The following is a 66,592-nucleotide window of genomic DNA, read 5'->3' on the forward strand; positions in this document are numbered from 1 at the left end:
TTGTGCAAAATTAACGTTATTACTTTTCCAACTCTTTATCATAATGAAAGCTGAATATATTGATGTAACCTAAACCTTTTTGAGATAAAAACTGAAAAACTTGTGTTGCACTGGAAGGAAAAATATACAATTTTTTTTAAAAAAAATGTTACTACCTATATGCTGACATTGAAAATATATGAACAAGCGAGTTCATTTTAGCTTGAATAAGGGCTACGTTTTCACAGCTACTGCTGTCATCCACTTGCAATTATAAATATCATTTTTTGGCTATTTATTAGTTAGGAATAATTAGCGGATCCAAATCAACCGGAAGGAGGTGGTATTCAAAGGAACGCTTTTTGGAAGGAAGTGCTCTCGAATTTTTGCGTCAAATATATATATATAATGAAAGCGTCCACAGGACAGCTTACTTTATGGTGGGGAAATATTTTCGCGGTACTGAGATAACCTAACCTCTACAGAATACCCTGTAGACGTTTGTTATTTTCTTACCGTTAAGACATCGAAACAATACAACGAATAACAACTTTTTTAAAGTGTATATGTTTTTGCTTTATTTCTTGATATATATAAAATGCCTTTTCCTGGCAAAGAGTCACAAGTGTGGCACAACCACGATCATTTTTTCCTATACATACAACACTAGTTGATAATTTTTTGAGGAATTAATGTCAAGAATAAGTCCTGGTAGCGTGGAAATTTACGAACTGAAAAAAAAAATCTACCATCAAATCAAATTACAAACAAAAGTGTCGCCTAGAGCCTGTACAAGTCAAACAGTTAAATGCAAACTTTCTTGCGGAGAGAAAATCGTAAAACTTGTGAGTGAATTTTTCTTATCTCGAAATAATACGCTTACAGGAAAATGCATTTTAAAAATTCTGTTTGTCCTTTGGTCGCACGGGAAAGATTAAAATTTGTATATTTAATATGGTTGTCTTTTTGTAAGTAATATGTCCAACTCAGATTGGACGCAAAAATGAACATTCATAATTTGCTTTTATATCGATATTTTGAGCGTAAAAACACCTCCGCAAATTCACTCCAATATTCATTTTTTTTTCAGATTCCTCTCTAAATGTATAAGTATTCAAACTCCATTCTTATAACTGATGAAACGTTTTCTGGTCCTTTGTTTTATAGCTAGATTGAAATAGAGAAATTAAATTGGGCACTGGCGAGGTTCAATAAGTATTTCATTGACAGAACAGTTTCTTGGTTGCGTTACTGCGTAGATAACTGCATTAGCGATGTCTTCAGGTTCCAAGAATAGTTCTTCATTGGTTTGTGCGAACTCATTTTTAGCCTAAAATACAATGAAATTACTACTTTTGGAACGATATTTTGTATTCTTGACGTCATAACTTGAATAGGTTATTAATAATGAAGTAAGACCACGCCCAAAAGGGTTTGTTACGTCAAATATTGAAAGCCTAACAAGTCCTGAGGACGAGGTTACAATGAAGACACTTTTAATTTGATCTCCGTGCCTTTATACAAAGACACCGTGAAAATTTTGTTCTCGAGACTAGATTGAAGTTTAATCTGAAACACTGTTTTTTTTTCAGCAAAAGTGGTGGTATTTTGCTTTGTGCACCGAATCTTTTACTACTTTTAATATTCGATAGAACATTTCAGTAGTTTAGGATATATAAACAACATTCTCAACGTATATAAGAAAGGTCTCATCTATACTGGATTCTCTTTATTCCGTGCTTGTTTCTAATGTTTAAACAATCCCAATGAAAACTTTAAGATACTAACCTCCTCGTCTGTAGTGAGTTGAAACAATGATGTTCGAACGTCACCTGAAATAAATTTACGTCGTTGCAAAAACGAAATAAACTTTTATAAACTTAGAGGGCTGGAAAGTTGAAAAAATATAAATAAGTTTTTTATTTTTCGTCTCCAGCATGCGATTTCAAAGAAGACTACTTTCTTTTAAAATAAGTTAAGAGAAACTTTAGCAACAGAGCTGCGCTCTTTATTTAACTTCGATTTTTTGCTAACAACTATATTTTGTGGAAAGGAGGTTGTAACTGTAATGAACATGTATTACATGTAAGCTAACCTGGTTGGATTGTCGTGACTTTAACACCTGTGTTAGCTGTTTCCAATCGAAGACCTTGCGATAATGCTTCCACAAAGAATTTGGATGCAGAATAAACAGTTAATCCAGGAAAAACCTAAAACAAGGACAATCATTTTACTAGGTTTACAATAAACAAGAAATTTTATTTGTAAATTTTTTAAAACTAGAATTTTTAGTTTCCATTTTTTCGAGCAGCATTCATAATTCAAGTGAATAAGTTTTTAATTTTGATAAAGCATGACGACCGTATTTTTCGAGCGGTGTTCCATCTTGCACAGGTAAAAAAATTCATTTACTTTTCTACCAGCATCAGAACTGATGTTGATAATGTGTCCGCTTTCCTGTCGAAGCATGCCGGGTAAAAATGCACCAATACTGTTCATTACACCCTGTAAAAGATAGACCAATATCAGATAAGTCAGTAATGTGCGAGTTCTACGCGATGAAGTCACAGGTGTCGTAATCGCCGAATCTGATAACCCTTTTCAAAGATAAATTCTTAACCTACTGAATTACAAAATCTCAGGGGTAAATTCTCTATTAATTATATACCTTGGAAAACAAACAGAAAAAACAGTAAATCAAAAGAACTAAAGTAGATATGATGAACAGCGCTGTACTTTGCAATTGACATCAACCTGTCGTTCCCATTCTTCTAAATGAAAATTTTTCATCATGGTGTAGTACATTACACCTGCGGAGTTCACCAAAATATCAATAGTACCAAACATTTCTTCGGTTTGCTCAACCAGCCTCTTTAACTAAAGAAAAGAGAATTTTTGTTTTAACTGATATCGGTAAGCTGGTTTCTTTGGGTTCTGCAAAATAAAAGCGATAAAATTATTCCGCACAATAAAAGCGATAAGAGGAACGACATAGGTAAGGTTAGATTAACGCTGTTTATTTTATACACTCCTATCTCTATTTATTCAATCTCAACATCAGACAGTAGATAGAAAAAAAAGCTTTAAAAACTCACGTCAGTCGATTTTGTGACGTCTACTTTAACGGCAGCAACAATGTTTCCTCGTATAACAAGTTCATTTCGGATTTTTTCCAATCTAAATTTTTAATTTTTATAAGAACAGAAGATTTTTTTTTACACTGTGATTCTTACGTTTATCTTGAAATTGCTCCAATTTTTTATTTTTTTATATTTTAAGCATTTTTTACTTATTGTACAATTACTTGTGATCCAATTAACCTACGCGGGTTTCATACAATATCAACAATTAATTCTGAGAAAATTTCAGCCTTCCATCAGGTTTCTCTTGCTTTTCTAGTTTTTTGTTTGCAGGAAATATAAAAAAGAAAATTATTAAAATTTTAACCTTGACAATGTTTTTCCTTGCTCTTTAAGCTACACTGAACTTATAAAATTGTTCTAATAAAAACGTGTCATGGGAGAAGTTTTTTATATCCATTTGCGAAGACAAGTTAACAAACAATGATTGTTAACAGGTCAAATAGAAAAAGAATAAATACTTGTCAAGGTTTCTTGCAGCCAAAACAACTGTCGCTCCACTTTCAGCAAGTTTTCGCGCAATTGCTTCGCCGATTCCACTTGAAGCTCCTGTTACAACAGCTACTCGATTCGCCAGTGGTCGCAAAACTAAAGACACAAATAGATGTCGGTAAAGTTTTAAAAACAAGAGGAAGACAAAAAAACCATTACAGCAAATAGTGTTATTACGAAAACAAAATAGCATACCTGGATGAGAAATCTTTGGTTTTGGAATGATTCCACGAGCAGTTAATCCTGCAGTGTACGACTTTAGGAGTGAACTGTTGATGTACTGGTATTTTGTTTTTAAAAATATTTGAAGAAACTTTTGTAGATTTATATTCTTGAAAACTCTTTTATCAGCAACAACTGCATTGTCCCTATAGTAAAGAATCATGATTTGAAGGCTTGGTGGAACAAAGTTAAGATGAACATTTACGAAAAAGACATGGGTGGTGTTCAAAAAACGTACTTAAACGTTAAAATTAAAAAGGTAGCGCTTGTCAGATCTGCTTCAAAGGATAATTGTTTCACCTAGGAGCATTTATCAAACAAAAAATGGTTACGAACTTACATTGATTTCATAATTTGTAACGTGTTTTCCATATACGCTGCTGACTGTTCCATGGCTTTCTTTTCGACCCTTAAAAACATCATTTTAACTGCACTTAACCGAACATTTGGAAGTCTGTCATTAAATTTTATCTTAAGCTTTGCATACTTTTGTGTCTTTTCTCCATTCCTCCAATAAATCAGTTCGCCATAAATAATTACCTTAGTAGTGGAAATAGGGGTTGAATACACCTCTTAGAAAATTATATAGAAAAGATTATGCGCGAACTTAAAAATATATTTGTAACGCATGATCCTGTCATCAATTTTATTTCGCCAGAGAAAATTAAACAAATTGTTTATTTATTTATTTTTTTTTGTAAAGAAATAAAAAAGCTTTTAATGTACAGGAAATCTAGTTGTTCAAAAATTCACCTTAACTGACAAAGTATAGTTTGTGCTTTAAAGAAAAAAAATTCGAAGTTAGTACGAAATAAGGTCCTAGATAAGGAAGGTTTTATTTGAACATCAGAAAATTAAATAAGCACAAAAGGTGAAATTAAACCTGCTCTTAATCACGATTAAACTGGCAACACAAGATCAACACTGCTTTAAATGTTAATCTTGTTCTACACCTGACAGAACTGATCATATTCATACTATTATAAGTCTTGTATGGCCAGGTTGCTTAAGACATCAATTAATAATAGCAAAGAAAAATTACTTGCTTTTCCATTCGTTATAAGGAACCAGCGACAACGGGTAACCATTTGTTGATATCCATTCAAATAAATGTCTATCAAAATAAAACAAAAGAATCAACATTTTATTTTAGCGGTGCCTTATACGTATGAGGAAAAAACATATTTGAATGGAGTATACTGACTTAATTAGAAATTAACATGCTAGATAAAAGTATAAATTAGAAATACAAAAAACCCGTCAACATTATTCTTTACTGTTTTCTAATAACTGCTCAACGAACTAATCGCTGAATATGTCCATCGTACGTTTTGCGTTGTACAAAATGTCTCAGGTTGAAAATCAAAACACAATTAATTGTGCTTCTACTTACTTCGAATCAATTGGTTTTGTGTTAATAATATGATAAACCTTTCCCAACGACCATGAGATTTGCTTTAATGAAATTGAAAGTTAAATAATGAGAAAAAGAATTACTTAGAGTAACTTAAACATTTATGTACCACACATCTACGAGCTAAATTATGTACTTTATTTCTAACTCAACAGTAATGCTTCAATATCATACGCGCATTGTTAGGCCAGGAAATGAGTAAATAATTGCTGACAACAGCCTCATAGATTTGCTAGACAGCTCTGGTTACAAAGCTGCACTGGTGCAAAGTTTTTATTCATTTGTTAGTAAATTATATTTTTATACCACTTTATTGTACAATTGAGTTACTTTCTAAACACACTACACAACATCCAATCTGGAAAAGCACTTTCTAAAGCTCATCTACATACGTTCATGCTGATATGTCATACATCAGCTTTTGTGTTTTTTGCAATGTAGGTATCGGGTATTTATTCCTATCATGATGTTGACTTCTTCGTGAAAAGAGTAGAAATATTTGTATTGATTTCTTTTACATTAAAACAAAAAAACAAAACAAAAAACGGTATTGCATTATTACAGAAACTGTTTGTGTCTATAACCAACAAGACAAACGTGTTTTAAGTATACTAGAGAATCAAAATTAAAATCGAAAGCTGAATACTATTGTGTTAATGAAATGTACACTACCTGCGTCAATGACACGACCACGCGACTGACAAAATCAACTGGTGTCATTTCAATTTTGAAGTCCATGTAAGGTGCATATCCACTGTGTATGCATGTCAACAAAAGCATTAGGTTAAAATCTGATTTGTTCCAATACGCACGCACACTCTCGCCAGAAACGTTTCCTAAAATTAGCAGAAGAATTCAGTCTAATTAAATAAAAGTTTGATTTTAACTACTATCCTAACAAAATGTATAAGCAACAGATAAATTAAAAAATTAAGCCCAGTTTGTATACGCAGTATATTTTTTCACAACGTTATAAGGTAAACAAAGGGATATATTACCTAATCTATAGATGGCCGCAGGTAAACCTCGCTTGGCTGCCCTTAATACGAGCTGTTCCGATACCCATTTACTTTGGGCATAGCTAAAACAATATAAATGAAATAGAATATATTTTACAAAATAGTACTATGTTTTTAATATGAGTATTTATGGACTCTACGTGTTACCCATAGTTCAGATGTTTATGAAGACTGCTCATATCGCTATCCTCGTCACAAGCTGAGCAATTCGGTGGAAATACTGCATCGGTGCTAAAAGAGAAACAATATCTCAATATTAACCAGATGGACCCTTACTGTCAACCAATAAATCCCTTTTAAAATTCTAGTCAACAAAATCGTTAACATCACAAAAGCTTACCTTATGTAGTGAACTGGTTTTATTTTGCTACTTCCAGCAAACAGCAAGATATTCTGCGTTCCAACAACGTTTGTTCCGTGTAACGTCTAAAGTTTTAAACTCATGCGCGTTATAAATTACAATTTACATTTGTTGTCATATAAAGCTAGTGTTTAAAACAACGTGTTCCTACCTTATAAGGGTAGACCAAATTCACTACCGCTGCAGCGTGTATAATAAAATCAATCTAGAAATACGACAAAAATATAATCTCGTTTTAGGTAGGTACGAAATAAAAAGTGGCTAAAAAACCAAAAATATCTCCTTTAAAGTAGAAAACGTTGTATACGAGCATAGAAACCTCGTAAGAAAGATATGCATAATCGTCATTTGTGAGACCAAAATGCAGCACACTGACATCACCTAAAATTAAACAATGAGAAGTGATAATTGACAAGGTTGCAACCTAACGTCGCTTCAAAATGCAGGGAAACTGCTTGAATCATTTAGTTCATTACAAAATTGAAATATATATGAAGCATACTTCATGAGTTAAGTAAAGCATCTTTTTCCATAATGTAATGTTAAAGTTTTATATATACCTTTAATTACAGTTACTCTAGTCTCATATTCCTTTAGCGTCCGTACCATTTCATCATCTTTGTCTCCATCAACCTCAGATTGCTCGGGTAAGATGCCATATTTTTCTAGATTACTTCGTAGTCTGTGTTCGACGCTACTTTCTGGCATTTCACGGATTAAGCAGTAGATGTGTACCTTAGAAGAGTAGAAACATTACAAAGTATAAGTATATAATTAAAAAGAACATGCGAGTTTGAAACTACTTTGCTAGTAAACAGATCAAGAATAATAACAAGAAATATTAGAAAATCGACAAACAATGAAGTGCTAGTGACAACTATGTAATTAACCTTTGTCGACATTAGAAGTTCTTTTAGTAGAAAAGCGCCTAAGAATCCAGTGGATCCAGTTAAAAATACCCGTCCCGTGGTCCAGCGATGTTCGTATTGACATGATCTCCAAAATGCACGTAGCATCATATCCATACTGAGTGGAGAAAATAAACATACCATTAGCAACATGAAAACCAGCCGATAAAAATTATGCAACGTTTTCTGTCATATTTGTAGTTTTAGATAAAGTTTTAGGTGGGCGTTCTTCTACAATAACATTCAGTACTATGTAACGAATTATCGTACTTGATAAAACTTTGATCGTAGTATTCTACTTCGTGCATCAGATCAATCTCAACATCAACGCTTGTGCTGTCAAGAAATAAAATAATATTAATGAAAAGCGGACTGTATGATATTTAAACTAGTAACGTAAAAGAAAATCTGTCATTTTACAACCCAAGCACGTATTTACACTGAAGTTTCACGGTGTGTTTTTATGCAGAGATAAACATACATAAAGATGTTGAACTTGTGGTACAATGATATATAAAATTAGCACTCATTCGACGAATTTTACATCTGTTTTTAAGTCGAAACAGAGGCTGGTGCAATTCATATTTCAAAGTATTTTGTAAATCGTAGAAGATATACGATTATCTGTGCTATTAAAGATGGACACTAAAATTAGCTGTCCACTACAGGTCACTCATGAAAAGTTGCTGAAATAAAACGTGTGTATATTTGTTTTTTCTTGAGCAGTGTTTGGTACAAACCTCCGTGTTTTTATCTTTCCAGTTTTCAAGTCAATTAAACTTGCTAGCTCCACAATAGTATTGTTGTTGAACAGTTCAATCATGCTCAACTTGATCTTGTATTCTTCACGAATTGTTGACAACATTCTTGCAGCTAGTAAAGAATGTCTAAAAAGAAATTGATTTAGATGGTTATACTTATTTAGAATCACTAAAAATGTTAATTTCAACACCCTTCTGATGCAACATCTGAGGCTGACGATAATTATAGCTTTCATAAGTTTTGCGATCGCTTTTAGTTGCTCTTTGAAATAATACGTGCTTATAAGAGGATGAGTAAAAAGTGGATTCTGAAAATGTACAAATTTCCAAAGATACTGGATAGCAAAATTGTAGTAGATACGGAGTGGCAAAAAGGCCTCTTGTAATTTTCCTGAATGTATTATAGAGCACATACGAGTTCGAAATTTATGTAATTTATGTGCGATCTTGTAGACCATGAAATCATTTATTTTACGTTTGAACAAAAACTATCCTAAATGGGTCTACATATTATAGAAACAAAATTACTGTAGAAATTGCAATAAATATTTTTTTCTAATTTCTTCAAAATAATGTATGACACCATATTTCAGACTTACCCTCCAATGTCGAAGAAATTTTCTTGAGTATCTACTTGTTTTAAATTTAATATCTTTTTCCAAATTTCATGAAGCCATTTTTCTGTTGGAGTATTCGGCGAGTCACTGAAATCCTCATCTTTTTCTTTATTCTTTTCAAAGTGCGGCAACATCGTTGCATCTAGCTTCCCTGATGCAGCAATAGGTACGCTATGGAAATAATTAGTCACGTCGTAATCTTTTAACTCATATGAAGTGGAAGATCTTAAAAATAAATTCTTAACAAAACTGATTATCAGAGTTACTGAAAAGTTGTGGGAAGAAGGTGTCAAAAATTATCGTTCAATAACTTTAATTATTCATCCTAAGCATGTGAGAAAAACAGAATAAAATATGGCGAAACAAGAAACAAAAGAACGTGTAAACGCGTTTTTACTTGCGTGGTTGGGTGATGACGTCATAACACAGGATATATTTCTTAACATTTATAGCTTTGTTTGTCTATCTAACTTTGTTTTATTTTTAAGTAAGTCAACTTAGAGCTGTGTTTCCCTACACATTCAAAGAAAACGTTTTGTGTTACATGCTGGTACCTCTCCAACGCCTTACATCAATGAACCAACATGCTGTTATCAAGAGGGAGGTTGAACGAAAAAAAAATCCGCAGAAATCAACATTTGTTAGGTCAGCGGTCGTAGTTCTTGTTTGGATATTATTTTTTTAAAAGGTGGCAAAATCACATATCTTCAATGTAGTACAATATTAGAAATTCAACTTTATTTTTTATAATTTAAATAACAAAAGTTTGATGGAAACAATCTTAAATAAGAAAAAAATTTCCAAAATATTTGAAAACAATCCACTTTTACTTTCGGTAGTCGGTGACAGTTACTTTTAGTATTCTTCTTATCGATGTTAATATCTTTCAAAGAGTCTGGTTGGTTCTAATGAATTCGTCTTACCTGGTGAGCAAAACAAAATATGATGGAATCATATATCCTGGTAGTTTTGCTTTTAATGCTGCACGAATCTCACGTTTTGATGTCTGAAAGTAAAATGACGAGAAATAGTATTTATTTTGATTAACTTCTTGTTCGATTCTATGTTTGACTGATAGCCTTGTGGTAAAGCGTTCGCTTTCAGTGCGGGAGGTCTTGGGTTCAAACCCCGGCCGAGTCATGCCAAAGACTATAAAAGTGTGAATCTATCCTTTCTGCTTAGCGCTCAGCATGAGAATAGGATTGATATCTTAGGCGGTTGTCTAGTTGAGCGATTGCTGTGCTTCCACGACTTTCGTAGCTCAAATGGGAGCTTTAAATGTGCTAGGACCCCCTTCGCAGGACCCTCGTTGATAGCAGTACCAATAGGAACTGAAGAGGCTATCCTGGGTAAATAATAGTAATAATAATAATAATAATAATTATATAAATTAAAACTATATAAAATAATATATAGAAATAAAAAAATCATTTATTGTAATTGTCAAGTTCCTTTTCCTTTTTTTACTTTAATGTCAGAATTTTCGCGAATGGAAAATTTCGCGATTAAAAAACTAAAATAAATTTCGCGGCTGACGAACAAAAATAAAATTCAAATTTTCTGGTTATGAAGGTAAGGCTAATAATTTTACTAAAAGTATATATTTTTACGGAAATAAGAATTTCAGTTGCACTTTTGCTGTATGGCAGCTACTTTGCTTTTTTCCCCAAAAACAACAAAAATAGAAAAAGCGCGAAACGGTGAGAATTTTTTCCTAAGAAATTTGATATTAAAGAATACTTGTTGTTTAGTATATTTTTTTATTCTTGCTTTTTTCAATTTAAAAATATCAATTCCATGTTGGAAAATTTTTACCTTTTTTGCGGAGACTATATAAGCTACAAGATATTTGTCTTCTCCTTCTTCTCCATGCACTTGAACTTTGCAAGCCTTCACTATCTGCAATTCCAATAACACTGCTTCGACAGCCTAAAATTCAATTTGGTACAACAACAGATACGCAAAGCTTGATTTGTGTCACTATCAAACAAAAGAAATGCATAACGGTCAATTACCATTACAAAAAGTAAGTGATGAATATAAAAGATAAAATAAATAAACACACCTGAAGCTCGACACTAAATCCGCGAATTTTGACCATTGAATCACATCGCCCGCAAATTTCTAGTTCTCCATTGGATAGCAAATAGCCCCAATCTCCTGTCCGATATAATCTAGAACCAAATAACGATTGCAACGCACAAGGCGTTTCGATAAATTTTTTTTTCGTTAAGTCAGGCCGATTGACGTAACAACGCGCTAGAGTAGGACCTCCCACATAAATCTAAAAATTAAAATAATTTAAACTGTATTTCAAAAAAATAATGGCAAGGGAAGCTAAACACTTTGTGCCTCTGAAACCTTCATTTTTGCAATAATTTCGAAATTCTGATATGATTCATTAAATGGTAGTCGATGGCCCGTGAAAAAATCTACGGGCTCGCCTGTTCTTTTTATACCGCATTGCGTGCGTCCCGCTACATTTTTCGTGACAGACAGACTGACGTATTATAATATAGATAAAAATACCCAAAAAGCAATGCGATGAAATATTCACAAAGGGTTAATATTACCTCTCCTGGCATTCCTATTGGTAACTGCTTCAACGTCTCGTCCAGTATAACGACATGCACACCTTCAATAACTTTACCAACAGGACAGAACTTTCCAACCGCTCCGATGTTTGTGATACGCTAAATAAAATATCTCAGGTAGATAAAATTAATATTCAAATTTCAAATACATTGTATTTCTCTGTATCATTGTAGAGAAGTTGAAATGGGAAAAAAGGGTTCCAGGTATTAAAATGACATTACTAACTAGGGCAGACATTTATCTTTTAGATCTTTAAACAAAAGATTCGACAAAAACTGTCAATCAAAATACTTTACTGATCGCAAACTGATAAAAAACAAATCAATACCTTCTCTAGTTCTTCTTTAGAAAGGTCTGCAGCACTCACGTCATGGCATTCAGATATGCTGTACAAGTTTAACAGCTTTACACCTGGGAGAATCTCGATGAAACGATTGCGGAGAGATATTGTGACGACTTCTCCACATAGCCAAATCAATTTTAGATGTTGAAGATAAAACTGCACGTTTAAGTTGCGTTCGTCAAGAATCGCCTCTAAATTAGACAGAATCAGTTTAAACATTTGACTTTTAACCAGTTTACTTCAGAATTAGTCATTTTGTGTTGACTAAGTGTTCCATCCTGCATTTAAATACGAAATCAACCATTCATGCTCGAAACAGGATCTTTGAAAAGTAATTGAATAGTCATAAAACAGAAATTTTTGAGAGTTTTTACAGATTTTTGGATGATTTGTTCATAACTGCATGTCGAACTGAAAAACAAAAATTCCAAATAGCATTAACAGCAAATTTTGTGTTCTTTAAAAAGCGAAAGGGAAACAAGATCAGGTGAAATAACTCTGTGTAAAATAAAATTTGGAAAAGTGAAAACCGGACGGACAAAAAGAATGGAAAAAAATAAGAGACAGGTCAAATTAAATATAGAAAAAATAGTATGGTCACACTTTCCCAAGTTCTATCCTCTGATTAGATAGTTATTTGTTATGGTCTTTACCTTTTAGCTTCCTTCGCAATAAAAGCGCTGGTCACAATAATAATAATTACGTAGTGACTAGGGTGGTACATACCTAATAAAGAAGGTGTTAGTAAAATCCTTGTGATTGCGTTTTCCTTTAAATATTTTAATAGCACGGGCGGGTCGTATATGACGTCATCTGGAATGATATATAGCGTTGCTCCTTTTAATAATGGTCGCAACATTTCCCACACAAAAAATACGTTACTTGCAACTCGGTCGTCTTCTTCAAATGGATACTTCGTATGTCTCCAAGTATACGAATAAACAGCACCTCTGTGTGGACACATAATACCTAAAGTAAAAACATCCTAGGAACTGAATCATACAACCTTATTTCTAAGGCACTCTCTAAGGCAATTTGTCCCCATCGATATTTCAAAAATAGAAAACACTTCCTAGGAACGAGGTTGATTATAAAAAATAAATAAACACATCACATAAAAATCATCATAATAAACTGGGTATATAATTTATGCAATACGTAACTAATTCATACCTTTGGGTGCCCCTGTGGTTCCTGAACTATAAACAACATAAGCTAAATCATCAAGCGATGATGTTGTTGTGAGCTCAACATCACATGTATTTTTTGACATGTCATTTTCCCATCCTTCATCAAGACAAATAATTGACAGTGAGTTGGGAAGCCATTTTTTGTAACACGACAAGGTAATAACCACGATCGGCTTGGCATCCTCGCAAACCGAGTTTAGCAAAGGTATCGGGTAGCTGTAATCGATTGGTAAATAACAACCGCCAGCTTTCAATGCTGCGATGTAGGCGATACTGAATTCCATGCATCGTTCCATGTATATTCCAACAATAGAGTCCGTTTTGCAACCTTTCTGCTTTAAGCATTTCGCCAGCAATGAAGTTTTTGTGTCCAGTTGTTCATATGTCAATGTCCGTCCATTGAAGTCAACAATGGCTGTTTTGTTGGGTGTTTTTAAAACTTGTTCGTTAAATAACTCGTGCAAGCATTTTTTCGAATTCATTTTGTGAGCTTATATGTTGATTAGAGAATTGTAAAAAATATTTTATAACAAATTTAACGTGCGAATTTCACGCGGTAGCATCAGATTACACTGGCTTTCAAATTGAATGAATGACACACTAAAAAATTATAATTGATATAGTTGTCATCATAATATTATATTATAAACTGAGTAGGAAAGGTACAGATATTTTTTGGTTGAATATCTTAAAATCAATCTATATACATCAAACTTGTGCCCTTTAAAACATCACAGCAAACCCTTTATGCTGAGGGGAGATTACTACACATCGCTCAAGAGGTGTGAGAATGGGGTGCAACTACAAAGGGTTAGTTCCCATCTGGGGAATAATCGTGCAATATGATATTGCCATTTAGGCCAAAGATGTGTCCATTTCGGATTCGACATGTTTCGATTTCGAAGGAGGCCAAATATATATGAATCAAAAAAATAGTTGTGAAGGTTAATTTATTAGCAGTAAGATGTTGAAGAATTGAAAAACGCATGCTTCACTTACCTTTTTCGTTGGGTGAGGATCTTCTTACAGAAGAATTAAAAATAAAGTTAATTTATTTCGTTTTATAATTGGTGTTTTGACATACGTTCTATTTTTCTCATTTTTTCTATAAATATTGATCAATTCATGAATATATGCATATTTTTTAACAATGACATTCCCACGTGATATTGAAATTTGAAAAATCCTTGCTAGCAGATGTTGAGTTAACAAGCCATTTATCTGCTGGGAACTTTATAAATTTCATTGAAAAAAGCAACTGCTTTCTTCAATATATATATTTTTAATAATGAACCTGTTCTTTTTTTAAATTGACGTAAAAAACGAATTTGACAACGCCTTAAAAAAGTTGGGATATTTATTTCCACTTGTAAATTTATTTTATAGTACGAACAAGTGGGTTAAAAATAAGAAATATGCCCAACCCATTTTTTAACATGACAATGAAACAAAAACATCCAATAGAACGATATTCTTTCTGCGCTTTTTTTCAACTATATTTCTGTTTAGGACAATTATGTCTTTTTAGAGAAAATGCGAAGCAACTGCAACTTGAGGTCGCAGTCTATCTTGAGACGGTGTAAATAATCGATCAAGAAAAGAAGTATTTTTTATTTTCCTTTCTTATTTGTGAAAATAATTTAAGAAGCAAAAAATACTTTTTTCAATTCAACTGAAAGACCTGTCACACAGTTCAAGAAGAACTGTGAATGACAATTATATATTCTGCGAAAATCATTTTCTTTTCACCGATTCGCAAAAATCAATTCAGCAAAATTTGACACAAAACTAAGATTTTCGGAAATAATTTTTGTAAAATTTGTAATTTTTGAACTTTTAATTTTCGAAAAAGTTCTAAAAATTTAGTATTTAGTATATCTTCTATAGTACAGTGTATAACTTTTGCTTTGTATCATATTTTATATTTTACTCCATCAATAATTTATTAAACCTGCAACACTTGCAGTAAAGATACTAAAATTTCGTGTTCATCCAAAAGATATAAGTCTGAGTTAACAACTTCAACAAATTTCTATTCTATTAGTTACTAATAATGAAAAACATCCAAAAATTATAAATCTCGAGCCTACAACTAAAACATCTAGCTACACCACTGGACCTCGAGATTATTTATCCAGTTGTTGCTTAAACAAAGAAGAAAACGTTAATGCAAGTGATGTATTACCGAAAAAGCTTGAATCATTCCAATACCTAAAACCACATGAGCATTCAACACCACATTCATAAAATATACATAATTTTAATTTTTTTTTATAACTACGCGAAGATGTCAAGTTGTTTTTGCTGTAATTATTCAAATTTGTGTGTTCCGTAATTACTGCGGATTGTTTTTCAGTAATTAATTTTTTTAGTTATTAATGCGGTAAATTAATTTAAAATTAACAATTTCTAGTGCCCATGCGCGATTTATTTCCCATTAGTTAGAAAATACGTAGCAAGGACTGCGCAGAAGATTTGAAGCCAGAGAGAAACAATTAATGCTGTAGTTTGATTGATTTCATTCCAGTTCTTTTATAAAGAAAAGTGAAAATGCAGTTATCACATGAGAAAAAAAGCTGTTGTGATAAGCAGAAGTATAGAGAAATTTATTTTATTTATTTAAAATTCACCGATCTAAAATCAGCAACTCAGATTTTGTGAGCAGTATCATGAATCAGAACACATTAAAATGGAAACAATAGGTGATAACAGCATACATACATGTGGTAAAAACAAACGTTCTTTTTAAAGACTAAAATGTAGGGTGACAAATTAAGCTCTTGTTTCGTGTGTAGTCTGGACGGCTTCTATATACTCATATCTCCTCAGCGCTGCCGTTACTTTAATTTTCACTTAACGCTGGTTGATTTGTTAAAAAGATTAATCTGTTGCATACCGCAATAATTTAAATCGAATAATTTTTTTTTAATTAAATGCTTTCTCCTTAAACAATAACGATGCCCATAATTGGGCATCTTTATTGTTACAGAAAGATAGATGGTAAAAAAAACACGAGATTTGCACGTTTTTTATAATGTAAACTATATGGGTTTAGAGGTGCAAACCTTTTTGAGCTTGTGACGAATTTTCAAGGCTGTACCAATACCAAGATGCACTGAAATGTTCCTTTAAATTTAAAAAAAATTCAAGCATAGAGGAAAATGAAGAACAATTTGAGAACATTTGAAAGCTTCATACGAAAGTTACTATTCTGTTCTTAAATCTGGTGGTGAAAAAAAAATTTCTTTGATAAAAGATTTGCTTGAATGATTACAAGCAAATGCTAAGCTTCATTTGCCTTTAATCAGAAAATTAATAACGGCGAAAAAATAAGATATGGTAACGTTTTGTTAATGTCTATTTTAATACAATAACAACCGATTACCCCAGGATGTACCACAAAATATCGCCCGAGGTCTAAGTGCCGACCGAGCTTGCGAGGTCAGTGCAATGACTGTTTACTGAAATAACTGTAGAGAAACTTTTAGCTGTGAAAGAAACAAAAATAACGCTTTAATATAATTTTAAATCTTTTATTCGACGTTATAACTTTACAAATATAAATCATGTATATATTATCGCTTCTAAATATACACATTCGTATAAATAAACTAAAATATGTACAAACCTTGTAAAAATAAACAACTTCTGCGTTTTCTTTAAACAAATACGCGAAATTTTCTATGCTACAAAACACGCAAGTTTTACATTTTTTAACATATCGATTGCGATATATATTTTGAATAATTGAGGGCTTTAAAGCAAAACGTTGCGCGGCGTACAGATCAGATAATATATATATATATATACGTAAAATAAAATAAAAACATTTACTGGTAATTCTCTATTAGCGCCCTAGGCCTTTGTTTCATTAATACTTGCTCAATTTTTATTAAAGGGCCCTTCAAACTCTTGTGATAAAATTATACTCGATTAGACTTTATCAAACAGTGCACGCTAAGTGTAAGATGTACGGAAGTTATACAGATGCAACGCAAGTGCATTTGAGCTTCATTTAAGCAAGTGGAAAGAGAGGTTTGTTTGTACGAGAACGTTATTAGGAAATAAATCATTTCAGTTGTTTAACACAGAGGAAATTCAAAGTATACACTTTATGATTTTTTTGCTACAATTTTGATATGCTTGACGTAAGTTTATTAACGCGTGTTTGCAGTATGACAAAAAGAATTATAACAGAGATTGAAATTTTTTTAAAGAGTGAATATTTTATCAGTAGCCTGTTTACTATATTTCGCAAAAAATGAACTTGCGCCATTGCACCCTTAAAACAGCGCAAAGGAGATATTAAAAGCGCTGTCAGAAATTTACGTTGTCACTAACCGAAAGGCTTCCAGAAACTCGTTAAAATCAATTTTGCCATCTTTATTGATATCTAGCGTCTTTGCCAGATCTTGTATACCAGATTCAGGAATTAGTCCATTGGTGTGTTTATTTAACATATGGCATGCTTCTTCCATCTCTTCAGTGGAGATAAAACCTGGAAATAACACGAAACGCTCACACAAGAGTGAATACTTCAAATTACATTTCATAAATATCAGGAGATCATAAGATTAATCTCTTAACGCTGTTGGCTCAACAGCGAGAAAGGTGTCGTCCAAGATGGAATAAAAGATGAAACTCTCTGAACAGACGTTGAACTGCCTTACGTAAAATTAATATTTCAGCGACAATTACTTATCACATGAATAGAAGGAAACTCAACGGAAAGGAGGATGGGGAACGTTTCCGTTAGCACACTTTTGATGCATGGGTAGAACGGTATAATTTAAAGAAATGTTATACATTAGCATAACTTATTATACAAATGGCTGCTCTTGTTTACTAATTAAGTTGAACACTTGTGAGAAAAAAAAATAGAAATGTGCCAACCTGAACAATCTTTATCGATAATTCTGAAGACAGTTTCAAGAGCTTGCTTGTTTCGGTATATCGTTTCAGATAACAAACTCATCTAAGGTACAAAAAATATACAATTTTGACTAAAACTCCAGATGATTTTTGTGAAACTCTCAACCCTCTTTAATCAAAAATAAATCAGAGTTATTTATATTTTCAATTTTTTACACAGTTGGTAATTCACGACAAATTCAATGTAATAAAGAGTGAATACCTTTCTTTTAACGGCAGAGGATTTGCAGAAACAGAAACAATATTGAATTTTTTGTTACGAATTTTTTTTACATCAGCAAGAGGGTGGTGCGCTTAATTGTCGAAGTAATGGGATCTATTGTGATATTATCCAACATGGAAATAGATTAAAACATGTGGAACATATCTTGGAACTGTTAACAATACCTGACTTATAGCAGAGTTCACTTTGTATCCATCCCATGATGACATATAAAGAACATTTCCATCCTTATCAACATCCACAAGTTTAGCACGAAGTATAGTCCATGGTAGTTTTAAATGTAACACTTTTTCCAAACCGTTAGCCCATTGACTAACGCTTAATTTGCCTAAAAAATAAAGCACGTTGAAGATTTTAATAAAAATAAATTTTATTGTTTTTTTGCTAATAAATTTATTCCTAAATTATCACTGGTCATTCAAAAACTTGGTAATGTCAATACAGTACTAATTTTCGAGCGTATTCACTTTTTTTTGTAAGAAAATATACTTCGTGCCTATTAACTTTCGCACAAACGGTTTTGTGCGTGATTTAAAAAACATTAAATTTCGTGCAATGGCAGACTTTTTTGCTCAAAAGCACGAAAATGACGACGCACGAAAAATAGACCGAATAGGTTAAATTTAAATTTGTGTCGTACACTCGTTTTTTTTATTTTTGGCAAGGTATATTGCAAAGTTCTCGTATTAAACTGAATTTCGGTTTCTAAAACAGCAAAAGGCTAAGTCAAAATTATTTTGCTTAGTTACCCGTGTTGTTGATGTCCATTTGTTTGAAGACGTCTGCCAATTGACTTTTATGTGCATGGATCTTTTCTTTTAACTCTTTCATAGCACATTCTTCATGTATTCCAACTCTAAGAAAAAAAGATCACTCGATTGCTACACATTATGGTTGGCGGTATAGTATCGAGGTGCTTACCCAAGGGGGGATTTAATGCAATTAAAAATAATACAGCAGCCTAAGGATGGTGAAAATTTCGAATCCAGGGCGGAAGATTTTGCAGCGAAAGACTCATTCAAACATTCTGAGTGCTTAGTGGAGGATAATAATAATTATTAATTATTGAAACTTTTCAAAATTTTTCATCAAGACTAATACTTTTAGGAACTTAATTCTAACAAATTCTCTTTTGAATATGTGTACGTATCTTTACTCTAACTTTCTGTAGGGTTAAACAGTTTCAATCAGGGAAGACCACTGCATGGAATACGTTAGGATTGAAAGCAGAGGAAAAGAGAAGCATAAACTCACTTGTCTTTGAAACTGTTTATTTTGTTTTCTTTTGTGGCAGAAAATTGTACAATCCTTGGTGTGAGGTTTACATCCAGCTTTATATAAGCACCAAGATTACTACCATCAGCATAATAAGATGACGCTGAAAATACAGTCAGTACCTAAGAACAAGAAACGAATGTCATGAAAGACTACAGAGAAAGTTAGGTCGTGAGTTTTACTTACTTTTTTCAAAATCAACAGTACCGACCTTGTTATTATGTGCATATTCATACCCTTCAAATTTGCATTCATGCGATCTAATTAGTAAATCTAACTTGTGTTTACGTAACACACTATCAGTCACGTCCGGACCAAAGCAGCAACCACCACCTCTATGTTTGTTAAACACTTTGCCACATGTTGGCTGGGGATCGCTCCATAATAAATCTAGCACCTGATGAATAAAACAGTAATAATTTAAACATCACCAACATCAACAACAACAACAACGACAAGAACAACAAAGACAACAACAACGACAACAACAACAACGACAACAACAACGACAACAACAACGACAACAACAACAACGACAACAACAACAACGACAATAACAACGACAACAACCACGACAACAACAACGACAACAACAACGACAACAACAACGACAACAATAACGACAACGACAACAACAACGACAACAACAACGACAACAACAACAACGACCACAACAACGACGACAACAACGACGACAACGACAACAACAACGACAACGACAATAATAGCAAAGGAGAAATAGTGTGATTGATATTATGTGGTTGATGAAAATATAAAATATAACAATAAATTACCTGTTCCCATTCTTGTAAGATTTCGATGGGTGGTGGTTCCGTCTCTTCAAGTGATATGTGAGTTGGTTTTAATATAGATACAAACTATGAAGAACAAAATTTACAAACAATACATTAAATAAAATAATGAAAACAGTAATAAAATAAAAATCCAGAACTACATAAAACACATCAATCAAGCGTGTATGTCTGTATTAACATTTAACACAATGAGAGTATGGAAAAGATAAATTACCTGGTTTCTAGGAATGCTTTTTAACAGTTCTAAATCTGTTCGATCAGATAAACCACCATGAGCAACTAATATTTTATTACCAATAATTGTTGCTAATGGCAACCAGGCGAAAAATTCGCGACAAAACTCTTTCACTTTACCAGCTTGGAGCTAAATGAGAAGATATGGGATTAAATAAAAAGAAGGAGAAGAATCAGGTACACAGTTCATTTTATTCTGTCAAAATTGTTCGGCTAGAATGGTGATTTTTTTTAAATGTAATGGTTTTATGTTTCAACCACGTCCACCACAACAACCAAATTTAAAGAAATGGCGTTGGACGGACATAAATAAGGTTAAATTAAAGACTTTTCTTAAGAGAGCTAAGACAATTTCAACAATCAAGAAAGCCATGTATAGCATGTGCGTAAGGCATTTATTAAAGTTTATATTGATTTCAGATGCTCATATTTTCCATACACTTGCAATTCTGCGTTATAAAATCCCGCAATGCCTTTGGTGGTAGTTGGCAGTACATTATTTAAAAGAAATTTACGTGCGGTTAAATTCAGGTAAAATAATTTCCTGAGTGCATTTACGGACTTTGTTGATTACCCAAACCATCGAAAAAAAACAAAAAAAACCCCAGACAAAAGAAGAACAAAAAAGCACCTTATATTTAGTCGCCACTTCCTTTGTAAAACCATATCTAAAAACAATGGTATCGTTACCGAAATTCCACCTAATTCTTAAAACAAACAAACAAACAAAAATTGACCAGCGAGTTTAATGTTGGGGAATCAAATTTAAAATGTGTGAGACTCAATTGTCATGAACAGTAAGACGAGCTTCTACGTAGCTAATTTAAAAATCAGCCTAACTTTCACAAATAACTTCTCAGTATTTCTCTTCAAATTTTTCCTCAGTAGTCTTTAGTACAAACCCTTACTAAGGGTATAGAAACGTCAGTAACACAAAAAAGTGTTGTACTTTCTATCTCTACAACAGTTACACAACAAATGTTGCATCACAGTTACTGAAGTTAATGGAAACCGACCTTTAAGCGATGCAACAAATTAGCAGTACCATTTATGTCAGCCCTTAATATAAGCATTTAGATGAGAGGGTTTCGATGAGCGATATTTGGTCAAATACGAATCATAACATTAGAGAAAAGTTTACCTTTTCGAACGTATTTTCGTGAAAAATATTTTAGGTTAAAACCATCGCAATTTGGCATGTAACTTGAATTTATGAAGATAGCGATAGCAATAAACAGATTCATTTTAAAAACATACCTTGAATTCATTATATAATCTTCATGATTTCCACGATTTAACACAACTTGTCTGGGGTATAAGAGATAAAAGCAACATAAAATCACAAGGATCTCAATTGAAAATTTTCCTCGATCAACAAAATCGCCATTAAAGATATATGGATTTTCATTGGACGGGAGTCCATTCTAAAAAGGATTTTCAATTTAAGTTTAGTGAAGAGAATTTATTAAATACATAATGTTTTATCAAAAGCATTTTTGATAAAACATTTGATTTTTATTCATAAATGAATTTGTAGAGTTTAAGAAGTGGTTTAACAAGTCTTAAAATTTATCTACTGGCCTAAATTTATGACAAAAGAAAATATTGACAGACAGACAGACAGAAAGAAATTCCAGATGAAATCTACATTAAATTATAGCACAAAAAACTCAAGTTTATCCAAAAAATAAAATAAAAATAAGAGACAACAGGGAGTGTTTATTTTCTAGCAGACTCACTTCCGGAGGTTTTTCAGTACACTTTACTGTTCACCACTATATTATTTTGCAAATTTTTGACATTATTTTTATTTAAAAATTCGTGATTTTACACTACTTCTTTATACTTTCTATAGTGATAGTAAAGGCGGGGGCAAACCAAACATTTCATCCAATATTTTTTCCCATGTTGGATGAAAAAATGCATGTTGGATGAAGCAATTCATTCATTCCTGAAAAAAAATGGCGGACGGAAGGAATTCTGCAGTGCTGCTTATGTTGCCAAACGAATCCATCGACCAACCCGCCGCAAAACAAGAGAGTGGATAAAGAGGAGGGAACAAAAAAGAATTTAAGATCGAAGACAGATTCGGATTTTCGATTTCCTCCTTCATGAATGTTTCACCGTTCGTAATTAGCAGGATTTTTATATGTTGGATGAAAAGTACCACCAACCCAATCCAACATGAAAATTTAAGCAACTCAGATGGAGAATCCCTTTGATCTTGCCGAAACTGCTGGATGAAATGTTTGATGCCGATCCAACTTCATTTAATATCGTCCAACACAGTTTTTTTCTTCTTTTTTAAAAATTTCAACTTTTTTTAAAATTTTGAAGTGACTCAAACCAGTTCAATATTTCATCCAAAATCACAAAAATTGCATGTTGGATGAAATGTTGGACTGGTTTTCCCCCGCTTTAACCCTTAGAAAGTTGAAGAATGAGAATATAGTAAGCATCAATATTATTATACTTTAGTATCAGTAGAAGAATGATTAAAAATGTATACTGTAAGCATGGATAAAACTGCATGATTACTTAAGCCAGGTTTACATCAATACGAATAATGTTATTCTTTAGAAAACCCCTAATTCTAATGCATGCGAATAAGAAATCCCAAAATATGCGGAATGTTTCTAAAATTATGTGTTCACATTAAACAGAACATGAAGTCGTAAGAGTAAAGACTAGGCTTTTAACTAGGGATTTTTTACGATGAGGACATGCTTTGTGTGGTCCAAAAAATTATTTTTCAAAGTGAATTTTTGATTGTTATTGGTAAGCTAGGTTAGTAAAATACAAACCACAGAAATGTCACAAAGAACTTTTATTGCTTTAGCATAAAAAATATCCAAATAATGCCATGTGTTTCATACCTTATGGAATATTGTGAAAAGATCATCCAGTTTTCCATGCAAATCACCTAACACATAGAGCAAATAAAAATAGTTCACAGTGTGATAAACTGAGTACTTTTAGACTGGTAAACAAGGAGGAAGTATCATATTGAAAATTTGTTGATAACACATGTATATACCTACGATAGTTATTTGTTTTGTTATGTTAAGATCAATTGATAAAACATTTGGTAATAATTTTGCCTTCATTTTCGCTTCATGCAAAATTAATTTGACATATTTTGCATGCAACACCTGAAAACAAAGAAGATGCTAAACAACATCAACAAACCAAATTATATTACAAAGGAAAACATTCGATTTCATGCTTTCAGAATGCTAAGGAAGTGTTTTATTGAAATTTGTTTTTTTGTATAACTTGAGTTTCATTTATGCAAAATTATACCTTCAGTTATTTACTCTGAGGGGATGCTTAGCAAAGCCAAATATAGCTCTATAGTGAACCAAACTAATTAAACGCACATAAAAACAAGAAAAATCTCAATAAACTATGTGCAAATCTTAAGTTTTCTCAGGGGAAAAAATGTTTTTTAAACACAAACTACTATAATTAACATTTTATTTATACAAAAATAAACTTCTGTGTATGTAAGTGTTATTTCCCTAATACAACAGCTGCCTTACTGAGGACTATGACAGCTCAACAATAAATGCAAAAGCTTAAAAATTCACTTGGCTAATACTTCTTATTTCACCATTTCCATAAAGTGTTCTACACCATAAAAAACTGCTTACAAAAGCTGTGACTGTTTTTCTGAATTGAATGCATAATAGCATACCTGTCCAGTTTTAAAATATTCTAGAAGTTTGTGAACATTTTGAAGTTCTAGTGGCAATGTGACATGAGGACCTTTATAAAAATTCTCCACTTTCGTACTATTAATGTTCTTCACTGCCTCAGTTTCAGCATTAGTAATGTTAGCAGTTGGTGTTGAATCAGACTTCTCAAGAATATCTGCAAATTTTTTGCCATAACTTCCATCTAAATGTACGCAAAATGACAACAACAAAGCAGAACAGCTTCTTCTTTCCCAAACACTCAAAGACTCAATTCATCTTAATAAATGAAACAAAACAATACAGACAACTCCAATTCACTTACTGTTATTTATGCTTGTGACAATTTCATTAAAGAAGTTGTACAGCTGAAAAGAGAAAGGAAAATTATAAGTAACAATGCCTGTCTCAGGCATATATAATTCATAAAAAATGGAAAGTTAAAAGAACTTTATCAAGTATTAGCATGATAAAAAAAGATGCTGCGTCTCGGTGGGAAAAACCAGTTAAAATGGAATGATAATATAATAAACATCAAAAAAATACTGGAGCATTTTGGTGGACCAAAATGTATGCACAAAATACAAACTGCAACACAGTATCAAGAACACATTGTTTCTATAGTATAGCCTGCTCTGTGCATAGTGTGCACTTATATGTACTATTTAAATTTCAAAAACTATCAAAAGGTGGAAAAGTACCAGTGATTGTTTTAGATTAGACAAGTATTGCATGTAAAAAAAAGTGCAAGGCATGTTTTTCCCTCCCTAAAAAAGGTGGTAAAAATTTTTCCTCTCTTGTTGTTTTAAGTACAGCTTGATAAATATGTGCAATTAATTACCTGATATGGAAGATAAAAAAAGGTTACCATTGATTAATAATTAAACAATCTTGTAAATATACCTTTTCAGTCTATTCCCAAATGAAAAATACTAGTATTAATGAAAACAAGGAAGCGCAAAGAAGTTATAGTTTAGAGGTCAGCATTTTTAAATACATTAATAAGAAAGCAGCATCACTAAAAGTTTATAGCACTAATTCTTTAAATATGTCTAAAAATTAAGTTACCACAGAGCACATTAAAAGTCAAGTAAATTTAACGTTAATCTTTTCGAGGTGACATAAAAAAAATAAGCCAAGAGCTCATTACGTTAATCTGATCTTGTTCAGCAGAGTATTCAATCTCTTGAAATATTTTCCAGGCGCACCTTCTTCGAATTTCGAGATGAGCTTTATATCTTCGAAACCACTTTTGTATTATTATTGAAGAGTTGAGTACTAAAAGTAGAAATTCATAATAAGTAGTGGTGTTAAGTAAATACAACTACATATATGCCTTTCCCATATTCTCAGAATTGTATATGTAAAAAGTATTTTTATAAAAGCTTGATAAAAGAGATCTTACTATAAAACGGTGTATAGAAAGGATAAACATTGGACGCAGGATGCAGGACTTGGAGATATCACAACACAGAAATATGCATACTAGCAAGGACATCAAGCATAACTTTCTTATCAATGGAAAATCAAAACATTTTTATATTATTGCAGAGCAGACAGGAAAAGGAGGGTATTCAACTGTAAGCAGAAATCCTTTACAGAAATTTTTTTTGTATTTTTTTGTTAATTTATAGTTGTGTTATACAAGCATTATAAGAAGTTGTTTTGTTACCAAATTAGAAAAGCATTCTGAATAGGGAATTTTTAGTAATTGTTTTTGTCTATAGAATTTTCTGCCTATACTGAGAAGATATACAAGCTTCACAAAGTAAAGAAAATATCAAAATTTGTGTCTGCATGGACATGGGGAGGGAAGTGTTAAGAAAATTAATAATATATCATAAAATTGTATATATTAAAAGTTAGGAAAAAAAAAAATAATTTCAGAAACAAGCTAAAAAAAGTAACATCTACTAACCAAATTTTCAGGTTCTTGTGACAAATTACAGCTTTTATTGCATACACAGAGATAAAAATGCAATAAAAATACTTATAGCATGTAATGTATACAATCAAAAGTATACTAAACCTAAATAATCAGCATAAATATACACCTTGGAAAAAATTTCCAAATATACAAAACTAACCTTGATCAGCTTTATATGTGCCACTTTTCGTTGATGTATCAGGTTCCTTTTTTTGTATTGAACTAGAACATCCCATTCTTTAGTGCACTTGAAATAAATTTTTACACTTATTAACATAAGTGTACATAAAATATTCTTTGGTAGCCATGTGTTGTTGTTGCCAGGCAACAATAGTGATTTAAAATATTCATTATGTAAACCACCTTTTGTATTTTTATTGCTTGGGAAAACAAAAAAGAGAAATAAAATTCAATGTAATTTCTAGTACAACAGGGGAAATAATATATTAAAATGAAATACATACAATATATACACATAATAGTACATTTAAATTATCTGCAGCTGCTTTTTCACAAAAAACTTAACATATAGCTAGCTAGCTATATAGCTAGCTAACAATAATTGCAAATAACTTGCAAAAAATCTTTCTGAATTACCTAGCAAAGGAATAATGTTGCTAAAGCTTTAGTGGAAAATACAAAGTAACAGCTAAGTAACAGCTACCGCATCCTAGCTAAATCCCACCTTGCCATATCAACTTTATGCCTGGTTTATGTTACCTAGCTAGCATAATATAGTATATAAAAATGAAATTAAACATTAAACAAACCTATTCTATTGTACCTAACATATCTGTCATTAGCAGTCTTTGGAAAAAATTGCTCATTGATTTGCTATGAATGCAAAATAGCTCAAGGATTTATTGTAATTTGTATTTATTATTCGTTCTTACTGGTTGTTAGCAACCGTCATAACTAACATGTGAAATGTAAACAATTAGTCTCGCAATACCTACGAGGAAGAGCATGGTGTAATCACCCTCCTCAGATCGAGTGACTAATACGGAGAGGGGAAGGCGGACCCGGGGGCTCATCACAGGTCAAAACCAAACCTTGTCCCATAAGGACATCTTGAATCATTCTGACATCCCGTGACGGCAATGTTTGACAAAAACAGAACACTAAGCAAAATATCTTTATACAATAGAACCATTCTCGTCTCTAGAGCTCTCTGAGATAAACCACAAGTATCTTAAAGGGATGAGGAGGCAATAATGCTTCCAACAACTTGAGAGTCACAAGCAAAGATATTAGCCACACTGTTTGAGAGTAAAGAAAAAACTGTACCAATGTTCCTTCCCTTTTTCTCTTTAAATTTTTGCCCTAGCTGCTGGACATTTAGTTCTAAAAAATATCTGATTGTCGATACATTGATTAACATATTTAGTTTGGCATATTTACCTTATTCGCTAACATAAGAAACTTTTTTTCCTGATCTCATTGATCTCAATAACGCCGTTAAAAAGACTTTTTTTCAACCTTGTTCGCAAATGTTGCAAAAATCGAGGCGACAACATAACAGGTGTGAACTATAGTATATTTAGAATTGGGGAAAAGCGACTCTTTCTCATATATATGACATTATTTTTGATTCTAATGACGTCATCAAAGTAAGAATGGGATTTTAAGTGAAGAGAAGTTCCAGACCCTGGTCTTTATTGTCGACAAAGACCGTGAAGAAGAGAGCCACGATAAAGAATGCAAGTTTCACGTACCAGGGCACAGACCAAAGAATCAATTTTACGGGTAGGCAAGAAAGCTAACCTTGCGAATTTCAATGTTGCGACGGTCAGTTTGAGACAAAGATAAAAAGCTTTTAGACGCGAAATGGCGAAATGATCAATTTAAACTTTGGCTTAAGATCAGCTCCATTAATCTACATGGTATGGAAAGTCTCCTGATTGCCTAGTTCGAGCTGAAGGCCTCAGTTTCTATATTTCACATTATCTTGATGACATTGATGTTGTAGTTCCACCAAAACCGACTAAAACTACCTCCAGAATTATTTAAGCACGTTAAGTTCACCTGTGGCGGAACATGAAGCAGTACATTCTGCAACAGAAATTGCTTATTTAGAAACAGAAATCAATTTTCAGTATTTACAAAAAAATATCAACAAAGAAAATTTAATTTTCTTTCAACTGGTTTTGCGCGCGAACAGTCTTATTGATAGCCAAACTGCAATTCGCTTCGCATGGAGTCCAGTCCGAAAGGCTTTTTCTAAAGTGACTAATCTCCAAAGTTTACTCCGAAAATGTTTCGCCTCCCTGATTTAGAAAGAGAAGGTTAGGAGAACATACTTATGTCTGGGGTAGGCAGTAGAATTGGAAAAATGTTTTGTTTTTGTGCGAGAATCGGGCGATGGTGTATGTTCTGATACCCGGCTTAAGGGAGCAAGCTCTTTTTGCTATACATATTAAGTTCCATCCAAAGTTAACTTTCACGACTTTCCAACTTTTTTTTCACTAAACTTCACCTACCCGACATAAGATGGCAACATAACTCTTATTTTGGATACCGTATTAATGCTAAGCTACTGAAAGTATTTAAAGCTTGCCCGAAAACTTTCTTTGTACCTGTACCTTTTTTATTAGCGCAAAAGCTATGTAAGACCTTTTAAAAAGCAGGAAATCTAGATTGATCAATGACAAGATATAGCTCTTGATGGTAATAAAAAAAGGATTAAAATTTTCCGACTAAGTAATTTATTTTTCTGATGATAACTCAAAAACGTGTGATAGATATATCAAAATAGAAATGCGTACCGTTTTTTTAAAGCAAATTTTTTTCTTTTTGCAATACCTCAACTCCTTCAATAGAACACAATTGTGCTGACATCGGCATACACTCCGAAATTTAGGTTGTTTTTTAGCATTTAACGGAACATTTTTTTAATAGCGTGATTATAAAATTTTCACTTGTGCATTAGAATTGATTTCTGTTTTTCTTCCTCCAAAACTATTAAAACTGGAGGTTGAAAAATCCACACCCGTCCTTTTATACTGCATTACGTGCGTCTCGCTACTTGCGGACTATTTTATACAACAGACAGACATATACGAGTATTCTTGTGGACAGAATGCTCCGTGGGAAAATTACAGCCATCACTCTTGCTAGGTGGTGAGCTGTAAAACAGAACTATAGCTAGCTATATACTCTTTGTATAGCTAAGTCATGTATTTTATCAGGTAAGATATTTTTGTTAGCTAGCTAGCTTTAGCTGCATGAAAGTGGATCGTTGATAAAAAGAAAGACAATCTATACAACGAGTGACAACAAGTGACAACTGGAGATAATAATAAAATTTTTCGCTGTTTTCTATATCCTTAACGACCTCGCGTAAACTAAGCTCAAAATAGATCTGAATATTTCATTTCGAAATTGATCTTTAAACTATAGAATGTTGATCGCACATTTATAAATAATTTTTTGTGACGAAACAAAGATTGTGTCCACAAAAGGGAAAAACGCATTTTTTGCAATGGATTACCGTTTTAATATTTTTTATTTCATGCTTTGAGTTTTGACTTGGAAATATTCTTTAAATAGTTAATCGAAGTGAAGAAAAAGTTTGCTACTTCGAAACTAAGTTTGACAGCCGCTATCGCCTCCAGTCGGAAGTTCGGAGAGGAGGAAATGAAAAAAAACCCGACGTGATAAGGCCGCTAAGAAAAAAACAGCTACAAAAAAATGCCGCAACAATATCAACATTCTCTCATGCTGGTCAAGTCGCAAATAATGCACCAACAATTTTCTAGTCAATGGCACTCTGGGATGTCGCCGTGCTGTTACAAGCTGGTGATTACACCACCAAGAATATCTACTGGTTATGGTTGCAATGATGCGTTTGCAGCTAAGTATTATCAGTAGCCATACAACGTCGAATTACCAGAAGATCGCCATGTGAAGAGTTAACGTATAATGTGAATTTTTCGGCAGCCTACTATCACCCCACATTAGGGGACACATTATGAAACAGAACCCGTATTCGATGCCACTATCAGGTTTCAACAAAACTTATTTTACCATTGATACTGCATTTCCAAATGATAACAATATTGTTATTCATTGAGAGGTATTGTAATTTTGGTGCTGCTGGTGACGTTTTGTTTGTTCTGTTATATTTTGCAGATGCATACCTTGTTTGTTTTTTCCTATATGGAAATATTACTTTCTTCTGGACTACAAAAGAAAGGGTTCTGGTAAGGTGCTTTTTATTCAGACGCACAAACTACGCGCATTTTTAAATACGTATAGCTTTTTAGTAAATTTAAAAAAAATCAGGGTTGTTACTCACATACCTTCACTTTGGCAGTTTGTTATTCGATGTATGCTTAAGATGTTTTTTCAATGGTAAAAAGTTTTTTTTTATAACTCGAATAACCTTATTGATCTTACCATATCTTTTATTCTGTGTGATGTCTCGCTATTTTATGTCTTAAAGGGAGGGCTGCGAATCAATTCAATAACCCCAATACCCGCAGTTTTTTTGAAGAATGGCGTGTAATAAACGCACAACTCAAAAGGTCAAGGTGCAAGGAATTTTACACACTTTAGAACTACATAGACGTCTGGACAACCTGTTTATGAAAAAATTTTTTTATGCTGAATTTTCTACTTTTTTATTCTTATGTTCTAAAAAAATCTATTTAGTGGTAAAATAAGCAACGGTCTGTAAAATATATTAAATATCAATTAATCGAAAATTTGTTTTGACAAGGGAACAGAGACAATACAAGGAGTTGTGTTTGTTAAAAAAGCTATGTTACCAGGTTTAAGAAGGTAATAAATACCTCTAAAAAGATTTAAAAGTCATTGTTGTTGCTTTGACTGGCTTAATGTGCAATAAACTTGTATTTTTCTGTGCCAACCTTCAAAGGATATATCTAGCTAGATTTTGAAGTTTATTTTATTAGAAAATTTAAGTTAAAATCAAGGTAAGTGCTAATATCGAATAAATCATGAATGTCCAATATGTGTAGGGAACATTTCCGTCATTCTCAATTAATTTTGGATACCCAATATTATATGACACAAACTTTTTCACCACCATTAGCTCGACTTTCGTGTAAGTCACTAAAGCCAAAAACTAAAAGGCGTTTCGTACCCCTTTAATATGACTCGTTGTTTCTCGTTGCTACTCGTTGTCACTTGTTTCTCTCTTTTTATGACTCGTCGGTCTTTTTTATCAGCGACAGGGTATTCTTACGATACGATACGGCAAATAAATACACATAGTGCTAGCTTGCGTCAATGATGGTAAGGAAATACCAGCAAACATACAGTATGTATGAACGTTCAAACCAAAAAAAATTACTATCTATCAAGAGCTTATTCACTGCACGCAATTTATAAGCAGGACGGTCTTAATAACGTGTGAGTGGGTGGAGAAAAAACTGAAAATTAATAAGCGTTCCCCCTTGTAATAATCACCCGAGAGTACTATGGAGAGGCAGTGTATCATGGTTAGTATCATGACGTATATTTCTGCTGTTTTAGAAAGAATTTGATCATGTTTTTATCAGTATAAGAGATTACGTAACTTAGTTCTCAGGGCTTCTTTTTCCATTTCTTCCATATAGAGCGCTGGCTTATAGAAAGATTAACCCTACACTCCCATTAGATCGTGTAAAGCCTGTACACGCGACATTCGGGAATCCAGGAAAAAAAACTCTTAAAAAAAAGCATTGAAGTCGGTGAAAAATAATAAATACCTGTATTAAAACTTCGAGATTACCAAAATTATCAAATAAATCAATCAACCCTGAGTCCACAAAGCCTCAACCTCATTTTTACAGCAACCTTCAAGGTTGCACAGTAATTATTTTTAATATGTACCCTCTCATATCAATAGGCGAAAAAGCTGTCAAGGGTGTTTTTCTATCAATAAATATAAATACTTTAGAAAGTTGAAAAGTAAAAAGGCTAAGAAAAAGCAACCTCGTTTTGAGGGCATCTTTAACCCTGGACATAATATTTCTGCAATAGGCGGGTTTTTTTTCACGAAATGACCAAATAGCATTACTTGGCCACTACTTTGCAGCTGATTTGTTGCAAAAATTTTACATTGAAAAGGGTGTAGGGCTAGTACCTAATGTCAAAAATGCTCTATGTTCGCATTATGAAACAATCTGCTCCACCTTCTGGAAATGTCCAAAAAAATTGGAATTGAGTCAGACAAGTGTACGGTGTAGCTAAGTACAGTGTAAGTTTTTTGACATAACCGAATAACTCAAGTCCTGAGTCCGCTGTGACAACAGACCTTCACAAGTTCGGAGTGCGTGTTATGTACATAAAAAAAGACTTACTTAATTGCTTGTTGTTACGGGATTTGATATTCTGCCTCACTTTGCAATAATTTCTGGGGTTGCATCTTTTCATCGCCGTCCCGCGCAACCTCGTTCGCAGGGTCTTGTGGTCCCTGACCTGTTTTAAATTCATTAGAATGCAAGGTGCGCTGGGAACGAGGTTGCGTTCTGTCGTGTCAAGAATAGATTAAAGATGCGCTGGGTGTATGAGGTTGATGAAATAAATGTCTTCATGAGGAATGACTTGTGTATTTATGAAACTCTTGAGTATAATTATGTTATTTTTATTTTCAAATATCTAGAGAAATATTAAGAAGTAGGCGAGAATATATTTTCTTTTATTTACATTTATTTGTTTTTGCAAAGAAAGAACCTTTAAACAATATCAAGAAAAAAAAATGTTTATGATTTTGTTTAATCCGGATATATACTAAATGCATAGGCATCTTTTTTTTTTTAATTTAAAAAAGTGCATGTAGCTAGCTATATGTATGCAGCTACTGAATTTACAATTACAATTTCTACAATAAGTTTGTTGCAAGAAATTAGGATATATATTTTTTAACGTTTAATGATGTGTTGAGTAATAGCTGATAGTGTACTGCGCTACCATCTTTTCTGTAATAGTTTTTCTGTAGTAGTTTCTAGTGGGTTAAAACTTAACCTATATTCCATAATTGGAAAAGATTTTTTGACTTGGCCGAGTTAAAAAAAGTTCAGCATGTGCGGCTCAAATGTAATTGCAAAATATTTCTCAGCCCGTGTCCAGTTAAAAGTTTAGCACGAGCTGAAATTCTCCATGTAATCAGTCCCTTTAGTCTAATGCTAGATTCAGTAAATATTATCGAAAAAATTTATTAAAAATAAATATAAATCTGCCAATCTGTCAACGGGATCCATCGAGTTTCGTTTCTTTCAGTGTCCATTGTAAATGATAATTTTGATGCCACGTTGTGAACTTTAGAACTTTGAAAAGGATGCAAAAAGACATTTACTTAAGAGTATTTTATTTATTACAGATGAAATTAAAATGTTTTTAGATAAGAAACGGACTCGATTTCCCTCTACAATCACCTAAAAAGTTGAAAACAACAATTTTTTTTTATTTAAACAGTTGCTGGTCATCCTATATTTCCCTATGTTTTGCGAGCACTGTAACAATTAAAAAAGAATGTCTCATTTTCACACAAATAAACCGTTTAATCAAAATGCAGCTTCAATTTACAAGTTCTTCTAAAAAAGTAGACTAAATTTTCTTCTCATAGGAAAAAAATCAAAATACAAAACAATAAAAAAGTATTTTTATTGTTAAAAAACCTTGCACGCTATCAATACTTTGGTTATATTGAGAACATCATCATGACGTCACAATGACTCCAATGTTTTAAAAATGCAATTACAACAGATTGATGTCAATCTGTTGACATGATTGATGAGTTTTGGAAAGATGATCTGTATGAATGTATAAATAAAAATGTTACTCATTGAGAAAAAAAATGTATAGAACCGCACAAATCAATTTACAAGTAGCTCGTTAGAAAAGAAAAGTATTAGATAAATCAAGATTTAAAGAAAACAAAATAATAAATAAATAAAAAAGCCACAAAACTTATCAGTTAGGTTTGTTTAAACTTCATTGTAATTTTAGAAAAGTTTGTTTTTGAAAAGAAAACGGAAAGTACAAAATTTAAAATTAAACGTAGCACATAACTTCTATGTGAAAAAAAAAACGACACCAAGAATTCTGTCAGTGATGAAAGCAGATTAAGTCAAAGTTTTTCTGTGGGAGTAAAAGAAAAAAAAAGAACAAGAAATAACAAGGAAAGCTTGCAGAAGTCGTTAGCGACAAAATAATTAATTTTTTATGGCAACGTCATTTTAATGAAAAAGTTTAATAACATATTAACGACATTGTAACAACGTCGTTTCTGTGCTAACGAGACAGTTAAATTGTGAAGATATTAAGGTCGAGATTGTGGCTGACCTCAAATGTGCTTATTGCTTAACGAAACAGCAACAAACATTTGTCAACCTAAAACCTTTTTAATACAAACGCATAAGATACTGTTGATATGACGCTACGACGAAAAAACGACATCATTAAAATCTTACTTCGACAGGCTGTTCAAAATGATGACTGGACGTTGATAAACTTTACATTGACTAAGTGTTGGAATAAGTCAAAAATATTTGAAACAAATGAAGGGGAAAATAGTTTATTGCATGAATCGTGTGAACGAAACTATACCAACACGACGCGAGTGTTAATTATGCATGGTATGGATGTGAATACGAGAAACAACGACGGCGATACATGTTTACACGTTGCCGTCAATAATGTAAGTATGTCGATAGTATTCTTATTGCTTGAAGCTGGTGTTAATCCCTTTACTGAAAATAAAAATGGACAACAGGCTATAGATTTAGCAAAATGTGATATTCTGAAGGATAAACTCAGAAAATACAGCCGCAGATGTTCTGAAATAAAATTGATAAAAAATTTAACATCATGGAAACGTATGGTTGAGGAAGAAGAAAAACGAGACACACTTTTGAAAGCGAAGGAGCAAGAATTTTTACAAAATCGAAAGTTGTCCCATCAATCTTTAATCCACACAGTGGTCACATCAACCTCAATGAAACGTGCTGATTCAGGAATCATATCAGATGCCGAAAGTGATAAATCTAGCTCATTGTCAGCTTCTAGTATCACAGCAGATTCAACATCTCCTCAAGATCTAGATAATGCAGAAAAAGTGAAAAGAAAGAGCAATACTTTTAGTTTCAAAGAAATCAGCAACCAATACGCTGTTGTTATTCGCAAAATAAGCTCTTCTAAACAAACACCAGGAAGTGAGAATAATGCACAAATGATTGGGAATGACGAGACAAAATACAGTAGTTTAAGAGTTTCTTCTTTGTATGGAAATAAGAAAACACCAAACAGTAAAAGAAGAAAGAAATTCGATAGGACTCAAAGAATGTCTATGCCAGAGTTACCCATATTTGCTACGCCAGAGAGTTACATATAAAAAACTTCATGATTACAAAAAAAATGAATGAACAGATATCAAAGTAATAAATATTTATTCTAAGTGTATAAATGAAGATGTATATAGCCATTGATAACCATTGATAGTCATTGATAGTTCTTACGTAATACAATATTAATAAAACGCCCTGGCAGTATAACGCTCTTTCTGTTTACTGTATCATTTTTGCGGAAACGAAATATTATTTCACTCAGAATTGATCAGATAGTTTAATTTTAAGAGGATAAGGGGTGGGGTGATGGGGTGGGATGAGATAGAATATTTTGGTTCAGGTTTAATACAAAATACACAGTGACTATTCCTCTATCTAATCACGATCGGCTCAATTAGCTGTGTAAATTGTTGCTTAATTGAAAGGATCCACTGGTTGTAATGGTGCCAGGATAAGTATTACTTAAAGTTATATGTTCTTAACGTAAACAAACATTAGCAATTCTTAGATTTGAAAAATCCCTTTAAAATTTTGATTATTTCCAATCGTTCATATACGAGCTTTTAACCTCGCTTCGAATTACAGGAAGCAAGCATGACAGTGTGCACTCAAAATACAAAAAATAAATATCGGCGATGATTCTGATTTATTTACTTTTTTGTTAGAAAATTTCGCAAGAATTAATTTTCGTGGATAACCAAAAATACCATTACTTAGCACGAAATATGCATTTGAGATACAGTACTAAAGTTAATTCGGCGGAAATCCAGTTAACAGTACATCTGTTAAACTGGATTTCCGCCGAATTAATTTTTTTAAATCCTGTCAAATTGCCTGCCACATATTTTTTGTTATCCACAAAATTTAATTTAGATAGACAGAAAAATAGATGTGCATAATGAAGAACACTCAAATTCAGCTTTTTTTTACCACACCCCTTGTAACGCATCGTAACAAATCTAGTACCACCCACCCATATAAATGGTCTCTATAAAGCAGACATTCATAACACTAAAGAAGGCGGGCATTATAAAAATAGAATGACGAAAAAAATAATATCAATATTTTCACGTGTCTATTTCAGACACTTTACATCAATTTCAGACATTATACATCAAGTTATGAAATACTTTTCGGTTTTCGCCATTTTAACAGTCAGGATATATCACAAGAAAAGATGAAAATTCTTTAATTAAAGAATCGAAAATTTTATCTACTTTTTATTGTCGCGAGATTTAATTGGAAAAACATTTCATTATGACTTTGCAAAAATAAGTTGTTTTTTCTAATATTTCGCGAAACCTTGTTCACAAGAAACATTATGTGGCGTCACCTACATAAAAGTCTACAGAAAAACTGGATAAAGCGGGTTAAAATATGCCATTACCGTAAATCCTTGATTAGGCGCCGTCCTTGAATAAGCGGAGCCCTAGAATAAGCGCCGCACTTTTTAGGCTCCTTTTTGAATAAGCGCCGCCCTTGAATAAGCGCCGCACCTTAGACTGTAAAAGCGGCGCTTATTCGAAGTATTAATTGATAAAGGGGTTCAATAAGACTAAAACGTTATATTTTATAGTGGAGCAATCCTTGGCCATTTTTTAATGTCACAAGATATTTTGTCTGTTTCACAATGACTAAATTTAGTTTTCTTTTTTATCGGTTCATGATGTAGAATGTTGGCATAACGTAGTTATTTGGTAAAGCAGATGAACTTTCCTGGAACAACCAACCCGATTTTGCGCTTTCTTTTTCATTCCACAGTTACAGTCATTTTGTTTAAATTGTTTGCTTTTAAAAAATAGTCCAATAAGGACGAACATTTGATTGGGATATGTCCAAGAAGTTTTGGTTTTTCGTCTGGTTTATCAACTTTTTTGCAAACCCCAATGACCTGCTTGTCGTACTCAAGAGCTTCACTGCGGTTGTCTTGAAAACAGATTAATTGATCCCCGATCTCAGGCGTCCAACTTGCTTTGTAGACATGATGTCCACGAATATTAGTATGAAATTCTATTCTGTACATCATTGCAAAACTAACAGACTGTAACCCTGTCTTGTTTTTCTTCTTGACTCCACCGCACTTTGTTTGATTTTTTCTGTTTTTTGATATTGTACACATTCGATCAAAATATCATTCGAAAAGCGAATGGTTTTTTCCTTTTCGTTTACCAAAGCACATTTAAGTGGAAAATCTTCACATCAAAATGGGAGATACAAACGAATTAGATACATCTCATAAGGGGAACAATGTTCATTTTTATCCTGTAAAAATGAAAATAGAAGCTGTAAATTATGCCGAGAATAGTATCAGACCAGCTGGACAAAAGTATGGAGTAGACAAAAAAGAATTAGAAAGTCTGATGTTGAAGATGCGTATGAGCCAGACCAGCTCATTGATCCTGACGAGGAAGGGGATGAAGATGAGAATGTAGACACTGGCTAATTTTATTTATTGTCAATCTATTTTTTTAATAATAGAAAAAAGATGAATCTGTCTGAAATCTTTAATTTTTAAATAAGCGCCGCCCAAAAAAGTCGAGTTTTGAATAAGCGCCGCGACGCTTAATCGAGGATTTACGGGATGTTCTTTTTTTGTAAAATTCATTTTTAGCAAAATATCTGGACTTGCTAACTTTCCGAAAATTAAAATCTCTCAGGTATTTTACCGCCAGAATTCTAAAAATAATATTCAAAACTGAGAATGAAGCCAATTTACCCGATGATGAAAAAAATATTTAACGCCTTGTTTGGAGACAACTAATAAAGAGTTGCTGACAACACTTCACGTGGCTCCGCAGTTTTTAGGCTTTTTTCAGGCCGAATTCACAGAAAAGTCAGACGGAATTATAAAATTAGTAATTTTGGCTCCCCATGCATGAATACGTTAGTAATTAATATGGATTTTAGTCTGGTAAGATGGCCTTGTGATATTTTACATACCACAAGACAGGAAAACAGACTGCATGCACCGCCTTCTGCGTTTTCCTGGGAAAAAAAATTAAGGCGTACGTGTGTTGTTGGTTTGAGAAAGTTAATTTAACAGAAATAAAGAAGCGATTTATATTTTATGTTTTTAGATAATAAAAAATGTCCTTAATTACATGTTTCAACTTATACTAATGTGTGAATAAATAAAAATGGTTTAAAAATTCCAAAAATACATATTTGCACTATACCAAAATTTATTGCATGGGTAATACAGCTTCAAGTTTTTATATTTCAAAAAACAAAACAAAAGGCTTTCCTGAGAATTGACACCATTAACATGAGGGCACTGAAAGCTATACGTTCCATCCCTTCGCTGCATAAGTTATGCTTTGTATCGGAATCTAAACAAAAACATTGACTTATTCAATATTTCTTTGAAATTAGCTTATTTTGGAGTCGTGACAAACCATATAATTTTTCAAAAGAAGCAAATAAATAAAAATAGTACCATATTGAAATACGAAGATATTGTTACGAATAGATTACGCATACAATCTGTCTGTACGAAAATCAATTGACTGCAAAAACCTCGATTACAAATAAAATAATCCTAATAAATATTAGTTTAAATATTTGTTGATAAAAAATTTAAAATTAGAAATAAAAATCCAATCTAATTGGCTCCCTTCATCCTTATTCCTACCAAGTTTTTAAAATTTCTATCATTTTCACTAAATAAACTGGACTGACAAAGCAACAATCAGGAGAACAAAAAATTTTTTGACTCATCTCACGGGTGATAAGGCTTATCCACACTTCAAGAAGTGAGATTCTTATAAAAAAAAACATGTTCAATTCACAAGCTTCATTAACTTCTGGTATACAGAATGTAGTACAGTTCATTTGCAAAGCAGATGTTTCTATTATAAGGTTTGCATACAAATAACAAAGATTGCTTTTTTTGGTTTTTTAGGGAAATATAAGCCTACGTGGAGATTGATACGCGCGAAAAATATTCACATTGCTATTGCGGTAAAATTAATACGCGCAAAAATTGGTACGAATAAGGTATTACTTTTTAATATTAAATAATTTATAAATAGCTATCAATAAATATTGTACTCATAAAATAAACTTTCTTTTACCAAATAATTCGCTTTCAATAACATTCACGAAAACTTGGGTTTGCTTGACATTATGGAGATATGACTTACCTCCACCATACTACCCTGAAAGTCAATGGAAGCAGTGCCATGAAATAAGATATTTGTGAACACAGTCAAATACTCAAATAATGCGAACAGGCTATACACTATCATATAGTCAAGGTAAACATAAGTTGTCATATAAAAAAAGGAGAAAAAATAAAACAAAGTATACAAAGAAAATTAAGCTGTGCGGACACAGTGGAAAAGATACCGCCTGTTTCACAGTAAGCGTTGTGTCTCCAAAAGAAATAACCAACCAATAATAAACATAAGAAGTTGCATAGTAATAGTATACTTTTTATTTTTAGAGAACGTGCATTCTAAAGATACAAAATGGGATCACTTAATACAATATAGTGAGAAATGGAAATACAGTAAACGTCCGTTGATTCGAATGCCGCTTAATTCGAACTTTCCGTTATTTCGAACAAATTGCCAAGTCCCTTAAGTTTAATTCAATAAAGTCTTATATTTAGAGCTGCTTAATTCGAACATCGTTAATTTGAACATTTCGCTAATTCGAACAATTTTTTAGTCCCAAAGCTGCATTATGCTCATTAATTCAAAATTTTGTGTTGCGATAAAAAAAATCTTATTGGAAAATAAAAAAAAGCGCTTTCATTTTTATTTATTTTTATTGCATCACTGGTGACAAAATTTATTTCAATCTATCAATTAAATTGGCATTTCTAATAAAATGAAGTTTACAAGGAATTTGGAGGCCTTGCCCATAGCCAAGCGAACAACGTTGAAAGTTTTTTATAAAAAGTTGTAGTAAAGATGTAATAAAGTTGCATTAGCATAAAACCATAAACTGTTTATTTTGAACTTCCAATAATCCGAACATTTAGTCCCTTGCTTGTTCGAATTAACGGACGTCTACTGTAATGTTAAAGGAACAAAAAATTGTGAAAATGCCAGTTAGACGTTTCAAACATTTTGCTAGAATTTCTCGTTTGTGTCTTATTATTCGTATAGATTTTGACGTGAATTTAATTTGGCGATGGAGGAAAAAATGAAATCTGGCGTTAATTTAATTTCGCGGCGTTGAAAAATCTATAAATTTGGAGTGGTTTTGGCGGGGCTGATTTGTTTCCGCATACATTAATTGTCAAAATTTCTACCTAAAAATAGACATAAAACTAAAAAATTATAAAGCGATATTAGCAAAGAAAAATCTTTTAAGAAATTGAAATGACGTGTTTTAGTGTGTTTTTTAAATAGAATATTAAAAGAATTATTATTTAGCATTTACAAAAGACCGTAACAGATCGCTTTAAACTGAAAGAATTTGTCTTTAAAGAAAATGTACCACAGAGGAGACATGGTACTATCATTTGATCACAGGAAGTTAACTGACCTGATGGCTGTGTCTAATGCTTCCCAAGTTTTTGAACAAATAGCATGTGCATGTCATATATAAAAGCGAGCACACCAAAAAACCAATGAAACCACACTTGTGTACATCTAAAGAAAGAGTTGGAAAAATAAGTTACACATTTATAGTAAAGTTAATCAATAATACGTGACTTTTTTATAAGAAACACGTTTTTAAGAAACACGAGGTTCAGATTGCTGAAATTTTAAAAAACATTTAGGAAACATTGGCAGGCCATAAGTTAAACAAAAGAAGAACATTTTTGTGAAAGGTAAAATTCCAAACTAAAATAGAAATCAATAGTCAACACCCCATTGGCTTCTTTTTTGTTCTGAAAATCAAAAACAGGCACCTAAGCTTAACTATATTTCTGACACATTAAAGAAACATTTTAGGCTGAAAAAAAGAAAATATTAAGAAACATTGACGATCAACTCAAATTCAATCCATTTCGTTTTGTTTTTTTAAAAAAAACACACTTATTAAATCAGACAAATAATAAAAACATTTTGAACTAACCATAGTTTTCAGTTGAAGATACATATGTCAACAACATAAGGCAACTAACTTCAATTGTATTAAACACAAAATTAAATTTAATTATCACACTAAACCATTTTGAGAGGGACGAGTCCTGATAGAAATTATAGTAGGCGACAGCAAATAAGTATCGTAGCAATGAATGCAAGGCGATTCCTACTCTCCAGATGTATCGTTCTGGTGTGAGACTGCCAACTGCTGCACTGATGGATGGTATATAATTGTCAACCTGGAAGGTACAAAAAAATATCATGCATTAATAATAATACAGTCGTAGAAAGAAGATTTTCCAAGTATATATAAACCTATTCAATTTCGTGTTTCTCAAAACATGGCTCCAGCACTCTTGAAGGTATTAGTGTTTGAATTTCTTGCTACTTCACTGCTTAGAATGTTGCATTACTAAAAGAAGGCCGCAGAAACAGATAGATTATAGGCCTAAACTTAAGTTGTTAAAACGTTTAAATGTTTGAATTCCGCAATTCTGATAGTAAAAGTGTCATATTTGCATATGTCTTCTATGATCATTCCAATAATAATTAGCTGGTCAAATTCACCTACAATTATAACACTTTAAAGTCCTGCTCTCTCTAATTTCATAAACCTAATTTTTACATGGTTAATTTATATATGTTAGAAATTCTTGGACACAATGACAGATATAATGATATCTATATAAAGTAATCTTCTTAAAAAGACTAACACAGAAGAAATAGGAGCCCAGGTCAGAAAAATGCCAAAGTTTAAAAAATTTTTAAAAAATTTTGTTATTTTCTAGCCACTAACTATGTTTTAAAATGTGAGTCTTCACTATTTTGAGAGGTACTATCTATGACCTCTATATATTAGTTGATATTAAATGGGCATGGATGCTATGTTAAAAAGAGAATACTTTATTAAAATGATATTCGAGTGGGCAAAAAGTGGCTAAAACATATAACAATAATTTTTTATCAAAATCAAATTTTCAGAAATAACTAAAACTATTGTTAACATTTTCTTAGTCTAAATATTGACTCTATAAGAGTTACATCAAAAAATGACTTATGTATCTATTTTTTCTGAGTGCAACATTACTACTTATATATGTCCACAGGTCAAAATCATTTAGATGCATTCCAAGGTTAATATCTTCAAGAAAGAGCACTAAAAATTGTTTATACTACAAATCATCAAGTAAAATAATGCAATATATTACTAAATCTTCAAGTAAAATAATGCAGGATAGCTAAAAAGGGTTACATACCTTACAATGTGTTGATGTTGCATCTTTCCAATGAAGGAACATTGATATTAAAATGCATGCCATAATCGAACATAGTGGCAATGAAACAGCAAAATACACAAGTGATGAAAACTTTACTTTCATTTCTTTTATTTGTATCGTACGTTCATTACTTTGTCATAACCTGTATTGAGTTCATAAAGTTACCAAAACAGAAACCTGGCATTACCAAAGAACATTATTGATGCAACACAGACATACACAAATATATATTGGCTATTTGATGGGAAAGTAGGGGATTATTAATATTCTGTTGAGTGGAAGGGTAACTTATTATTATTTTACAAAATGGCTAAGTTGGGTGAATCAATCATTAAGAACAGTGTCAGCCAACATAAATGGCAGAGGTGTTTATTAATGGTATGACATTTATTCTTGTATTATAATGTTTCCCTAAACATAACTTGACAGAAATCATAATGACAGATATACTTTGAATTATTCCATGAACACACTTTTTATGACTTTGATTGTGCAGAATTCCTAAAAAGCCACATTTGGTACAATTTACTTGTGATAATAGCTTCTGTGGTGCTGCGGTTTTAATTACAACTCTTGTGACTTGTGCTATAGACCAGGGTTCGATCTCCCTTGGCAGGAAATAGCCCCATGTTAACCCCAGCTATGTGAGGGAAATGTGGGTGAGGAAAATGTAGGAGATGGCACACTGTGTGGGCCGTTGTATGTGGCAGGCCTGGGAGTTGCCTGGCATAGCACAGATCCTAGAGTATTAAATGCTCATAAAGAGCATTTATTATTCTAGGCCATGGCCCATCACCTCAGAGAAACACGCCTTGTTTTTTAGGGAAAACATTTATAGGAATAGATCTCTTTTCAACAAATCCTAGCATCATCCAGCCACACAAATGCCAGAGCCAAAGAGCTTACTGCTGAAAAGTAAACAAATGCAGTCAAACCTGTCTATAACGACCACTTAAGGGAACAAATTTTTCAGCCGTTTAAGACAGGTGGCTGAGAGAGAACCTGGCTAATGGTCATTTCCAGTTTTGGCAGGTTTTCGATGTTACAGCTGTTGGGACTTGGCAAACAAAGATAAATGGGTTAGGGTGAAATTACAGGTCTAAAGATGCAATTGATGACTTGCCAATTTTCACAAAGGTTAAAAAGTTTGCGGTTTTTTGCACAGGCGAAAGCATTTCTGTAGGTAGAAAATATAAACAACAGACCACTGTAATCAAAGAAATCCATCCAAAAAAAGAAATATTCACTTAAAGTTAGTGATATTTTTAAGAAGAATTAGAAGAACATAGTTAAGATTTAATTCCAGTTCCTCTTGGATCTTATGCTACCTCAATGATTCTTTAAACTTTATTGATAGCCATTTTAGCCTGTGTGAGTCCTGCTTTTTTACCTACCCAAAAGTGCGCGCATGCCCATTGTTCCTAAAAAGAAATCAAAACAACTACGTCATACGGAAAGTGGTCTATAAAGTGCACTTGTTTCTTTTCACTGGCACCCTTAGAAAACATGCGTTTTCTCTACCCATATTATGTTTTGATTGCCATCATACAATTACATAAGTGTAAAAGCTTGTAGTAGGAACATGGGGGGTCACTCCAGTTTTAACAAATGAATATTACATCAGGCCTGGAAATTTGTGGAGTCTAGGGAAACGATCCATCGTTACCGTGATTTGAAGCTGACGGAAACGATGAAAACATTTTTTCGTTTCCGCAAAGTAGACCTTGCAGAAACGATACGTTAACGACGGTAACGATTAGCTTTAAACCGATAAATAAGTGGAGAACCATTTCATAATCCCCCTAGTTAGTGACAAGACCTACTCCATATAGTAAAATATTATAATATAAATATATATATATTATAATATAAAATTATTATAACTTGAAATATTGTCCAAGGGAAACAATTTATTGTTACCATCTTTATTGATTCGCGGAAACGTCATGGAAACGAAACGATAGTTTTTTGTAATTTGTTATTTTCTCAGCAAAAAAACTCTTACTTACTTACTTTGCATTGTTTTGTCTATGTATTAGATCACTAGCACCATTAGATAATGTGTTATCTCTACCTATTTTGTTTTACAGAGCACCACCAAACAATTGCAATCTTTTGTAAAAGCTTGTAGTAGAGAAGAAACACATCAATGCTTTACATTTTATTACCATTATCTATCTGTGACTACCCTAACGCCACGCAAACAATAGGATAGAATAATGTTTTATTTATTTTTATCCTGCCGCAAATCCCTACCATATCAGGGTTTATCATTCTCAGTTTAACGTCCGTTTTCCATGCTAGCATGGGTTGGACGGGGTATATTAATGACCCTCTTCCAATCTGATCTAGACTGTGTTAGATCTAAACTCAACTTCCTCTGTATCAAGTCTGTCCTTATAACCTCCTGCCAAGTCTTTCTCGGTCTGCCTCTGGGCTTTGCCCCAGGAACTATCAAGTCTCTACACTTTCTTACCCAATTATCCCCCTCCATTCTTTCCAAGTTCGAATTAGAAAAGTAAAGTCGGTGCGCAAAAATGTCGGCACTCTGTAATGAATTAAACCACTATCTAGATGTTGCCTGGGAACACCGTATAGATCAATTACCATTGGCTTGTTAGCTATTTGATTTTCGTTCTTAAAATTTAACTTGCGATGTAACAAAGCTTTTCTATCGTCGTTCTTCATTCTTAAATTTTTAAAACGCGATCTAAAAAACCATTTCTATTGCTGCTTTTCGTTCTTAAACTTTTAAAATGTGATCTAAAAAAGCATTTCTATTGCTGCTTTTCGTTCTTAAACTTTTAAAATGCGATATAACGAAGCTTTTCTATCAGCGTTTTTCGTTCTTAAATTTTTAAAATGCGGTCTGAAAAAGCATTTCTATCGCCACTTAAAATAATTGATTTGCAACTTTACCATTTTCTTCGCAAAATGATTCGCACAAAAGGCATTTCTATTCGCAAATTGCGAACTGCTAATTTGAACCCTGCATATATATACATATTGATCTTCAGGCCTATCAATAAGAAAATAACACCGGAGCAATAAATCACTCCCCCACGGTTACAATAATTTAAACTGGGCAAGCAATCTGAATAAATAAAATAATTTTATAAACGCATATTTTATCACTAAGTCTTTTTTATTTTATCTTTTTTTTATATATTTTGGTTCTTTTTTACTGTATACATATAAATAAAAAGAAAGAACATTCTTTTCACATCTTCCTGACAAACAAAATTCCGTCATCTAAGTACATAGTATTCCGTATGCCTTGTTTTCTCCATTTTTTCGCTAGATGCGCTGGCTAAGGCAAAAGGTAAAACTTTAAATTGAAAAAATCTTGTTGTGCCATTTTTATATGTCCATGCAAATTCCAAATATTTTTTGTCTTCATCATGAATAGAAACATGGTGATAACCACTTTTTAAATTAAAAGTAGTAAAATAGTATTCCTTTTCCAGATGCTGTCTAGCAATTTTTAGATCCTCATATTTGAACTTTGGAAAATTTAGATATTCGTTGACATGCCTCAAATCTATGACTAATCTCAACTTTTTTCCTTCAGCAACTGTCAAAGGATTGCAGCAAAATGGCATACTTTTCACCTCTGAGATGCAACCTTGTTGTAGAAGCTCGTTTATGCTGGCCTTAACGAAATCACTGTGTAGAAAGAAGGGATTTGTCTTGAAGAAAAAGGTAATTTATATATCCATGTTTAACCATGCTTAAAACGAAAGGTGATGCTTCAAAGTCACTTCGCCAGAATTCGTAATATTTCGATAGTTTTTCGACAACGCTTTCTGTAGTCTCGTGATGCTCCAAAATTATCCCTAATAAAAAAGTCGATTTGCCCGATTTGGACTATACCTATCTAAATTTCAACGCATATTTAAGCCACAAAAATTACAAAAAACAAAAAATTATTAGTTAACTTTTATATGTCCTGGTTAAAGACGCAGGATGTCTGAAGGAACTTGAACTGTTCGGATTTCTGTTGAATGGGCATTGCAAATAGAAATGTCCTATCCTACCACAACCCCAACAACTCTGCTCAGAATAACCTAGGTAAATTCTCTTACAAGGATGATGCGCATTAGACTTATCAAAGCCTCTCCTATCACTTCTGGATTTCTTTCTCTTTTCTATTTTTGCGTTGGCTGATCTTATTGCCCTGCTTATTCTTTTCTCGTCTTCAGAATCTGAGGCCATATCATCGCTTAAGTACTCATTAGCTATAGCCCAGATTTCTCTATCAGCCAGTCTGATCAATTTCACACGTTTGTGTATTAACTTTTTACCTTTTTCTAGGTGTTCTTGGGGCAATTCGAGGTTCTTGTTTAAAACTCCTTCCTCAATCTTAGTAAGTGTAGAATTTAGTTTGCGAAAAAAATCGAATTGTGATCTGTTGCCTTTTTTTTTAGGTCCACAGCACAGGTCTTCAGCTCTATTTCATCGTGGAGGGCTTCATTGTCTTTCTTCTGTTTGTCGAAGAAATTGCTGGCAATCTTCTCAACTACTTTGGAAGCAGCCATCAGTGTTTGGTTCTAGTACTTTGAAAGGGCATTGTCAACAATGCTTTGAATCTTAGTTTCAACATCATCCATTTTCACAACAAGTTAACAATAACAATTTGTTGCGAGAGAGAAAGAACAGTATTTAATTGTTGAATATATATTAAATGCGCTCTAAACAGCACATGCGCGTAATTCATGCACTACTAATTGCAGTGCAGAATCCGAAAAGATTCACTATACACTATGCACAACGTCATCATCATGTCATGTGAAGTGAAGACAGCTTTTAAAAAACCTGATTGGTCTAAAATTTAGTGAAACTGAAAGTGGAAAAGAAGTGATCTGTCAATAAATTAATTAACACTTGCACATAATAAGAAAAATTGAAGTACTTTTAAACATTAAATCTGAAAAATTCTGAAAAAAACTATTTTGAATTATTTTGGTCAACGTGTGGTGGCAAATTAGATAAACATATATTTATTCTTTTATAATAAATATAGCGCACTGGGCAAAGTAAATAAAGTTTTGATAAAACTTTCATGCAACGAGAAGGGCTTATTAGAAACAAATAATGCAATAATTTAGCATAAGTAACAAGTGAGTTGCTTCATTAAACATTGTGCAAAAGTTCCTAACAATAATTTACCACAAAACCAAAAAGGACGAATTTTAGCAGGGAGGAATCTTATTTGTAGCTGTTATATACAGGTTGCGATGGATCAAGAGAGTCAAATTTTGTGGCCCTTGGGCATGTTAGGGAGTTGGTCATTATAGGTAGGTTTAACTACTACTAAAATCAGAGAGTTGCACTTTAAAGTGATTGTTAAGCAGGTGATCATTATAGAGATGTAGTCATTAACACAGGTTTGACTAACACATCATGCAGGAATTCATCTATTCTCTGTCTATTATCTCCAGGGGAGTCCATGGCTTAGATAGAGAGTCCTGAATTAATTAAACTACACTTAAACCTGCACTATGACGAGGGTGCTGACTCACAGGAAACGCCGAAAAAAACCATAGGGGCTGTCGAACGACTTCCGGCGTTTTAAAAACTTTAAATTTCGGCCGAAGAAATCCAAATCAACCCAAAACAACATTTTTTTCAACATTTATTTCCATGTATAACTTATTCTTTTATTTATTCGATAAATATAAGGTTCTCATAGCAGAGTCGATGGAAGAATTAGTTGAAAAGTTTGCGAAGTGGAAGAAAGGACTAGAAGAGAAAGGGCTAAAGGTAAACACAGCAAGTCTAAAGTCATGATTAGTAGCATTGCAGCCAAGTGTGACCTTGTAGTTGGAAAGTGGCCTTGTGGAGTTTTCAGGAAAGGGGTTGGTAGTAACTCAATTTTTTGTCAGACTTGCAAGCATTGGATACATAAGAAGTGCAGTAGTATTAGTGGAAGGTTAAGAGCTGACATTCAGGTTGGATGCAAGCGTTGCAAAGGTGAGATTATAGAGAATGAAGTATTTCCAGCTTTAATGATGTACAACAGTGGCTCATTACAGATAGTCGAGAACTTCAGTTACTTAGGTGATATGTTGGGCAGTGAAGGGGGTGTTGGAAGAAGTGTTACTTGCAGGATAGGTTCTGCTTGAAAAAAGTTCAGAGAGTTACTTCCTTTGTTGACTATAGCAGAGTCCTGTCAATTGGGATAAAAGGTAGGTTGTATGAGGCCTGTGTAAGAAGTGTTATGTTGTACAGTAGTGGGACATGAGCAGTGAAGCAGGAAGATCTTGACCGTTTAGAAAGGAATGATATGAGAATGGTTAGGTGGATGTGTAACGCCAGTCTGAGAGACAGAAAGAGTTCAGATGAGCTAAGAAGCAGGCTAAGTCTCCGTAGAATTAAAGATGTTATCCAGATAAGAAGATTGAATTGGCTGGGCCACTTGGAAAGAATGGAGGAGGATAATTGGGTAAGAAAGTGTAGAGACTTGATAGTTCCTGGGGCAAAGCCCAGAGGCAGACTTAGAAAGACTTGGCAGGAGGTTATAAGGACAGACTTGATACAGAGGAAGTTGAGTTTAGATCTAACACAGTCTAGATCAGATTGGAAGAGGGTCATTAATATACCCCGTCCAACCCATGCTAGCATGGAAAACGGACGTTAAGACGAGAATGATGATGATGATGATGATGATGATGATGATGAAATAGCTGAAATAAAATCCCACGAAAAAATAAACTGTAAGTACGACGACAAAATAGCACCTACCTTCTTGAAAAAATTTAAATGAGAACAATGAGCTCGCCAGCATTGCATTTCGGGCGTTTTTGGATAGGTTCAGGCTTTTCCAGGTAGTTACAGACGAAAACCCTAAGAAAACCCCCCAAAAACGCCTTATACATATATATATGGCGTAGTCGGCACCCTCGTGCTATGGGGTAACATTCACTAGGCTATGTTGAATCGCCATCACAAATGGATTAGGATCAACCTGGTGTTCACAATCTATATAGTAACTAGAAGTAACTAGCTAGTAACTAGAACAAGCTAGCTTTATTAGATTAGAAATAATAACTGAGAAAAAATGAGATTCTATAGAAGATATGGACGTAGCACAAAGCACAGAAAGGGTAATTTAAAAAAAAATCCTAAAGTACGGTACAATTTTTAAGAAGTATATAAATGCTAAAAGAGAGCCACAGAGACTCGTTGTTAACGTAATTGTGCTCCCGTCACCATGATCTTGAACTTGTCAATAAATGGAGAACAGAATTGTAATTTTCTGAATACTTGATCATGGCTGCAGTATATATACAGCCGAAAGCTAGTAGAAAACATGGACATATATCTAACTCGCACCATTGTTTAGTTGCTTAGGAAAAAACGTTCCAACAATTGTTTAATTGTTTAAATTTATATTATATATGGTTTGAATTTTTTTATTTTGAAATCATTTATCGTTTAAACCTCCGAACATAAGCCTCAGAGTATAAGCACCTCCCTTATTTATTTCATCACTAAAATCTACTATGTATAACCCCCTCTGTTTATAGCTAGCTAAGGCCATTGCAGAAAAAACATTGATGTGATATTAAAACACGTCCAAATAGAAGTGATTTTTCAGAGCAGAAACAATCACAATTTTTTGCCTCACTTCACTTCACTCCACGCTTTTCTTATGTTCTAGTTCTGAGTGCTGAGGTTTGTTTTTGTTGTGGACAAAAAATGGCGCAGGGTGGCAACAAATTTTTTATTTTAGAGTCCATAATTCCGTTTTTAGGCCAAAATTGGTTCAAAAATACTCTCCGTTTTCGGTAAAAGTTAAAGCTTACGGCGTTCTTCAAAACAACTTTATTCCAGCCAATTCATAACATGTTTAGAATATAGAAAAACATTATTATTAAGCATAAAATGCTTAAATGAATAACATAAATGCTAACGATGGTAGAATAAATAAAAAATTATTACTAAATATATCGCCTGCGAGGATAGTATTTGTTTCCAACTCGTAATTAACTATGTCCAAATGGGTAATTGTAACGTCACGGATTTAAACTTCGTAAGTTGTACTTAATAGGTAAGTAAGATATAATTAATAAAGAAAAAACATTCCTTTCTACTAAAAATGTTGTTTTTGAAAGAAGGGCTAAGTGTTTTGAAACGAAAAAGCAAATGCGATATATCTTGTGTCATCACGAGATTCAACACAGACCAGATTGTCACGCACAGAAAGTGAAGAAAATTTAATTTAAAGACTGCCAACCTAAACTAAGTAAAAAAATTATTTCTCCCCTCAGCATAATTTTCCGCTGGAAACGAGCAGACACCGTTGGTTAATCTAGGAAAAAAGATCCGCTCTTCCTTTTATCACATCAACTTGTTTTAAGAAAAAGTCGAAAACTTAAAATGAATTGTTCTGTTTGGGGTTGTGAGTGACAACTCCATCCAAGAAGAAGACACCCCACTTAATCTTTTTTAATATCCCCCAAAAGACAACACAATAGCAAACGCGTGGATTGTACGACTGCAAAGAGTAATTCTTGTATTTGCATAATATATCAGATTTTAGGTGTAAAAAAAAGATTCCCTAAAAATTAGTTGAAGGCTAAATGCCCATGAAATACAAAGATAAGAAAAAATGAAGAAACGCCGACTACGCGTGTTAAACTGGAAAGAAAGAAGGTATGTAGTAGTTTTATACTAACCATATAGCTTTTTTGTCATGAGTCGCGAAACCACTGTTTCAGGTTGTTCGCGAACTTTTATCTGTCGTTTGTGAATTAGAAAATGTGGAAATATATCTGGAGTTATTGAGAATAATATCTCGATGCAAGCTGATGCGACAGATAAAAGTATGCAAACGTTGAAATCCGTTATTACAAATACCCAACTTGCTGGCAGTTAGTAGCACTTGATCACAACAACAACATAAATTGCGATCAAGTGTGTACTTTCATTTCTATTTTTGTCTTTCTGCTCAGTTCTCTAAAAAGTTATTAATACGTCCTTTTACTTTTAGGTCAAGAAGAAAACTAAGGAAGGTGAATACGTCCCTCGTTATAAAACTTCTTCTTCGCGCTACTCGAAAAAGATTTGTTGCAGTAAAAGTGAAAAAGTATAAATGTTATGAATTTTTCCGGAGCATCGCTATTGCATCGTATTATCGAGCTGTTGGCAAAAATGTAGTAGAGGAATGGCGAGAGAAAGTAGAAAATGAAAGGAATTCTTAGCACCAACAGAACGACCTGAGAGGAGTGACATTATAGAACGCTCCTTAAAGTATTCGCGAATGTAAATATAGTTATGCATGTACACATTCGTTATAGTAATATGTTTTATCTGTCTTACATTCCCACTAATGCCGTCCAAAGATTTTACTTCGTTAGGACGATAGAAAGAAAATGATCGTGCTCCGTTATGCACTGTTTATCTAAGATTGTAACAATAAATATTATACCTGTGGAAAATTTATCATTTCTTGAACATGATAGTTTAGTAGGCGACGTTTCGGGAGATCCTTCTCCCATCATCGGGCAAGTAAAATGATGTTAAGCATGTATTTATATAATTGCGGAGAATCGAAATTCATAAAATTTACCCAATCAGAAAAGAGCTGATAATTACAGTTAAATACGGTAATTAACATTTTCGGACCTAGATGTAGGTAACTACTTCTTCTGTAGGGCTGGTAACCAAATCTCAGGAAGTTGATACGAGATGTTTTTTATGTGTTTGTTACGTGCTACACTGTTGATGGTTTCTTTAATCTTCCTGGCCGTTGTTCTGGATTCTCTGTCAATGATCTTCTTCTCATCCCAATTAAACTGATGACTTCTGCTCCAGCTGTGGTCCGCAATTTCGTTTTTCTTCACATCTCCGTTTCTCACTGCGCGCATGTGTTCTTGTACTCGTTGCTTAAACTTTCTTTTTGTTTTGCCTATATGCACTGCATCACAATCTTTACACGGGATTTCGTAAACAACATTGCTTTGTTCTTCCAGGTTTATTTTGTCTTTTGGTTAAGACAAAGTGCTTCTTAGGGTGTCTTTAGAGTTAAGAATGAAATTTGATCATGCGATGCCTTAAAACTCGACGAATAATCTCGCTGGTACCTGGTACGAAGGGTAGGAATGCTGATGCGATAAATTCCTCTGATGTTTCCTTGTTGTCTCCGTTGCATCTTCTCTTCATTTTATTTTCTACTCGCGTGATGACTTTATGACTGTATCCATTTGCGCTTACTTTCTTCTTTCCTCTCCTGTTTGTCACTGACTACGCCGTTGGCACGATTCAGTAATGAAGATATGACACTTTCTTTGCAAGATTTCTGATGGTTTGATTCGAAGTTAAGGTACTGGTCAGTGTGTGTTGGTTTACGATAAACTGAAACTGAAATGAAAGCATTCTTGCGTTTGACCAATGGAACTCTTCTAGATGAGATCTTTTGATTATGGCGAATACGTCGTCAACAAATCTTTTCCAAACCTTTGGACTTCTGTCTGATATTTCTGCGACTACTCATGATGCAGGCCTCCCATGGCAACTCCGTCTGTTTGAGTGTAGAAGTTCTTATTAAACAGATTCCATGTTTTGGTTAGAACTTCGACCAGACGCAGAAATTCCGGTACTGGAATGTTCGTCTTTGCACCGAATGCAGCATCGTTTTCGATAAGGTATTTAATGATGTTTAAGGTGTCTTTTATGGGAACATTTGTGAAGAGTGATGTGACATCAAATGATACCATGCATTCGTCGTCTGCTATCTTTATTCCTCTGATGTATTCCGAAAATTCTCTTCAACTCCATTAAGATGTTCCTCGCTTCTCGTTTGATGACTTTTGTAGGATCTTTCTTGAGAAGTTTGTAAGGCCCGTTGTTGATGTGTTCGTTGCACTTGTCGATGTATTCAGGTGTATTCATGATAACCGTTGTTCTCTTCTTGTCTGCGGGTAGGATTATGATATCTTTGTCCTTCTTTAGATTCTTCAATGACAGTCTTTCAGATTTTTGCAAATTGTCCTTTGGTGTTTTGCATTTCTGTAGCGTGAAGCTTACTTTAACTCTTACTGTGTCTGCCTCTTCTTTTGGTAGATCTTTAATTGCCTCTTCCACTTTCGCAACTAATTCTTTCTTTGGAATTGAAGCTGGTGCCATACAGAAATTCATTCCTTTTGATAGAAGGTTTGTTTCTTCTGTCGTGAGTTGTCTGTTGGAGAGATTGACAATCCATTTGCTCTTGCTTATGCCTGTTTGAGTCTCATCAGTGAATCATTGATTTTGTTGAACTTTTTAAGGTGTCTGTCTTTAACCGATCTCATTTCTTTTTCATACACGCTATCGTGAACATTCTTTAAACCTGTTTATATTGGTCGATGAAAAGTCTTGATTTGATGGTGTTGTCAAGATCAAGTATTTGGCGATGTAGGGTGTTACGTGTTACGTGATTTAGGTGGATTCTTTCTTGTAACAACTAGCGGCTTGCGCGCTGTAAGATTCTCTTACTTCTTTCAGTCTTTACTCTGCAGGTAAGTCGAAGACCTTTAGGTGTTATTCGTTGTGAAGACAACGTAGAGAAAACCGAAGATGGTTAGAGTATCGTGCGTATTTTATTCTTGATTTCTCTAGCGATCTGACTTCTGCCAAGATGGATTCTCCATATTGCTGTTTGATATTATTGAAGATATTATTTCGGTTTGTCTATTCAGTATTCATATAACTGTGGATTTTATGAATTTCGATCCTTTGAAATTATATAAATACATGCTCAACATCATTTTACTTTGTCCGATGATGGGAGAAGGATCTCCCAAAACGTCGCCTACTAAACCAGCAGTATTGAACTATCATGTTCAAGAAATGATAAACTTTCCACAGTTATATGAATACTGAACAGACAAACCGAAATAATATTTTCAATAATAAATATTATTTCACAAATTAAGTCACAATAAAACACTAATCACTAACTTAATTTTTTACCGTCTAATTCCCATAACTCGGTTATATGCATTCCTCTACAGCATTTACACTCCTTACAAGTACTCATTTTGATGCAAACACCACATTTGCACCAGATACAATTAATTTTGTTCTGTCAGTGACTCACCCGACAGAGAACAATAGAATTAGCCAATCAAAAAGCGCGGCCAGAAAAATCGTTTCAGACCCAGCGTAATTTTTCCCACCTTAACTACTCCGATTTCCCGGTGGTAAGAAAAATTACGCTGGGTCTCCTGGCTAGAACATGATGGTGACATTTTGTCATGTTATTTCAATTTAGATTTTTTGCCACCTAAACGTCAATTGGTCCAAAAATTGAAATTTTCATTTTCGGCAAAATTTGGCACAGTTAACAAAAAAAGTATGCTGAATATGATGGTGACGTCAAAATGTTGATTTTTTGTAACCTAAAAGTTATTTTGGGTCAAAATTGGTCCAAAAATTAAAAATACATCATTTCAAAAAAAATTTGGCACAGTTAACGAAATAATCATGCTAGTGAGATCAAAATGTTGATTTTTCATTTTTTAACTTCATCCCTGAGAAGGAGCCATCTCATCTAAGTGGTAACAAGATGCAGCATGCTAACAATTTGATAGCAATTTTGACAAAAATTGGCTCAAGGTATAGAAAAAGTATGTAAGGTAAAGTAGAAAAATGGAGATAAAGCCATTTTGAATTAGCAGAGAAATTTTTAACTAATTTTTAAACAATTTATCGGTTTTAGATGTTGCAAAACAGAGAATCTTTACCGATCATTCTACCGTTTCAAATATAAAGACTTCGAAAATATGAAAAGTATTTTGAGCAAAAGAATTTAGTGTTAAGTTAAAACGATATTTTAAAAGTCATGCACTTATGATATACAGTTGAGAATTGGTCTGAAAGGATCTTAGGTGTAACATTTAACTTTATACATAGGGATCAATATTTTTCATATGTAAACACCAACGTTTAAATGAATGTCTGGCTCAAGATATTACAAGCGAAAACCCAAGTGCAATTGTTTTTAATAGGTAGTTATTGTTGATGAGCGAGTTATCTTTACTTAGTTAGCGAACAATTTAGAATTTCAATTGCATATTTCATTGCGAGGTTTAAGATAGAGACCTTGCTAATGAATTTTTCAATACCAAGGTATACATATAAACGACTATTCATCTTTAAGCGAAAAAAATACACAGATTACCTTATTTATATTTTTTCTACATTTCAAATTTATTTTCTTTTATGACGGAGAGGCTAAAAAATATTTGAAAGTCTCTTGGAGCAAAAGTCCAACGTTCTTTACATTTTTGTTAGATTTCAATTCCTATTACAGACGTGGTAATATTAATTAATTAATAGCTGTTACATGTTGCTATCAATTAACCGTGGAAAATGATTTATTGATCTTAATTTTTAAATAAAAAGCTACCGCAGGGCTCAATTTCTCTGCGGAGTTCAAGCAGTTAGAATAATGATATTTCTCCCATTTGAAAGGCCTCATTTATCACACTAATTACGCCAATCTTAAAAATCATTTTACTCGCCTCCCACGATCTATCGTTCCACAATTAAAAGTAATCAACGCTAGTAACATCGAAAGATTAGCGTAAAAATTAATGTAGGTACGAATATGTGGGGCAACTGTTGTAACACAAACAGTCTGGTGCCAGTAAAAAGCCAATGAAATGTAGTTTTTGAAGCTGATTTGATTTCTTCAGCGCGCATTAAATGCTAGGACTTGTACCACAGTGAAAAATGACTTATTTATCTTCATTTCTATACTAAGCGCTAGCAGGGCGACCAATCTTGTTGCGGAGTTCAAGAAGCCATTCATAGTTTGGGAGAATGTTATTTTTGGCATCGAAAAGATCTCAAATAACACACTTATTACCCCAAACTTGGCATATATAGGGTAATTCCCCTTATTCATTTGCCATAGGATAGGGAAATTCCCCAAGGGAAATTCCCCAAGGGAAATAACTGTGTTAGTCGAGCATGAATGAAATCCTCCGACGATGTTAAAATCTATACAATAAAGAAATGGATTCATAAACCATAAAGCAATTACGAGATATCGCAAAAGGTCGTGGACATAGGGGGTATTACAAGCTACGCAAGGCCGAATTGATTTCTTTATTGGATGTACCACAATACGCCCCGAGACCACCTAAAAGGCTTCCAGTTACGGGGGATGTACCACATTACGCTTGGAGGCCACCCAAGAGGGTTCCGGTTAAACTTATATCGCCGGAGGCCATTGATATATTTGAGACCCAAGAGATGTTGAATAATCGATCGATCGTGAAAACCAAGATGCGGGGATGTTATAACTGGCTGGTTGATGCTGTCCCCAAACCTATAAGGGAGGGGGTTAAAATACCTATGCAGCCTTTAAACGTAAGGTGATGGGGCTCTAAAACGGGGCAGCCGGCGCGAAACCTACACTGCATGATGAGGTGGAAAAAGAGGCTGAGGAAGACTATCTTGAAGATATCCAAAATTTATATGAACAGCCGGGGCAAGATTTTACCCCCCAGGAACATAAGCATGCTCACCATAGGACCTTCCGAAGTTTTCGTATTCCCGGTATAGGAGGAGCGAACGTCGACGGGTATATCGGGATGGTGCAACCAAACGTGAAAAGCTTGGTTGAGGGGGAGGTAGAAGATATGGGATCGGCAAAGATACAGCTGTCACTATGGATCATGTGGAGGAAGCCAAAAAATATAGAGGGGGCTAATGGTGGGGAGTACATCGAGGTGAAAAAGGTCTTCCATAGCAATATGGCCTCAGTATTTCAGGGATGCGACGTGGATGACGTGCTGGATAGGATGCTTTCCCAGGTTAAAACACATGTGGAAAATCCAGCGTTACCCCAAAGTGGCTTCACAATATTTAAAATCCTATACCTCGACGTAGACTTCCACAAGCTACGCTTGGCAAGAGGCTCATCGTGCATCTCTCTACCCAAATGGGTAGCATCCAAGAAGGCTGTCATTAACCCAGTGAATGAGGATGATGAGTGTTTCAAATGGGCCATTATATCATCTCTACATCATGAGAAGATAGGGAAGAGCCCAAACAGAATATCCCAGATGAAACCCTACGTAGGTCATCATAACTGGGATGGTATAGAGTACCCAACAAGTATCAAAAGCATCTACAAATTTGAGGCGAATAACCCTGACATTGCGGTGAATGTCCTATACATAACGTGAAAGAGGATCAACATCCTACGTCGATCGGTACACAACGGACGTACCAAGGTGGTGACTTTATTGTACATCACGGATGATAAAAAGAATCACTATGCGGCAGTCAAAAGTCTATCGAGGCTACTGGGCAAGGAGATCTCAAAGAATAGGAACCCAATGCATTTTTGCTTAAACTGTCTACAAGGCTTTCCAACAATTGAATCGAGAGATAAGCATTATAGGTACTGCATCGCTCACGAGGCAGTTACGATCACAATGCCAACAGAGTCTAAAAAATGGCTATACTATAGAGATGGCCAGCAGCAATTCAAGGTACCCTTTGCCATCTATGCAGATTTAGAGAGTCTGCTAGTCCCGGTAGAAGATGCAAGGGACACCAAGACCAAAAGGCTAAGCAAGCATGTACCATCCGGTTGGTGCACATATAGTACCTTTGCCTATGGGGATGTACCGGACCCCCTGAAAGTCTATAGGGGCGAGAAATGCGTTATCCGCTTCGTGAACCACCTGGAGGATGAGGTAAAAAGACTATATAATACATACCCTCATGACCAAACTAACAGAGGTCCTAAAAAGGGAATATGACGAGGCCACGCACTGTCATATCTGCCTAAAACCCTTTGATAACTATGAGAATAATCGTAAGGTCATGGACCACTACCACTATACAGGTCTATATCTCTATAATATGCAACCTCAAGTACAAGATACCCGGCCACATCCCGGTCATCTTCCACAAATTATCGGGTTATGATGCTCACCTGTTTATCCGGGAACTGGGCGAGAAGTGCAACACCCAGGACATTGGGTGCATAGCTGAGAACAAGGAGATATATATCAGCTTCAACGTGAAAATCAAGATACCCCTTGGAGGTATGGGATATGGCGATGGTGAGAAGTAGAAGACAATCGAAATCAGATTCATCGATAGCGATATATGGCATCATCACTGGACAAATTGGCAAGCAATCTCATTGGTACAAACGCCGCAGGTATGAAATGTAAGCAGTGTGCCTTGAATTCCAGAGTATAGACGTCGGGTATATGGCAAGTTTTTGGTGCAAAAATTGCGACTCGAGTACCACGAAGCAGCTTAATCAAGATCGGGTAAGGACAAATGTACCATCCATGGCACATTTCAACGATAAAGATGATGTATTCAGGCTAATGCTTCGAAAGGTCGTGTATCCGTATGAGTACATGGATGGATGGCATCGATTCGAGGAGCTGGAACTACCTCCCAAGAAGGCCTTCTATAGCAAGCTGAATATGAAGGGCATCAGCGACAGGGACTATGCATACGCAAAAGAGGTATGGAATGTTATTACTCCAGATGGCGATGATGTTACCATGGGAGACTATCACGATATCTACCTGACCATAGACGTCCTGCTATTGGCCGACGTCTTCGAGACATTTCGAGGCGTCTGCCTGGACAAATACAGCCTTGACTCCGCACATTTTTACAGCGCACCCGGATTGGCCTGGAAGGCAGCCCTGAAATTTACAGGTATAAGGCTGGAGCTCCTTACCGATCCCGACATGCTCCTCATGTTCGAGAAGGGTATTAGAGGAGATATAGTCCAGACCGTACATCGATATGCCAAAGCAAATAATAAGTATATGGGGGAGCAGTATAATCCTAATGAGGAGTCCTCCTACATTTAATACCTCGATGCAAACAATTTGTATGGCTGGGCAACGAGGCAGGATCTACCAACGGAAGGGTTCAAATGGGTTCAGAATGTTGATGCATTCACCGAAAGGCGGATCGGGAAGCTCGTTGAGGATAATAGGCATGGGTACATCTTAGAGGTAGATATAGACTACCCAAGGGAGCTACATGATAAACACAACGAGTTGCCGTTTCTACCCGAACGCAAGATGGTGCATAAGGTTGAGAAGCTCGTCCCAAATCTGGGTGATAAACGTCGATATGTGGTGCATATCAGAGCCCTTCATGAGGCTATAAAACATGGACTTGAGCTCAAGAAGGTGGATAGGGTGATCCGATTTAACTAGAAGGCATGGCTAAAGGGATATATAGATCACAACACGAGGTTGAGAACGGCTGCCAAAAAGGAGTTCGAGAAGGACTTTTACAAGTTGATGAATTTGAGGGTGTTTGGCAAGACCATGGAAAATATTCGAAACCACCGTAACATCCAGCTAGTCACAAACGAGGAGAAGCACACGAAACTGATGTATGAATTCCATTACAATTACATGCAGCCACTGTGCGGTAGCAAGCTCCAACTCTGTTACATGGACACGGACAGCTTCGTTTACCATATCAAGACATGTGATTTCTACAAGGGTATAGCCAACGACGTTGAAGCACGCTTTGATACAAGTGCCTATAATCCTGATGATGGAAGGCCTCTACCCATAGGGAAAAACAAGAAGGTGGTGGGATTGATTAAGGATGAGCTGGGTGGTAAAATAATGACCGAGTTCATTACGTTGAGGGCCAAGGCATACGCCTATAAGAGCCTTACCAAGGAAGGCGGTGATCGAAAAGCGAAAGACGTCAAGAGGTGTGTCACTAAGAAATCTATAAACTTCGATGACTATCAACGATGTCTGGAGGAGAGCGTTGACATATACCAAAGCCAGATCCTGATACAAAACAAGGGCCATAAGGTCTATACCAAAGAAGTATTGAAGTTGGCACTCAACAGGGCAGACGATAAACGTATCGTACAACCCGATCAAATTTCAACACTTGCCAGAGGACATTACCGCCTAGCGTCTACAGGGGAATAAAAATGAAAATGTGTTTTTATATTGCGGTAATTCTACCGTATGCCCTGATTGCCTACATATTTTTTCGATATCGACTACTAATAAAGATATCGTCCGATATTGCACAAGTATTCGACAATGCCTCTGCGGAATATGATCATGTAGAGAAAACTAGGCGTCAAATTTTAAAGGAGGCCCTACACAAAGACAAGTGGCATCTCCTGCCCAAAAAATGTACCGAGGGGTTTGTCGACAAGGCTCCAGATGAGGCCATCGACAAGGTACATGCCGAGTACCTTCAACGTGAACTTCAAGAAAAGGGGGAGAAAACAGCTAGGGCACTGTCAACGCATGTTATCAGCCTCTATGCTAGCATGATTGGGTCGTGTTGCTGCTGGCAAGAGACTTGCTGAATGGAACCGAAAGAACAAGGTCGACTTATAGAAGAACGTGGGGAAAAGGTGCTTCACAAGATGATCAGGAACCTGTCGCGGGTCCTCACAAGTCAACTGATGTATACCTTTATGGTGTAGGTAAGCTTGCCGTGCTTGGTCGGCGTATGGTATAAATTTGGCAGGGTTGGTAAAAATAGCGGAGAAACCCACAAATCAACCCCCGAACCTCAACGAAAGGTCAATGCTCATCCTGATTTTTTTAAAATGCTCTTGTAATAAATGACGACAGCAAGCAACATTAGTCCGAAGGAAACAATGGTTATTGACTCCTTATGGGCATCAGTCAGGCTGGTATCATATACAATCCTCATAGCCATGGGTGCGAAGAAGGCCCTAGGATTTTCTAGACCTGGGGCAAAGATGGACTGGAGGACGGCCTGAAGCTCGCTGGCTATATGACGGCAGCGATCTTATTCGACGAGTACGCGATCAAGCAGGGATGGTATAAGAAATCATTGATACCTCCAAAATAGAGCGTTTGATAACATTTTATATTTGCCTTAAGAGGCAAATATAAAATAGACGAAAAGACCAAAGAGTGCCATAAATGTTTAAAATCTCTACCCCTAAGCCAGTTCAAGTCAAAAGGCAAAGGGCAAACTACAAAAAGTTGCATTTCCTGCCTGGATCTTATTAGGGTATCAAAAGGTACGGCGAAACGTCGCATCTATATGCAACCCCTATATGAGCTAATAATTCTGTTACAGGATCATATTAAGACCCAATTTAACGAAGGCTATACCTGGGAGAATTATGAAACGCATGTGAATAATAGAGTACGTTTCAGATACGATGAAACATTCTATCGCCCGATACTTGATGACGTCACTACTGCATTGCGAAAGGCACAGAATGCCATAACATACGGTGATCAGATGCTGTAAGCTGAAATATGTGTTGGAATGGCCACCGGAAACAATAAAATGGACATCAAATGTTGTAGAGTATGTAAACAGCTATTGCCCTTGCACAAATTAAAAATCAGGGGTAATAGCCGAACAAAAAGCTGCTTAGGTTGTCTCGATAAAGCTAAGGCTAAGCGGCGTATAAAATGCGAGGACCCTGTTATTGAACAAAAGGTAGACATTCTTGCCACTGATAGCGAAATTAGAGACATTCAGCAGGATGAATATTACCTGCTTTTGTATACCTTATTGACACACAAAATCATACCCCGGTACATCGAACTCATCGAAGCACCCCCGGGAGCCAGGGAAAGGAATTGCTTGTTGAAATATTTCGCAAGGTACTGAGATGCCTGGAAGGAATATTAATATGTAGTAAAAATAACTTAATTTGACATGATTGCCGGAACTCAGCGATTACACTGGGCGCTGTGGTAGCGCTTCATTTGATAATTTAGATAAATAAGCCATTTTTTACTGTGTGACGAAACCTAGCCGTTATGGGGCACTTAATAAATAGGAACAGTTTCAACAACTACATTTCAATGAATTTCTAACGGTATCAGTCCGTTTGATTTACAACGGTTGCGTCACATATTCGTACCAACATGTATTTAGAGATATTTTCCGACATTACTAAGTTATATCGCTTTTAACAGTGAAACGATTGACTGTGGAACTTAAATGAACTGATTTTGGACTGTGACCTTATAAATGTGATAAATGAGCCAATTGGACTCCAAGAAATAACATTCTTCTTAATTTGACATGATTGCTTGAACTCAGCGATTACACTGGGCGCTGTGGTAGCGTTTCATTTAAAAATTTAGATAAATAAGTCCTTTTTGTACTGTGGGACCAATCCTAGCCGTTAGCGGGCTCTGAAGAAATAAAGACAGTTACAAATACCACATTTCACTGACTTTTTAACGGTGTCAGTCCGTTTGAGTTACAACGGTTGGATCACATATTCGTACCAACATGTATTTAGCGATATTTTTCTGATATTACTAGGTTCCATCCCTTCTACCAGTGAAACGATTGACTGTGGGACTTAATTGAACTAACCTTGGACTGTGACCTGATAAATGTGATAAATGAGCCAATTGGACTCCAAGAAATAACATTCTTCTTAATTTGACAAGATTGCTTGAACTCAGCGATTACACTGGGCGCTGTGGTAGCGTTTCATTTAAAAATTTTGATAAATAAGTCATTTTTTGCTGTGGGACCAATCCTAGCCGTTATGGGGGGCTTAATAAATAGGAACAGTTTCAAAAACTACATTTCAACGAATTTTTAAAGCTATCATTCCGTTTGAGTTACAACGGTTGCGTCACATATTCGTCCCCATATGTATTTAGGGATATTTTTCTGATATTACTAGGTTGTGTTGCTTTTAACAGTGAAACGATTGACTGTGGAACTTTAATGAACTGATTTTTGACTGTGACCTTAAAAATGTGATAAATGAGCCTATTGGACTCCAAGAAATAATATTCTTCTTAATTTGACATGATTGCCGAAACTCAGCGATTACACTGGGCGCTGTGGTAGCGCTTCATTCAAAAATTAAGATAAAAAAGTCATTTTTTGCTGTGGGACCAATCCTAGCCGTTAGCGGGCGCTGAAGAAATAGAGGCAGTTAAAAATACCACATTTCACTGACTTTCTAAAGGTGTCAGTCCGTTTGAGTTACAACGGTTGGATCACATATTCGTACCAACATGTATTTAGCAATATTTTTCTGATATTACTAGGTTCCATCCCTTCTACCAGTGAAACGATTGACTGTGGGACTTAATTGAACTAACTTTGGACTGTGACCTGATAAATGTGATAAATGAGATAATTGGATCCCAAGAAATAACATTCTTTTTAATTTGACGTGATTGCCGGAACTCAGCGATTACACTGGGCGCTGCGGTAGCGCTTTATTTAAAAATTTAGATAAATAAGTCTTTTCTTACTGTGGGATTAATCCAGGCCGTTAGCACGCGCTGAAGAAATAGAGACATTCTCAAAAACTGCATTTCATTGACTTGTTGGAGGTATCAATCCGTTTGAGTTACAACGGTTGCGTCACATATTCGTACCATTATGTATTTAGTGATATTTTCCGACATTACTAAGTTATATCGCTTTTAACAGTGAAACGTTCGACTGTTGGACTTAATTGAACTGATTTTGGACTGTTAAATGATGAATGTGATAAATGAGACGATTGGAGTCCAAGAAATAACATTCTTCTTAATTTGACATGATTGCCGCTACTCAGCGATTACACTAGGCGCTGTGGTAGCGCTACATTTAAAAACTTAGATAAATAAGTCATTCTTTACTGTGGCACCAATCCTAGCCGCTATCGCACGCTGAAGAAAGAGCGACACATTCAAAAACTACATTTCATTGACTTTTTAACGGTGTCAGTCCGTTTGAGTTACAACGGTTGCGTCACTTATTCGTACCAACATGTATTTAGTGATATTTTCCGACATTACTAAGTTATATCGCTAATCGCTATTTAGCGATATTTTTCTGATATTACTAGGTTGCATCCCTTCTACCAGTGAAACGTTTGACTGTGGAACTTAAATGAACTGATTTTGGACTGTGAACTTATAAATGTGATAAATGAGCCAATTGGACTCCAAGAAATAACATTCTTCTTAATTTGACAAGATTGCTTGAACTCAGCGATTACACTGGGCGCTGTGGTAGCGTTTCATTTAAAAATTTTGATAAATAAGTCATTTTTTGCTGTGGGACCAATCCTAGCCGTTATGGGGGGCTTAATAAATAGGAACAGTTTCAAAAACTACATTTCAACGAATTTTTAAAGCTATCATTCCGTTTGAGTTACAACGGTTGCGTCACATATTCGTCCCCATATGTATTTAGGGATATTTTTCTGATATTACTAGGTTGTGTTGCTTTTAACAGTGAAACGATTGACTGTGGAACTTTAATGAACTGATTTTTGACTGTGACCTTAAAAATGTGATAAATGAGCCTATTGGACTCCAAGAAATAATATTCTTCTTAATTTGACATGATTGCCGAAACTCAGCGATTACACTGGGCGCTGTGGTAGCGCTTCATTCAAAAATTAAGATAAAAAAGTCATTTTTTGCTGTGGGACCAATCCTAGCCGTTAGCGGGCGCTGAAGAAATAGAGGCAGTTAAAAATACCACATTTCACTGACTTTCTAAAGGTGTCAGTCCGTTTGAGTTACAACGGTTGGATCACATATTCGTACCAACATGTATTTAGCAATATTTTTCTGATATTACTAGGTTCCATCCCTTCTACCAGTGAAACGATTGACTGTGGGACTTAATTGAACTAACTTTGGACTGTGACCTGATAAATGTGATAAATGAGATAATTGGATCCCAAGAAATAACATTCTTTTTAATTTGACGTGATTGCCGGAACTCAGCGATTACACTGGGCGCTGCGGTAGCGCTTTATTTAAAAATTTAGATAAATAAGTCTTTTCTTACTGTGGGATTAATCCAGGCCGTTAGCACGCGCTGAAGAAATAGAGACATTCTCAAAAACTGCATTTCATTGACTTGTTGGAGGTATCAATCCGTTTGAGTTACAACGGTTGCGTCACATATTCGTACCATTATGTATTTAGTGATATTTTCCGACATTACTAAGTTATATCGCTTTTAACAGTGAAACGTTCGACTGTTGGACTTAATTGAACTGATTTTGGACTGTTAAATGATGAATGTGATAAATGAGACGATTGGAGTCCAAGAAATAACATTCTTCTTAATTTGACATGATTGCCGCTACTCAGCGATTACACTAGGCGCTGTGGTAGCGCTACATTTAAAAACTTAGATAAATAAGTCATTCTTTACTGTGGCACCAATCCTAGCCGCTATCGCACGCTGAAGAAAGAGCGACACATTCAAAAACTACATTTCATTGACTTTTTAACGGTGTCAGTCCGTTTGAGTTACAACGGTTGCGTCACTTATTCGTACCAACATGTATTTAGTGATATTTTCCGACATTACTAAGTTATATCGCTAATCGCTATTTAGCGATATTTTTCTGATATTACTAGGTTGCATCCCTTCTACCAGTGAAACGTTTGACTGTGGAACTTAAATGAACTGATTTTGGACTGTGAACTTATAAATGTGATAAATGAGCCAATTGGACTCCAAGAAATAACATTCTTCTTAATTTGACAAGATTGCTTGAACTCAGCGATTACACTGGGCGCTGTGGTAGCGTTTCATTTAAAAATTTTGATAAATAAGTCATTTTTTGCTGTGGGACCAATCCTAGCCGTTATGGGGGGCTTAATAAATAGGAACAGTTTCAAAAACTACATTTCAACGAATTTTTAAAGCTATCATTCCGTTTGAGTTACAACGGTTGCGTCACATATTCGTCCCCATATGTATTTAGGGATATTTTTCTGATATTACTAGGTTGTGTTGCTTTTAACAGTGAAACGATTGACTGTGGAACTTTAATGAACTGATTTTTGACTGTGACCTTATAAATGTGATAAATGAGCCT

General features: G+C 34.3%; 4 protein-coding genes across 4 annotated transcripts; 1 reads left to right on the top strand and 3 right to left on the bottom strand.

Moving 5' to 3' along the window:
- Nucleotides 1–536: 536 nt before the first annotated feature.
- Nucleotides 537–13,621, bottom strand: LOC130655394 (uncharacterized). The gene is made up of 29 exons (XM_057458144.1): nt 13,025–13,621; nt 12,578–12,820; nt 11,837–12,042; nt 11,487–11,606; nt 10,979–11,197; nt 10,729–10,842; nt 9,837–9,919; nt 8,896–9,084; nt 8,276–8,422; nt 7,806–7,871; nt 7,518–7,653; nt 7,188–7,362; nt 6,947–7,008; nt 6,779–6,832; nt 6,607–6,692; nt 6,414–6,497; nt 6,246–6,328; nt 5,920–6,083; nt 5,227–5,288; nt 4,876–4,947; nt 4,174–4,242; nt 3,807–3,979; nt 3,581–3,707; nt 3,075–3,156; nt 2,716–2,856; nt 2,392–2,484; nt 2,075–2,189; nt 1,768–1,811; nt 537–1,309 (listed from the first exon to the last, which is right to left on the bottom strand). Exons 1-29 carry the CDS (start codon nt 13,521–13,523, stop codon nt 1,166–1,168), a joined length of 3,852 nt encoding a protein of 1,283 aa, XP_057314127.1. The 5' UTR covers nt 13,524–13,621; the 3' UTR covers nt 537–1,165.
- A 2,939-nt stretch (nt 13,622–16,560) lies between these two features.
- On the bottom strand, nt 16,561–26,547 carry LOC130654912 (serine/threonine-protein phosphatase with EF-hands 2-like). Its single transcript, XM_057457564.1, has 16 exons — nt 26,303–26,547; nt 25,366–25,493; nt 24,541–24,583; nt 24,218–24,420; nt 23,558–23,672; nt 23,397–23,443; nt 21,778–21,944; nt 21,152–21,188; nt 20,501–20,650; nt 20,266–20,349; nt 19,683–19,868; nt 19,451–19,593; nt 18,946–19,052; nt 18,361–18,524; nt 17,935–18,016; nt 16,561–17,539 (listed from the first exon to the last, which is right to left on the bottom strand). Exons 1-16 carry the CDS (start codon nt 26,376–26,378, stop codon nt 17,367–17,369), a joined length of 1,905 nt encoding a protein of 634 aa, XP_057313547.1. The 5' UTR covers nt 26,379–26,547; the 3' UTR covers nt 16,561–17,366.
- Nucleotides 26,548–34,522: 7,975 nt separating this feature from the next.
- On the top strand, nt 34,523–35,482 carry LOC130653920 (ankyrin repeat domain-containing protein 12-like). The gene has a single exon (XM_057456413.1). It carries the CDS (start codon nt 34,523–34,525, stop codon nt 35,480–35,482), a length of 960 nt encoding a protein of 319 aa, XP_057312396.1.
- A 3,010-nt stretch (nt 35,483–38,492) lies between these two features.
- On the bottom strand, nt 38,493–43,356 carry LOC130654550 (post-GPI attachment to proteins factor 2-like). Its single transcript, XM_057457161.1, has 6 exons — nt 42,736–43,356; nt 41,469–41,718; nt 40,932–41,038; nt 39,783–39,891; nt 39,578–39,675; nt 38,493–38,764 (listed from the first exon to the last, which is right to left on the bottom strand). Exons 1-6 carry the CDS (start codon nt 42,856–42,858, stop codon nt 38,717–38,719), a joined length of 735 nt encoding a protein of 244 aa, XP_057313144.1. The 5' UTR covers nt 42,859–43,356; the 3' UTR covers nt 38,493–38,716.
- Nucleotides 43,357–66,592: the final 23,236 nt, after the last annotated feature.

This window comes from Hydractinia symbiolongicarpus, chromosome 8, assembly GCF_029227915.1.
Source record: "Hydractinia symbiolongicarpus strain clone_291-10 chromosome 8, HSymV2.1, whole genome shotgun sequence".
NCBI lineage: Eukaryota > Metazoa > Cnidaria > Hydrozoa > Anthoathecata > Hydractiniidae > Hydractinia > Hydractinia symbiolongicarpus.

Bases quoted from the DNA above. Each gene is read 5' to 3' on its own strand.
- LOC130655394 (XM_057458144.1), bottom strand. From the start codon at position 13,523: ATGAATTCGAAAAAATGCTTGCACGAGTTATTTAACGAACAAGTTTTA. The intron at 10,843-10,978 runs GTGTGTTTATTT...ATTGAATTTTAG, and splicing joins GATTTAGTGTCGAGCTTCAG to GCTGTCGAAGCAGTGTTATT. The intron at 4,243-4,875 runs GTAATTTTTCTT...GATGTTTTTAAG, and splicing joins TATAACGAATGGAAAAGCAA to GGTCGAAAAGAAAGCCATGG.
- LOC130654550 (XM_057457161.1), bottom strand. From the start codon at position 42,858: ATGAAAGTAAAGTTTTCATCACTTGTGTATTTTGCTGTTTCATTGCCA. The intron at 39,676-39,782 runs GTATCTTTTCCA...ACTATATGATAG, and splicing joins CGCTTACTGTGAAACAGGCG to TGTATAGCCTGTTCGCATTA. The intron at 38,765-39,577 runs GTAAGTCATATC...GTTTTTGTTTAG, and splicing joins TTCAGGGTAGTATGGTGGAG to ATTCCGATACAAAGCATAAC.
- LOC130653920 (XM_057456413.1), top strand. From the start codon at position 34,523: ATGACGCTACGACGAAAAAACGACATCATTAAAATCTTACTTCGACAG.
- LOC130654912 (XM_057457564.1), bottom strand. From the start codon at position 26,378: ATGGGATGTTCTAGTTCAATACAAAAAAAGGAACCTGATACATCAACG. The intron at 23,444-23,557 runs GTATATACATGT...TCTATGTGTTAG, and splicing joins AAAACAAATAACTATCGTAG to GTGATTTGCATGGAAAACTG. The intron at 18,017-18,360 runs GTATTGTTAACA...TTTGTACCTTAG, and splicing joins TGAACTCTGCTATAAGTCAG to ATGAGTTTGTTATCTGAAAC.